This window comes from Cucumis melo, chromosome 11, assembly GCF_025177605.1.
Source record: "Cucumis melo cultivar AY chromosome 11, USDA_Cmelo_AY_1.0, whole genome shotgun sequence".
NCBI lineage: Eukaryota > Viridiplantae > Streptophyta > Magnoliopsida > Cucurbitales > Cucurbitaceae > Cucumis > Cucumis melo.
In genome coordinates, this window is record NC_066867.1 from 21,381,993 (window position 1) to 21,454,081 (window position 72,089).

General features: G+C 40.0%; 3 protein-coding genes across 3 annotated transcripts; all 3 read right to left on the minus strand.

The window, feature by feature from the left end:
* Positions 1-16,852: 16,852 nt before the first annotated feature.
* On the minus strand, positions 16,853-17,371 carry LOC127143938 (pectinesterase inhibitor-like). Its single transcript, XM_051079243.1, has one exon. The coding sequence runs from the start codon at positions 17,369-17,371 to the stop codon at positions 16,853-16,855; it is 519 nt and encodes a 172-aa protein (XP_050935200.1).
* Positions 17,372-18,494: 1,123 nt separating this feature from the next.
* On the minus strand, positions 18,495-20,422 carry LOC127143939 (pectinesterase inhibitor-like). The gene is made up of 2 exons (XM_051079244.1): positions 19,957-20,422; positions 18,495-18,568 (listed from the first exon to the last, which is right to left on the minus strand). Exons 1-2 carry the CDS (start codon positions 20,420-20,422, stop codon positions 18,495-18,497), a joined length of 540 nt encoding a protein of 179 aa, XP_050935201.1.
* A 6,772-nt stretch (positions 20,423-27,194) lies between these two features.
* On the minus strand, positions 27,195-27,713 carry LOC127143940 (pectinesterase inhibitor-like). Its single transcript, XM_051079245.1, has one exon. The coding sequence runs from the start codon at positions 27,711-27,713 to the stop codon at positions 27,195-27,197; it is 519 nt and encodes a 172-aa protein (XP_050935202.1).
* Positions 27,714-72,089: the final 44,376 nt, after the last annotated feature.

The following is a 72,089-nucleotide window of genomic DNA, read 5'->3' on the forward strand; positions in this document are numbered from 1 at the left end:
AGTTTATATTTAGTTTAAAATTTTACTAAATCGATGCTTATGGTAAATGTTGGTGATTACCTTAAAGGCTACGTGAATGTGTTTCCGTAGCGCCACCTACAATTGTCAGGGGATTCCAGGGCTGAAAGAGGCCGTGACCAGATATCAGAGAACCTGAGCCTAGGTGAGGACATGGATGGAGGATTGTGATATGGCTTCGAGCTTAGCTTAACCCATGGTTGGGTGGCTCTATGTGCACATAGGAGCGGTATGTAGTTACTATGATAGTTGCTAAGTATGCGTGAGCTCTGTTTGGCCGCGTGTTTTTCTTGTGGATATGGAGCACGTGTGAGCTATTCCCAGGCCGTATACTTAGTATGCTATCATGGTTGGTTAGATTGGTTGACGATTGATATCATGGTGGGTACTAAGGATGCGTGAGCTAGTTTTGGCCGCGTGATGCTTTATCATGTGCGAGCTATCTTTGGCCGTATCTTTAGATGCCTTGCCATGGTTGTACGAATTACAGGGTTGTTGATGGACTAATGGGTATGAGTGATGATATTTTTTCACTATTATTATATTTTATGAGCTTTACATATTTATAATTCTTCTCTTTAAGTATATTTTATGAGCTTTACATTTAAGAAACTTACCACTCACTGAGTATTCGACTTACATTTTAATGTTTTTCTTCCCCCTCCCCCCCTAGGTAGTGAACCAAGGGCCAAGCGTTGATTGATCTCTCGTCATCGATCGTAGATCTTCATTATTCTTTTGTATGTTTGTAATTATTTTTCTTTTGTAATGCATCTTGGAGTGGTTAGATGCAGCGTGAGTGAGGCCAAGAACTTGTATTGGAAATCCCTCTTTAGGACGAAATCTTTTTGTGTGTAACTTTTAATCGGATTGTGAACTCTACTGAAACTTTGAAACTTTCTCGATAAGTGTGTTGTGAGACACACTTAAATGTGTTGTGGAGTTTTGTAATGCCCCAAAATTTAAGGTAATTTATTTTAATTATCTTAAGTTTAAACTGTTGTAATTTTGGGTGTTACTTTGTTGCTTTAATTTTGATTTTCTTTTGATTGGATCTTATTGGAAAATACCCAATTGTTGTGCCATGGAAAGATGCTTAGTTATGTTGATGAAGTTTTGGAGAGAGAGAAAGAAGATTCAAAATAATAATTATACTTGGTAAAAGATAATTGTGTTTTATTTGAAAAATAAAATAAAATAAAAAAAATAAAAAGGAGATTTGGTCGGATTTAATTGAGGAGAGAGAAGATTAGTTAGTTTTTGGTATACAATAAGGAAAAGGAAAGGGGAAATTAATATAGGTTTATTTTTTTTGTATAAATGAGCATTGGAACCCGTACACAAAGAAAAACCCTAAAATCCTTTCTTTTAGAAACCCTAGACTGCCGCCACCGTCGACCGCCGTCGTTCTTCCTCGCGCCGTCGACTGTCGCCACTTTCTCGCCAAGGAACCTGAGCCCTTCACAAGCAGCCGTCGTCCCTATCATCCCCCACTTGTCGTTTCTCCGTTAGTACATCGCCGCCAGCCGTCGGTCGTTGCCTCGCCGTCGCCAGCAAATACCTCCGCCGGTCGAACACGACCAGTCGCTTCGCGTCGCTTGCCCAGTCGAACGCGTCCAGCCAGTCTGCATCGCCAACCCGACTCGCGTGTCCAGCCGCTTCACATCGCCAACCCGACTCGTGCTTCCTGTCGCTCCATACCGCAAGCGGTGCTTGCGTTCGTGCCCTTCTTCGTGAGCCGAATTTCAGTTGAGCCGCACCTTCCTCCAGCCGTGAGACGCGCCATCCAGCCGAGCCGTCAAACTACTTTGAGCCACAAGCCTATTTGGGTCTTTTTCACCTGTTTGGTAAGTTGATTGGGTTTTGGAATACCCAATTAAGGTTAAATTTTTTCGATCTTAAATAATTTAACTTTGGGTTAAAGTAAATTATTTCTCCTAAAGGACCATTTGAACCAGCTGAAGTTGGAGTGTGAGATTTCTTCAGTTAAGGGCTAACTTGCTGCAACCTCGAACTTGGGTAAGTAGTTTCGACTGAATTCTTGTGTTCCTAGTCGTTTGATGGTTAGGTTATTCAAATTGGTGTTTTTCTAATTATTAGGATCTTGTCACTTGGGAAGCGTGGTTTTGCTATAGTTTCGACTAAACTAATCTCCAGGTAAGAGATTCTGCTACTAGACCTTCGAATTGCATTAAAGAGACCGCATGCATGAATATATTGTTTCGCAAGTCGAGGTTATTGAGAGAGAGATTGATATTGAAATTGTGCCTACTGGTTGACTCTATGGTTAGCATGAATAGTATGTCGACGCTATCGCCTTCTTCCTAATGACATAGTTTTGTGGTCGACGATGACGTGATATGATATGTTATGGCATGATTTGACGTAATTATGACATGTTATGATAGGTTAGGATGTGATTGATGAGATGTTGTGTGCATGCTATGGGTAGGGTGTATGTTAGCTTCTTATTAGAGTCATACCCATATGGGTTTCCTTCGGGATCACCTCTCTTTTGACACAGACATGATGGAGAGATCCGACGGGATCGCTCACGCTTATGACTGCGTATTCCGACGGGATTACCAGTCTGACATTGACATTGACATAGACATGATGTGAGTGATCCGACGGGACCACTCACAGCCCGATCGTCTTAGGTGTTCCCTTGGGTTCACCAAAGACCAGTTGTTCCTACGAGATCACAGATTGCACGTGTTCGGGGACGTGCTAGTTCAGGGGTACCACTCTTTAGGACTCTAATAGGAAGTTAACAGGCATCTAGTGGGACTAGTAGTGGGTCCCTTACTAAGTATTTTATACTCACTCTTTCCATTTCTATTTTTCAGGCGGAGGTAGAGGTAAGGGCAAGGGCAAGCTGGCGAGCGACCAGAAGTGACGTGGCGAGCCATAGGGATCTTTGCATTTTATCTATTTTTTATTTGTTATTTTATTTCTTTAAAAATTAGATAGGGCCCGAGTTAGGATTTTATTTTTATACTTATCTCTAATCACATTTGTCTATGCTTTTAAATGAAAATTTTGAGGTTTTGTTTTATTTTATTTTTCCAAACTTTACAAATTTATTTATCTTTTAAATTAGTAATGGCTTCGACTTAGTGTAAGGAGTTCGGTCGTTACAGTTGGTATCAGAGTCTATGTCCTAGGTTTTGTAGACTGACTTACGATATAAGTCTTTGTTTTTGTTTGTTTTACCCCTATGGCTATACGGTTCTTCGTCACTCGCCAGGTATGTTTTAGGACCTTGCTAATATTATAGTTATAACTTTGCTTGTTGAGAATAAATGTAGATAGTATAAGTGATATGACTGTTTTGTGAAAAGTTTCTGTTGGTGAAACTCCAGGAAAGATGCCGCCACGTAGAGGTCAACGTCGAGGGGGTGGCAGAGGAGGTAGACGTACCCAACCTAAAGAATAGCCTGTTGCGCAAGCTGTCAACCCCACCGCGTTTGTCACTCAGGCAGACCTCGCTACCATGGAGAAGAGATATTAGGATATGTTGAGGGACGCGCTGGCACCTTTTCATGCTGCCTAGTGTCACAATCGTAACATTTAAACATGATTGTGTGGTACTTGTTCTGCTCGATCAATAAGTCAGCCATTAAATATTCGAAACTCGCAGACAAACTCGCGGTATGATGTAGCCTCCCTCCACGTTCTTGGGAAAATGTTTTTATAAAACGGGAGAGAGAAAGTAAATAGTTGAAAACATAATGAAAGAAAGCATTGAAAACTGTCAATTGCAAAGAAAATAACTTAGCTTGCAAAGAGTGCGACAAGGCTTGGGCGGGGGTCGGACAACTCTTGTACCTCCTATAGTACATATTGAGATTTTTGGCCTTGGCAGCCTTGCATATGAAAAAGCCGAAATGTCACACTGTGGCTCGGCGACACGAAAACGAAAGAATTAACCTAGACTACTTTCAAGACATAAAGATAAAGCGATTTAGGGGTATTCGGGCATACGGCCATAGGTAAATAATACCTTGGACAAGTATGTCCTTGACATTCTCCGCCACTTAAATGGTTGACGTCCTCGTCAACTGGCGAAACTGGAGCTCTTCGGCTTCTGCGTCCACGCTTCAAGGTCTTTGAAATGTTCTCCGCTTGTTACCTCCACGAGGGGCTTCTTCTGCTTCACTAGGAATTTATGTACCTCCCTTGTGGGCCTTCTACCAGTCCTTACTCTGTTAGCAAGGACTTCCTTGATTTCTCTGTCTTCCTCATTTTCTAGGTTGACAGATAATCATTCGGCGTTGTTGCAACGTTAAATATTGGAAGCTTGGTCATCCACTCGAACTCAAGAGGGCATCGCTTTTTATTTACCCTCTCCTTCATCGGCCTTGAAGCTTCTTCTAGGCACACTCGAGCAATGTCGGCCATCTGTTCTCATTCCACTTCAACTCTATGAACTTGAGGGCGGTCCCCTACATAAGCGTCATCAGCGAGCGGCGGCAACAGAGAATGTCTATTACCTTTAATCTCAAACGGACTTCTCTTGATCAACGAGTCTGTTTGAGCACTGCAACCAAATTGGGTTACATTCCGCAGCTAAACCCAATTCTTTTGTCTGCCATCAACACAATGATGCAGATATTCTTCGAACACACAGCTGAATTGCTCGGCTTCAAGTTTGGGAGTCTTGGTCACATCGACGACCCCAAGACTAAATTTCACCACGGGGAACTCGTATGCTCTATGTCCAGTGACACAAGTTGTCTCGAGTCCCTTTGCCTTCGTTGTTCTTACTCGATAGTACTTCGACAGGATGTCTGACTCCGAAAAATACTTCATCTCACAAGGGTGGTCAAAAAGCCTGGTTAGTGCGGGGAGTGGATATTTGCGAGGAATTGTGAGCTTACTCTGGGTACGGCGGTCAATACACTTTTGTGGGCTTCTGTCCTTCTTCTTCAGGGAAAGGGCATGGACTCCATACGGAGCTTGTGCAGGTCTACTAAATCCTATATTCAACAACATCTTCGATGGTTTCCGAAGTTTGGCTAACTCCGGCGGTGCCATGCGATAAGCATTCTTCGCAGACGCTTATGCCTCTGGCAGCAATTTTATTCCATGGTCGATCGTCCTTGGCATCGACAAGGATTTAGGCCAACTATTTGGCATCACATCATGGCAGTTTTGTAGGACACACAAAGTGTCTTTGGGGACTGTCTCCCCAAGTTTTTCAAGCGCCCTAAGCAGGATCACCGTGGATGGTGGTTCCTCTTGGACAGGACTCTCGTCTAGTTGCATGGCCGATATCATTTTAAACTTGTTAGGCTGACGAATGTCTGCTTGTACTACCGTGGGGAAAGATCCGGTAATCGCTAGACATTTTGCTGAGGGCATTCGTATGATTTGATGTTCAAGGAGGAAGTCCATTCCCAGTACTACATCGAAGTCATCCATCTTTACAACCACAAAGTCTACGAGGCCTTTCCATCTCCCAACTTTATCGTCGTTCGCTTCACTAGTCCGACGATAGGTAAGGCAACGGAATTCACGGCCTTCATTCTTCCTGAATCCTTCTCCCAACAGAGCCTTAGACATCTAGCTTCTACCTCTATTATGAAGTTGTGGGTTGCACCGGAATCAATCATAGTGCTATTAGTCTGCTTTTGGTTGATCCAAGTGTCAACATACAATAAGCCTCTTTCCACTGGTACGTTTCTCTCCCCTGACTTTTTCTTGAGAGACGACATGTATTTTATGGCCCGTATTCGAGTCTTCTCGCCTTCATCTATCTGACCCACTTCATCCTCAACTTGATTTGACTTATCATCTGAATCCGCGATTAATGAGGCCTGAAGTGCATGGAAGTCGACTTTATTCGGGCATTCTCTTGCCAGATGTGGCCTCCCACATATGAAACAACTGAGGGGACGCTTGGGTGGGCTTTGATTATTCGGCCTTCGCCATATGTTCTCTGTGTTTGATTGGTGAGGTCTGTGGTCTTTACCAGGATATTCGTCTCTCCCGATAGCTTTGGGAGAACTCGGATGACTATTCCTGTTCCTTCCAGGTGAGGAACTTTGGTGACGTCTCACATCTTGAGAGTCACTTGTCAGATCGAACAACCGTTCGACTGCTGCATACGCTGACGTGAGGTCTTGAACCCTTTGTTCATACAACTTGGCCTTTGCCCATGGTTTCAGCCCTTTGACAAAACAGAAAACTTTGTCTTTCTTTGACATATCGCGAATGTCTAACATCAACCCCACGAACTGTTTCACTTACTCTCAAATCTTGCCAGTGTGTTTTAGATCGCGCAATTTTCGTCGAGTAAGGATTTCCACATTCTCGGGGAAGAATTGCAAGCGAAGTTCTTTCTTCAGGACGTCCCAAGCATCTATTGTGCAACGCCCTTCCTGTATGTCCATGTATCGGGACCTTCACCACAACTTGGCATCTTCAGACAGATGCATCGTTGCCAATGTCACTTTGGCTTCCTCGGTAACAGTGTTTGTAGCCTTGAAGTACTGTTCGAGGTCAAAAATATAGTTCTCTAGGGCCTTTGCATCTCTTGCCCCACAAAAGGGCTTTGGTTTCGGGATCTTTACTCGGCTAACTAAAATTGCTCCTTCAGCTGGAGCTTGGTTTGCCATTGCTCGCATTGTGAGATTCAGCCTCGCGTTCACGTCTGCAATTTCATTCCTAACGACATTGAGGGTAACTCGAAAATCCTCTGACATTCCGTTTATCATTTCCAAGAGTGTCTTCTAAAAGCTATCTAGCTCGCTGACACGTTCTTCCATATGGGCATCAAAGCCCGATGAACTGTCCCCACGCTCGTAGTTAACAGTTCTTCTAAAGTTTATGTTTGCTTCGAGGGTGTCGACTCTTTCCAACAACTCTTGTATCGGTAACCCTTCGTCACGGCCAGCTACCGCATCTATTGTACCAGTTTTCTCGGAAATTTCTTCAAGACGGGACTCCAAGTAGCGGATGGAGTCAGGAACTTCGGCTAGGTAGAGCATCTGCTCTTCTAGCTCTGCTAGTCGGTCTCTCTAGGCCTTGCCCGATGGATCCACCGACGACATACTTCAATCTTACTGTCAATTAGCCGATTTGGCTCTGATACCACTTGTCACAATCATAACTTTCAAACACGATTGTGCGGTACTTGTTCTGCTCGATCAACAAGTCACCGTTCAATATTCGAAACCTGCAGACAAACTCGCGGTATGATGTAGCCTCCCTCCACGTTCTCGGGAAAATGTTTTTATAAAACGGGAGAGAGAAAGTAAATAGTTGAAAACATCATGAAAGAAAGCATTGAAGACTTCAATTGCAAAGAAAATAGCTTAGCTTACAAAGAGTGCGACAAGGCTTGGGCGGGGGTCGGACTACTCATGTACCCCCTATAGTACATATTGAGATTTTTGGCCTTGGCAGGCTTGCATATGAAAAAGCCGAAATGTCACACTGTGGCTCGGCGACACGAAAACGAAAGAATTAACCAAGACTACTTTCAAGACATAAAGATAAAGTGATTTAGGGGTATTCGGGCATACAACCATAGGTAAATAATACCTTAGACAAGTATGCCCTTGACACCCAGCAGACCCAGGCCGCCCCTGCCCAGACCCCAGTGGTACCTCAGGTCGTACCAGACCAGCTGTCAACCGAGGCTAAACATATGAGAGACTTTAGGAAGTATAATCCTAAAACTTTTGACTGGTCCATGGACAACCCTACCAAGGCCCAGATTTGGTTGACGTCCATAGAGACTATCTTTCGGTACATGAAGTGCCTAGATGACCAGAAGGTGCAGTGTGCAGTTTTCTTCCTGGAGGATAGAGGCACCGCCTGGTGGGAGACTGCTGAGAGAATGTTGGGGTGCGACGTTAGCAAAATAACTTGGGAGCAGTTCAAGGAGAGTTTCTATGCTAAGTTCTTCTCTGCCAACGTGAAATACGCTAAGCAACAAAAGTTCCTGAACTTGGAGCAAGGCGACATGACTATGAGCAGTACGACGCTGAGTTCGACATGTTATCCCGTTTTGCTCCCGATGTAGTAAAGGATGAGGCTGCCAGGACTGAGAAGTTCGTTAGATGTCTCAGACTAAACCTCTAGGGTATCGTCCGAGTACTCCGGCCAGCCACTCATGCTGATGCACTACGCCTAGCACTGGACTTTAGTTTGCACGAGAGAGCTGATCCGTCCAAGGCTGCAGGGAGAGGGTCAACCCTTGGTCAGAAGAGGAAGGTTGAGTCGCAGCCTGTCTTGGCACCGCAGCAAGACCTGAGGTCAGGAGGTGTCTTCCAGCGGGATCGTCAGGAGCTTGCTGCAGCAGAAAGAACATTGAGAGAGCTACCTGCTTGTCGAAGGTGTGGAAGAGTTCATGGAGGTCGTTACTTGATAGGGAGTGGAGTTTGCTTCAGGTGCAAGCAACCAGGGCATACCGCTGACGTTTGTCCTTACAAACTGATTGGGACTACCTCGCACCAGCCTCTCGCTTTACAGTAGGGAAGAGTTTTGCCACTACTCGTCAGGAGGCCGAGCGAGCTAGTACTGTGAGGACAGGTACACTCTCAATCTTGGGGCATTATGCACTTGTACTATTTGACTCTCGGTCATCCCATTATTTTATATCTTCAGTTTTTGTTCGACAAATGGAAGTTGAACCGTTGGGTAGTATACTATCGGTTTCTACCCCATCGGGGGCGGTCATGTTGTCTAAAAATAAAATAAAGGCATGTCAGGTAGGGGTAGCGAACCATGTGTTAGATGTGACCCTGCTAGTGTTGGACATGCATGATTTTGACGTGATTTTGGGCATGGATTGGTTGTCTGCCAACCATGCAAGCATAGACTGTTCCCGCAAAGAGGTAGTTTTTAACCCTTTTTCAGTGGCTAGTTTCAAGTTCAAGGGGGGGGGGGGGGAACTGTAGTCCTACCCAAAGTCATTTCAGCTTTGAAGGCCAATAAGCTGCTGAACCAGGACACTTGGGGTAGGAGGTTTCCCTATCGTCTGAGCCGGTGGTGAGGGAGTACCCCGACGTTTTTCCTGATGAGCTTCCAGGACTCTCACCCCTCAAGGAGGTTGATTTTTCCATTGAGCTAGAGCCAGGCACTGCTCCTATATCTAGAGCTCCTTATAGAATGGCCCCAGCTGAGCTAAAGGAACTAAAGGTCCAGTTGCAGGAGTTACTGGGCAGGGGCTTCATACGACCTAGCGTGTCACCTTAGGGAGCGCCAGTATTGCTTGTGAAGAAGAAAGATGGATCGATGCGCCTTTGCATTAATTGTAGAGAGCCAAATAAGGTGACAGTAAAAAACCATTATCCTTTACCTAGGATTGACGACTTGTTTGACCAGCTGCAAGGAGCCACTGTCTTCTCTAAGATCGATTTACGTTCGGGATACCACCAGCTGAGGATCAGAGACAGTGATATTCCTAAGACTGCGCTCTGTTCCAGATACGGGCATTACAAGTTCATTGTGATGTCCTTTGATTTAACTAATGCTCCTGCAGTATTCATGGACTTGATGAATAGAGTGTTTAAGGACTTCTTAGACACGTTTGTTATAGTTTTCATTGACGATATCTTGGTTTACTCCAAGACAGTGGTCGAGCATGAGGATCACTTGCATCAAGTTTTGGGGACTCTTCGAGCTAATAAGTTGTATGCCAAGTTTTTCAAGTGTGAGTTCTGGTTGAAGAAGGTATCTTTTCTTGGACATGTGGTGTCCAGTGAGGGAGTTTCTGTAGACCCAACATAGATTGAAGCTGTACTAGTTGGCCTCGACCGTCTACAGTCAATGAAATCCGTAGTTTTCTGGGTCTAGCAGGTTATTATAGGAGGTTCGTGGAAGACTTTTCTCGTATAGCTAGTCCCTTGACTCAGTTGACCAGGAAGGGGACTCCATTTGTTTGGAACCCAACTTGTGAGTCTAGTTTCCAGGAGCTCAAGCAGAAGCTTGTGTCCGCACCAGTCCTTACAGTGCCAAATGGGTCTGGGGGCTTTGTAATCTACAGTGATGCCTCCAAAAGAGGGCTGCGTTGTGTGTTAATGCAGGAAGGTAAGGTAGTTGCTTATGCCTCCCGTCAATTGAAGAGTCATGAGCAGAACTATCCTACCCATGACCTAGAGTTAGCAGCAGTGGTTTTTGCACTAAAGATATGGAGACACTATCTGTACGGTGAGAAGATACAGATTTTCACTGACCATAAGAGCCTAAAGTACTTCTTCACCTAGAAGGAGTTGAACATGAGGCAGAAGAGATGGCTCGAGTTAGTGAAGGATTATGACTGCGAGATTTTGTATCACCCAGGTAAGTCAAACGTAGTAGCTGACGCGTTGAGTAGGAAGGTTGTGCATTCAGCAGCGCTTATCACCAAGCAAGCACCCTTACTAAGAGATTTCGAGAGAGCTGAGGTTGCAGTCTCAGTAGGGGAAGTGACCTCACAGTTTGCTCAGTTGACCGTGCAACCGACCTTGAGACAGAGGATTATTGTTGCTTAGCTAAATGATCCTTATTTGGTCGAGAAACGTCTATTAGTAGAGGCAGGGCAAGGTGAGGATTTCTCCATATCCTTTGATGACGGACTTACTTTCGATGGATGTTTGTGCGTGCCAGAAGACAATGCATTCAAGAAAGAGCTTTTGACTGAGGCTCACAGTTCTCCATTTACTATGCACCCTATAAGTACGAAGATGTACCAAGACTTGAGGTGTGCTTATTGGTGGAGGAACATGAAGAGAGAAGTGGCAGGATTCGCCAGTAGATGTTTGGTGTGCCTGCAGGTGAAGGCACTTAGACAGAAGCCAGCAGGGTTGTTGCAACCCTTAGGTGTACCAGAATGGAAATGGGAGAGTGTATCGATGGACTTCATTACAGGACTGCCCAGAACACTCTAAAGGGCTATACAGTGATTTGGGTTGTCGGCAGACTCACAAAGTCAGCCGATTTCATTCTAGGGAAGTCCACTTACACTGCCAGTAAGTGGGGACAGTTATATATGACGGAGATGGTGAGACTGCATGGAGTACCCGTATCCATCATTTTAGACAGAGATGCTCGTTTCACATCGAAGTTTTAGAAAGGACTTCAGCTAGCCTTGGGCATGAGGTTAGACTTCAGTACAACTTTTCATCCTCAGACTGATGGTTAAACAGAGAGGTTGAACCAGGTTTTGGAAGATATGCTGCGAGCTTGTGTTCTAGAGTTCTCAGGGAGTTGGGACTCTCACTTGCACTTGATGGAATTCGCCTATAATAACAGCTACCAGGCTACCATCGGCATGGCACCATTTGAGGCTCTGTATGGTAAGTGTTGTAGATCTCTTGTTTGTTGGGGTGAGGTTGGTGAGCAGAGAATGCTAGGCCTCGAGTTAGTTCAGACTACCAACGCAGCCATATAGAAGGTTAGAGTTGGTATGTTGACAGCACAAAGCAGACAGAAGAGTATGCTGATGAACGACGTAAGGATCTCGAGTTTGATGTGGGAGACATGGTCTTTCTGAAGGTAGCACCTATGAAGAGTGTTTTGAGGTTCGAGAAGAAGGGAAAGCTAAGTCCACGTTTTGTAGGGCCATTTGAGATACTAGAGCGAATTGGCCCTCTAGCTTATCACTTGGGTTGCCCCCATATTTTTCTGCAATGCATGACATATTCCATGTCTCCATGCTGAAGAATGTCGCAGATCCGACACATGTAGTTGACTTCGAGCCATTGCAAATTAGTGAGAACTTGAGCTTCGAGGAGCAACCTATTGAGATTTTGGCAAGGGAGGTCAAGAAGCTTTGTAATCGAGGAATTGCTTTGGTCAAAGTTCTTTGGCAAAACCACGGAGTGGAAGAGGCCATTTGGGAGAGAGAAGACGACATGAGAGCTCAGTACCCCGAGCTGTTCGAGGAATAGAACTTTCGAGGACGAAAGTTTCTCCAGGAGAATTTAAGGTAATTTATTTTAATTATCTTAAGTTTAAACTGTTATAATTTTGGGTGTTACTTTGTTGTTTTAATTTTAATTTTCTTTTGATTGGATCTTATTGCCCAATTATTGTGCCATGGGAAGATGGTTAGTTATGTTGATGAAATTTTTGGAGAGAGAGAAAGAAGATTTAAAATAATAATTATATGATGGAAAATATAATTATTATTTGGTAAAGGATAATTGTGTTTTATTTGAAAAAAATAAAAAAAAAAAGAAAAAATTGGTGGGATTTAATTGAGGAGAGAGAAGATTTGTTAGTTTTTGGAATACAATAAGGAAAAGGAAAGGGGAAATTAATATTGGTTTTTTTTTTGTATAAATGAGCATTGGAACCCGTACACAAAGAAAAACCCTAAAATCCTTTCTTTTAGAAACCCTAGACTGCCGCCACCGTCGATCGCCGCAGTTCTTCCCCGCGTCGTCGACTGCCGCCACTGTCTTGCCAAGGAACCCGAGCCCTTCACAAGCAGCCGTCGTCCCTACTGTCCGCCACTTGCCGCGTCTCTGTCATCACCTCGCCCCCAGCCGTCGGTCGTTGCCTCGCCGTCACGGTCGTCGCTAGGCGTTGTCAGTAAGAACCTCTACCGGTCGAACGCTTCCAGCTGCTCCGCGTCGCTTGCCCAGTCGAACGCGTCCAATCGCTCTGCGTCGCCAACCTGACCCGTGCGTCCAGCCGCTTCGCGTCGCTAACCCGACCTGCGCATCCAGTCGCTCCACATCGCCAATCCGACCCGTGCCTCCTGTCGCTCGACACTGTAAGCCTCGCTCGCGTCTGCACTTTTCTTCGTGACCCAAATCCCAGTCGAGTCGCGCCCTCCTCCAGCCGCGAGCCGTGCCATCTAGCCGAGCCGTCAAACTACTTCGAGCCACAAGCCTATTTGGGTCTTTTTCACCTGTTTGGTAAGTTGATTGGGTTTTGGAATACCCAATTAAGGTTAAATTTTTTGGATGTTAAATAATTTAACTTTGGGTTAAATTAAATTATTTCTCCTAAAGGAACATTTGAACCAGCTGAAGTTGGAGTGTGGGACTTCTTCAGTTAAGGGCTAACTTGCTGCAACCTCGAACTTGGGTAAGTAGTTTCGATGGAATTCTTGGGTTCCTAGTCGTTTGATGGTTAGGTTATTCAAATTGAGGTATTTCTAATTATTAGGATCTTGTCACTTGGGAAGCGTGGTTTTGCTGTAGTTTCGACTGAACTAATCTCCAGGTAAGAGATTCTCCTACTAAACCTTCGAATTACATTAAAGAGACCGCATGTATGAATATGTGGTTACGCACGAATGATAGCTAAGTACATAACTCGAGGTTATTGAGAGAGAGACTGATATTGAAATTGTGCCTACTGGTTGGCTCTATGGTTAGCGTGAATAACATGTCGACGCTATCGCTTTCGTCCTAATGACATAGTTTTGTGGTTGAGGATGACGTGATATGATATGTTATGGTTTGATATGTTATGGCATGATTTGACGTAATTATGACATGTTATGATAGGTTATAATGTGATTGATGAGATGTTGTGTGCATGCTATGGGTAGGGTGTATGTTAGCTTCTTATTAGAGCCGTACCCACATGGGTGTCCTTCGGGATCACCACTCTTTTGACACAGACATGATGGAGAAATCTGACGGGATCGCTCACGCTTATGATTGCGTATTCCAACGGGATTACCAGTATGACATTGACATTTACATAGACATGATGTGAGTGATCCAAATTATATTTATCTTTGAATTCTAATTATTGTAACTATATCACATGTAACAAATTAAATAAATTATTTAAGTTTGATTTGATGTTTTCTATTTGGTTATTTTTATTTGTTTTTAATTGAATTATTACTTTAATTATATATACATTCAACTATCTTATTTAAACGATAATATATACATTAAATATATTTATGATTTAAAATGCTTCATTCCTTCCATTTTATTATACGTATTTTTCCTCTTGTCAAATATTGAAATGATAGCTTACTAGTTATTTTTTAAAACTAAATTTATTTTCAAATATAACAATTCAATTAAAGCAACTATATGTTATATAAATTTGAATCAGTAAACTAAATGGCTGAAGGTATTCTTGAAACGTCATGTAAATTTAAGATGTGTTATATTATGTGAATTATCTGAATGAAAATTTCAGTAATTTTTCGTTTGTTAGAATTATCTATTGATATAAGTCTATATTTGTTTATTAGGGACATTGTCTTTTAAGTAAGATTTTTTATTTAGTTATTTTGATCAGTTAAATTTATCTATTAATAGATTTTTTTATCATCTAAAAATTAACTAAAATAATCAATTTAAATACCATTACATTGTAAATGTTATTATTTTAAAAAATAAGCTTCATTTTATTTATCGATAAAAATCTCAAAAGTACATAGCCCTTAAAGAAGATTGGATATAACCAAAATAATGCTGCATATATCGTTTAGCCCCTGTCGTCCTCTCCTTCTCCGGCGTTCTCTTCTTGTCTCCGCCACCATCACCACCCTCTCCGTCTCCGTCCTCTGCCCCTATCTCCATCTCCGTCGGTGTGCGTAGCCTCGCCGGACGTTCGCCGCAGCCACCATCCGCAAGCCGCAACCCGTCTCTTCGTCGTCGTCCGTCGAATCCCAGCCAACGCCACCGATCGTCACCGCTCCACGAAGCAGCCACCCGCATCCCTCGTGTGTCGTCCGCGAATCGCCGCCGCCGTTGTTCGCCGGAAGGAAGAAGCCTCAGAACCGTGCTGCCGTTTTTCATCCAACCCGACCCGGTTCCAAGCTGACCCGACCCGAACCCGTTTCCAGTCCGAGCCACACAAATTCGGGTGAGCCGAGCTGAGTAAGCCGAGCCGAGTGAGCCGCGAGCCGAGCCGCGAGTCGAGTGAGCCGAGCCGCGAGCCGAGTGAGTCGAGCCGCGAGCCGAGCCGCGAGCCGAGTGAGCCGAGCTGCGAGTCGAGCCGAGCCGAGCCACAAGCCGAGCCGAGCCGAGCCGAGCGCCTTCAAGCCGAGCCGAGCTCCTTGTTTCACCAAGCCACTTAAGCCTTCCTTCCTCCGCTCCGGGTCACGGTGAGTCTTCGGTAAGGATTGTTTTCGATGAATTCCCTAATGTTGCTACATCCGATTAGAGTTTGAATATTGGAATAAGTTATGGCCCTACTTTTCTCCCTTGAAGGTAGTTCAGAGTTGACACTTGGGTTCTCGGGTCTCGCGGTAGGCTTGGTTGGAGATAGCTTCTTTTCCTTGGGTAAGTCAACGGGTGTCGTTTCGGACCTTTTAAAGCGACTTCTGCTAGAGTCATCAACTAAAACCCTTGTGTTTTCGTTCAGATTGATCCGTTGAGCGTGGATTCGATCGAGGGGCTTAACCGAGTATCAGGTAAGGGTTTTCCTACTACTGGACCCCGAGTCCAGGCTGAAAACGTAGTAATCCACAGGGGATTGCACGTTAGTGACTGTACTGAATAACTGCATGCGTGTTGACTGTTAAGTACTGATATTATATTTTGTCTGATGTAAATGTACTGTGACTGCTAATTGTGGATTGAGATTTTGTGTTGATGGGCCTTAAAGTTACGGTTCAGTATGTAGTAAAACACTGGTCTGGATGTGGTTCATGGAGTTTGGACGGGGAAGGACAGTGAGTCCGGTTTTTGGTTGGTTAGTCGATTGAATCTAGGGTTTCCCTAATGGCGTACGAATTGGTGATGCGTATAACAATTGAGGGTGTAGATGTTTAGACCTATACTATCTGATTGACAAAGCCTAGGGCAGAACTGTAAGTATGAATGCCGTTGGGAAGTGACGGATGTAGACAGTTTAGTATGGACTGAGGGATAACGGTTAGCTTCATCTATGGGGTTGTGTGCCTTACGGATAAGTGCGTCCTTTGGGAGCACTAGACTGATATGTGCATCCTTCGGGAGCACTAGACTGATATGTGCATCCTTCGGGAGCACTAGACTGATATGTGCATCCTTCGGGAGCACTAGACTGATATGTGCATCCTTCGGGAGCACTAGACTGATATGTGCATCCTTCGGGAGCACTAGACTGATATGTGCATCCTTCGGGAGCACTAGACTGATATGTGCGTTCTACGGAACCACTAGACTGTTATGTAGGGTACCCCCGAATAGGAAGTTAATTGTTGTCCCCTAACGGGCCCAGTAGTGGGTCCCTTACTGGGTATGTTTATACTCACCCTTTCTCTTCTTTAACTTTTCAGGTAGGGGTACAGCGAGGGGCAGACCGATGAGAGGCAGGAAGGATGCGTGAAGGCCATATGGACGCGTCTGGTTTTCTTATCGCTTCCGCTATGTATTTTGTCAGAATATTTTGACTTGTGATTTTGAACTGGTGACTTGATATTTTTATTTTGTGACTTTTTGATTTATTTAAAATAGGGCCCGAAACTGTCTTTTGTAAGGTTTCTAATGTTTTAATGAATCGTAACTGGTCCGTTTTAACTTTTATGTTGAATGGTCGAGTTTCGGTATTTGGTAGTGACCTCAGCTTAGTCCGGAAAGTTGGGTCGTTACATCAGTAAACTAAATGGCTGAAGGTATTCTTGAAACGTCATGTAAATTTAAGATGTGTTATATTATGTGAATTATCTGAATGAAAATTTCAGTCATTTTTCGTTTGTTAGAATTATCTATTGATATAAGTCTATATTTGTTTATTAGGGACATTGTCTTTTAAGTAAGATTTTTTATTTAGTTATTTTGATCAGTTAAATTTATCTATTAATTGATTTTTTATCATCTAAAAATTAACTAAAATAATCAATTTAAATACCATTACATTGTAAATGTTATTATTTTAAAAAATAAGCTTCATTTTATTTATCGATAAAAATCTCAAAGGTACATAGCCCTCAAAGAAGATTGGATATAACCAAAATAATGCTGCATATATCGTTTAGAGTCTTGCCATTCTTTAAAAGCGACGTATCTTTCGGCGGCTGCGCAAACTTATCCTGACAGTCGTCAATCTCTGTCATGGCACCGGAAGTTACAATATTGACAGCATTAAAGTCACCAAGTGCCAAGTCCTTTTGGGCATTTTCAATGTCACCAGCAGCTTCATCATAGCTCTCAGCACAAGACGAATATCGTTGGTTAAGTTGAGGATTGGTGGTGGTTGTTGTAATTGACTTGGCTAAGGTCAAAGATTTGCGAGCATTTGTATGGGCAAGGTTTAAGGTGTATACAGCCAAGCCTTTTAGATCTGTAGTGCTTGCAAATTTCAACACACTTGAACAAAATGGTGGGTTTGAAGTTTTTGGACAGATGGTGGAAACGACGACGTCGTTAGATGATGCGACGTTTGAAATGATGGTGAACAAAAGAACTCCAATGAGAGAGACAATGATGAGACAAGAGTTATTTTCCATTTTAATTTATTTGTTCTTTCTCAATATTGTGTCGTATGGGTCATTTTGATCAATACACATATATATAGATGAAATTTAGAGAAATGGTTTTTTCTTAGGGAGTAGAAAGGGAAGTTTTAAATTACATAGTTAAAGCCTATTTTAGTCTTTTGTTGTTTTTTTTTATTATTATTATTTGTTATTTTTTTATCTTCAAAAAATACCCAAAACGAATTCTTGAATAATCATAATTGTCAATTTTTTTTTTACCTGCATACAACTAAGATATGTTTTATTTATTTATTTGAAAAGATACAACTAATTGGATGTTAAAAATTGAATTTTCTGACCATGTATGATGTCGAAAACTTGGTGTAAAGTGTAAGTATACTCGTCAAAGTAACTATAAATAAGTAGAATGGTTAAGAAGCAATCAAGTATCGTCTTCTCTAGAGATAAAATGTTCAAATTGAGTTTAACTATTCAAGAATTTTTTAATATTTTATTTAAGCAATTGAAATTTAGATGACGTGTTTATAAAATTAAATGAAACATAAGAAAAAAAATTATTGTCTAATCACCGAATCCAAAAAATAAGTTTTCAAAGGATAATTTCTAAGTGAAAGTTTTTAAATATCTATTTTTCAGTTCAAAATTTACATGGCCAATAGAAATACACAATTAAATGAAGAAATATTGCAGCCTTAAAAAAATGAAATTTTTGTTGATGGTTGACAATATACATATACAACAAAGTACATAATATGATACGAACTAATTAGAAACAATAATTGAATCAAATGAAGAAGTTGAAAAATTATTTGGACAACCCAAAAGTCATAAAATTAAATGTTGAGAGTTTTTATTTAATAATTTAATTAGTATATATAAAATTATGGTTGTAATTTCCACGTTTAAAATAAGAGTTTGGATGAATGAAATTTGAAAATTCTAAAATGTAGAATTGTGTTCTTGTGTGTTCTTGCGATAGAATGCATGAATATTTTCTGGAATCAAGTGAGAATTGATACGTCCTTGCTTGTGGAATGATTGAGGGTTGATGAAAGTTTCTGGCTTTGTCCAATCCTTAGTTTGTTAGATCATCTAGGTAATCTAAATCTAACATATATCTTAGGGGTTCAAATCAAATTGGTTTTGGAGCTGTTGGGGTTGTGTTCTTTGAGCCTTGTTGTTGAACATGATTCTTAGATCCAATGCCTAGGGTTTCATATCATAATACTTCTTATTAAATAATGGGACTAGGGAAGAAGATTAGATATAACTAAAATAATGCAACATACATCATTAAAAGTCCTTCCATTCTTTGGAAGCAATGACAAATCTTTCGATGGCTGTTTGAAGCTATCTTGACAGTCGTCGACCGCTGCCATGATGCCATAAGTTTCCATGTTGACACAATTGAAATCACTAACGGCCAAATTAATTTGTTTTAGCATTCTTAATGTCACCCACGACCTCTTCATTGCTCTCGTAGCAAGAGAAATATCAGTTTTTAACTTGAGAATTGGTTGTTGTTGCTGGAAGAGATTTGGCCAAGTTTAGATATTTTTTTGCATTAGTGCATATAAGTTTGAGAGTGTAAGTGGCTAACACTTTTAGCTCTGGGTTGCCTCTAGATTTCAACATATTAGCACATAATGATGGATTTCTAGTTTTTGAATATATGCTTGATGCTGCATCGTTTGATGTTGTCGCCGTGTCAACACCATGTGAGGAATAACATTGGAGAAAAGAAAAGAAAAGACTCTAAAACTAGCCAAAGATTCCAAGATTGAAATTGGAATGGGTCATTTGATAGAATTATAAGTTAATGTATAATTAATGATTTTCTTTGTTCTTCAAATTTTAATTAATGTAACTATATCACATCTAACGAATTAAATAAATTATTTAAGTTTGATTTGATGTTTTTTATTTGGTTTTTTTTAATTGTTTTTAATTTAATTATTACTTTAATTATATATACATTAAACGATCTTATTTAAACGATCATATATACATTAAACGTATTTAAAATGCTTCATTCCTTACATATTATTATACATATTTTTCCTCTGGTCGAATATTGAAATTATAGTTTATTAGTTATTTTTGAAAACTAATTTTGTTTTTAAATATAACACTTCAAATTAATACAAGTAACTATATATAATATAAATTTGGATCAGTGAACTAAATGGCTTAAGGTATTATTGAAAGGTCACATAAATTTAAGAGATTATATTATGTCAATTATCTTAATGATTGTTTTTAAATATAACAAAATATTTATAAAATTTCAGTAATTTTTCTTTTGTTAGAATTATCTATTAATATACGTCTACCTGGGCTATTAGGGATATTATCTTTTGAGTCTGATTTTTTATTTAGTTATTTTAATTTGTTGGAACTATCTATTGATTGATTGTTCTATCTTCTAAAGTTTAACCAAAATCAATTTCAATCACCATCACATTGTAGTGTTATTATATATATTAACAATTCAACTTCATATTATTTATTGATAAAAATCTCAAAAGTGCATAGCCCTCAAAGAAGATTGGATATAACTAAAATAATGCTGCATATATCGTTTAGAGTCTTGCCATTCTTCAAAAGCAAAGACGTATCCTTTGGCGGCTGTGCGAACTTATCTTGACAGTCGTCAATCTCTGTCATGGCACCAGAAGTTACAATATTGACAGCATTAAAGTCACCAAGTGCCAAGTCCTTTTGGGCATTTTCAATGTCACCAACAGCTTCATCATAGCTCTCAGCACAAGATGAATATCGTTGCTTAAGTTGAGGATTGGTGGTGGTTGTTGCAAGTGACTTGGCTAAGGTCAAAGATTTGCGAGCATTTGTATGGACAAGGTTTAAGGTGTATACAGCCAAGCCTTTTAGATCTGTAGTGCCTGCAGATTTCAACACACTTGAACAAAATGGCGGGTTTGAAGTTTTTGGACAGATGGTGGAAACGACGACGTCGTTAGATGATGCGACGTTTGAAATGATGGTGAACAAAAGAACTCCAATGAGAGAGACAATAATGAGACAAGAGTTACTGGCCATTTTATTTTCTTTGTTCTTTCCTAATATTTTGTCCTCGTTGATGAGGGTCATTTGATCAATAAATAAATATATATATATATATATATGGATGAAATTTAGAGAAACGGTTTCTTCCTTATGGAAGGAGAAAGGAAAGTTAGTTACATAATTAACAAGCCTATTTTAGCCTTTTGTTTGTTTGTTTTATCTATTGTCAATTTTTTTGACATAATTAATTACAACTAAGATGGGTTTTATTTATTTATTTAAAAGAGACAACTAATTAGATGTTAAAATTTGAATTTTCTCACCATGTATGATGCTAAAAACTTGGTGTAAAGTGTAACGCCCCGAAAATTTAAGGTAAAATTTTTCTCGTTTTATGTAAAATGCAAGTTGATATAATAATAATATAATATTAATTATATTATTATTATTAATGTTTATTTTATTGGTTATAATATTAATATTATAAATATTATTATTATTAATATTTATTTTAATTGTTATAATATTAATATTATAAATATTATTATAAATTAATATTATAGAAATATTGTTATTTCTAAAACAATAAAATAAATTATTATTTATTTAATATTAATATTATTAATATATTATTATTATTACTTTATTATTATTATTATTATTTATATTTTAATATATATATTATTATTTAATTTAAATTATTAATTTTATATAATTATTAAGGTTTATATATATATATATATATATATATATATATATATATATATATATATATATATATATATATATATATAATATTTTTTTAAAAAAAAAATAAAAACCCTAAATTCGCGCCGCTACCCCCCCCCCCCCTCGAAATTTCTTCTTCCCTTCCGTTTCCTCCTTCCACGCCGCGCCACCGCCCCGGGTTTCCTTCTCTTTTTCCTTTCCGACGGCCTCTCTCCCTCTATTTCTTTTCCGTTTCAGCGCCACCATCACCACCATCTCTCCTTTCTTTTTCTTCTCCTTCTTCTTCTTCTTTACAGCCCCTCACCGACGACAGCAGGAGCACTTCGCCGCGGCCTCCATTCCTTTTCCGTTTCACTTCCATCGGCCGGCGCTTCTCCATCTTTCTCTCTTCGTTCTACCACCGCCGGCATCATCTCCGCCATCAGCTCGTGTGTCGTCCGCGAATCGCCACCGCCGTCGTTCGCCGGAAAGAGAAGAAGCCGCGGAATCGTGCTGCCCGTTTCGCCCGACCCGACCCGGTTCCAGTGCTGACCCGACCCGAAACCGCTTCCAGTCCTAGCCGAGCGAGCCGCGTGAGCCGAGCCGAGCGAGCCGGGTGAGCCGAGCCGAGCGAGCCGAGTGAGCCGAGCCGCGAGCCGAGTGAGCCGAGCCGCGAGCCGAGTGAGCCGAGCCGCGAGCCGAGTGAGCCGAGCCGCGAGCCGAGTGAGCCGAGCCGCGAGCCGAGTTAAGCCGAGCCGAGCCGAGCCGAGCCGAGTCCAAGCCGAGCCGAGCCGAGCCGAGAACCAAGCCGAGCCGAGTTAAGCCGAGCCGAGCCGAGCCGAGCCGAGCCGAGTCCAAGCCGAGCCGAGCCGAGCCACCTAAGCCTTCCTTCCTCCACTTCGGTTCACGGTGAGTCTTCGGTAAGGATTGTTTTGATAAATTCCCTAATGTTACCTTGTCCGATTCGAGTTTGAATGTTGGATTAAGATATGGCCCTACTTTTCTCCCTTGAAGGTAGTGCAGAGTTGACGCTTAAGTTCTCGGGTTCCGCGGCAGACCTGGTTGGAGTTAGCTTCTTTTCCTTGGGTAAGTCAGCGGATGACCTTTTAAAACAACTGCTACTAAAATCATCAACTAAAACTTTCGTGTTTCGTTAGGTAGATCTGTCGAGCGTGGTTTTCGATCGAGGGGCATAACCGAGTATCAGGTAAGGGTTTTCCTACTACTGGACCCTGAGTCCAGGCTGAGAACGTAGCAATCCACAGGGGATTGCACGTTAGTGACTGTACTGAATAACTGCATGCGTGTTGACTGTTAAGTACTGATATTATATTTTTGTCTGATGAAAATATACTGTGACTGCTATTTGTGGATTGAAATTATATGTTGATGGACCTTAAAGTTACGGTTTAGTATGTAATAAAGCACTGGTCTGGATGTGGTTCATGGAATTTGGACGGGGAAGGACAGTGAGTCCGGTTTTGGTTGGTTAGTCGATTGGACCTAGGGTTTCCCTATTGGTGTGCGAATCGGTAATGCATATAGCAACTGAGGGTGTAGATGTTTAAACCTATACTATCTGACTGACAAAGCCTGTGGCGGAACTGTAATATGAATGCCGTTGGGATGTGGCTGATGTAGACAGTTTAGTTTGGACTGAGGGGTAACGGTTAACTTCATCTATGGGGTAGTGTGCCTTACTGATATGTGTATCCTTCGGGAGCACTAGACTGATATGTGCATCCTTCGGGAGCACTAGACTGATATGTGCATCCTTCGGGAGCACTAGACTGATATGTGCATCCTTCGGGAGCACTAGACTGATATGTGCATCCTTCGGGAGCACTAGACTGATATGTGCATCCTTCGGGGGCACTAGACTGATATGTGCATCCTTCGGGGGCACTAGACTGATATGTGCATCCTTCGGGGGCACTAGACTGATATGTGCATCCTTCGGGAGCACTAGACTGATATGTGCATCCTTTGGGAGCACTAGACTGATATGTGCGTTCTACGGAACCACTAGACTGTTATGTAGGGTACCCCCGAATAGGAAGTTAACTGTTGTTCCCTAACGGGCCCAGTAGTGGGTCCCTTACTGGGTATGTTTATACTCACCCTTTCTCTTCTTTAACTTTTCAGGTAGGGGTACAGCGAGGGGCAGACCGACGAGAGGCAGGAAGGATGCGTGAAGGCCATATGGACGCGTCTGATTTTCTTTCGCTTCCGCTATGTATTTTGTCAGAATATTTTGACTGTGATTTTAGACAGGTGACTTGACATTTTATTTTGTGACTTTTTTTGAATTATTTAAAAATAGGGCCCGAAACTGTCTTTTGTAAGGTTTATAATGTTTTAATGAATCGTATCTGGTCCGTTTTAAATTTTATGTTGAATGGTCGAGTTTTGGTATTTTGGTAGTGACCTCAGCTTAGTCCGGAAAAGTTGGGTCGTTACACCCGTCAAGTTATAAAGCAGTAAAATGGTTAAGAAATCAAGAATTGAGTCTAACCTATTCAAGAATTTTTTGAATTTTATTTAAGGAATGAAATTTAGATGTGATGTGTTTTCTTAAATAATGAAATATAAGAAAAAGTTAAAGTTTTAAATTCAAGAGACAAAGATGTTCAAATGTGTATTGATTTTCTTAATAATTTCATTTAAACATCGTAATATGAATTTTGATTCTATAATCATTAAAATGCATAGTTTTGGAAACGTTTTGTTGCCTACATTTCGTTTTAGGGAAAGATAATAAAATAGAAAAATAAAACAAAAAGAGGAATTTTTCATTAAAAGCATAAACAATGTAATTAGAAATAAGTATAAAAATAAAATCCTAACTCGGGCCCTATCTAATTTTAAAGAAACAAAATAACAAATAAAGAATAAAATAAAAAAATGCAAATACTAAAAATCTGAACTATGACATAAAGCGGAAGCAAACGTATCCCTACGGCCCGCCACGGTCACTTCTGGTCATTCGCTAGCTTGCCTTTGCTCTTACCTCTGCCTCTGCCTAAAAAATAGAAATGGAAAGAGTAAGTAAAAAAAATACTCAGTAAGGGACCTACCACTAGTCCGCTAGGTCCCGTCAGACTACGCAGTCATAAGTGTGACTAATCCCGTCGGATCTCTCAAATCATGTTTATGTCAATGTCAATGTCAGACTGGAGATCCCGTCGGACTACACAATCGTCAAAAAAAGAGTGGTGATCCCGAAGGACGCTCGTGTGGGTACGACTCTAATAGGTAAAGATAACATACACCCTATCCATAGCATGCACATAACGTATCATCAAATCATATCATAACATATCGTGCCATAACATGTCATACCATACATATCCTATCATATCGTGTCATATTATCCTTAATTACAATACTGTATCATTAAAACATAGGTGATAACATCAATGCATTATCAGCTATAGCCACAAAGTCATCCAACAGTCATATTTACAATATCAACATCTCTCTCAATAACCTCGAGTTATGTACTTAGCTACAATTGATACATAACCATATATTCATATATGCGGTCTCTCGAAGGTCTAGTAGTAGAATCTTTTACCTGGAGATTAGCTCAGTCGAAAACTACAGCAAAATATCACACTTCCCAAACAACAAGGTCCTAACAAACAGAAAGCACCAAATTTAAATAACTTAACCATCTAAACAACGTCCAAGGGCTCAAGAATTCAGTCAAACTAACTTACCCAAGGTCGAGGTTGCAACAAGTTAGCCCTTAACTGGAGAAATCCCACACTCCAACTTCAGCTAATCCAAATGGTCTTTTAAGAGAAATAATTTAATTTAACCCAAAATTAAATTATTTAATATCAAAAAATTAAATCTTTCATGGGTATGCCAAAATCCAATCAACTTACCAAAAATAAGTGGGAAAAGAACCAAAAATGGCTAGGTGGCTAAAAAGAGCTTGGCGGCTCGGCTTGAAGGCAGGCACGGCTCGCAGAGGGGAGGCGCGGCTCAGCTAAGGACTGAAACGCGGGCTTGGCGAAGGCGACCAGGCTCGGACGCGCGTGCACGGCTCGGTTGAAGCGGCTGGGATGCGGGCTTGGCTTCACGGAACTTTACGTGACGGCTGGCGATTGCGACTCGATGATGGATGACGGAACATTATTATTATTCCTTTTCCTTTTCCTTTTCAAATAATAATAATAATAATTATTATTATTATTGTTGTTGTTGTTGTTGTTGTTGTTTTTATTATTATAGTTATTATTATTATTATTATTATTTAAAAATGGAAAGTAGATGTACCAATTTAACCATTATAAAAAAGTCAAAACTTTGTTATTTGTTTTAAAAATGTATAGCTTATTTCAAATGTTACAATTTTAATCTTGATTTTTTATAAATAGTTTAAAATGCACCCATTAACTAGAAATTTTATAAATTTTTTTAATGAAATTCAAATTTTTTGTGACCCAAAACAATGCTATATTTCTTAAAAATATGTTGTTGCAAAAGGAAAAACAAAGTTTATAAATTAGAAATGAAATAAAAATAAAAATTGCAAGTTTGTAACCATTGAAATTTAAATTTAAAATTTGATGTAGATTTTGTTTTTAAGATTGCAATTTTATATTAGTTGAGTGCAATTTTAAAATAAATAAATAAAAAAGATTGAAATAATTGATTTTGCTTCTTATTTAGCCTGGTTACCCAAATTTTAAATTTAGCAAAAGAAAAAGTTACAAAAAATGATTTGTTACGAGTAAATTAGAAAAAACCCACATTTTATGTTATTATTTATGAAACAAATATAATTACATACTGTTGAATAATTATCTTGAATTATCAAGAAGTTTTTTGAACACAAATTTTTGGACCATTGGATCTCACACTTTCTCCAAGAATAATTTATAGTCATTGGATCTTTCACATCTCTCTAGAATATTTGGAGCCATTAGATCATACATATATATCAAGGACAAATTAGAGTCATTGAATTTGCTTGATGGCCAAGTATCTTTTGGCTATAAATAGGTAAGAACCCATGATTGCCAATCCATCCCAAAATCTCCAACAAGTTGAGTGAAATATAAAATAGAGAAAGTTTCTTCTTAGAGAGCTTTGTATCCTTAATAAGAAAGAAAGTTTTCGTAACTCCTATTTTACATAGTGAATTCTTCTATACTTACCCATGGTTTTTACCCTAACTTGTTTAGGGGTTTTCCACGTAAAATCCTTGTGTTCTATCCTCTCCCTTCTTATTCTTCATTATTATTGTTCTCAATCTCCTATAATTGCAATCTTACTCTATTTGATCACAGTTCGAATTACAACACATACGACAAATTGTTTTAGATAATGATAATTATATATATAATTACCCAAAATTTAAGTTTGGCAAAAGAAAAAGTTACAAAAATAATTTATTAGTAAATTAAGAAAACTCACATTCTACGTTACTATTTTTGAAATTTAAATATAATTACATATGATAAAAAGACACATGACAGTGGAATATTTGACGGGAGTCAGATCCACTGTTTCAATTATGAAATAATGTTTTTATTTAACTTCCAAATATTATCGATTTTACAAACCTCCTATATCCATAAATTACATCTAATCTTTAAAAGAATTTAGTGTTAGAAATCATCATGTTTAGCGGTGGACATATTATTCAATTTTAGAAGTTTGCTTCTCTATCTTTACGAAATTAAAAATTAAGAACTTATTTTGGTGATAAATCTCCAATTTCATTGCTACAACTTCGGTTTATTAGTGTTTACGCATTGTCTAAGCACCAAATCCAAAAATAAATTTTCTATTGGGAATTTCTAAGTGAAAATTTTTATTTATAAAATATGTTGAAGTTCAGTAATTTTTCTATCTGCTGGAATTATCTATTAATACAAGTCTATTAGGAACATTGTATGTTAAATCTGATTTTTATTTAATTATTTTAATTTGTTAGAATTATCTATTACTTGATTTTTTTATCATCTAAAAATTAACCAAAACAATCAATTCCAGTCAAACCGATCACATTGTGATGTTAATATTTTAAAAATTAAACTTCATAATATTCTTTGGCAAAAATCTCAAAAGTACATAGCCCTCAAAGAAGGTTGGATACAACCAAAATAATGCTGCATATATCATTTAGTGTCTTGCCATTCTTCAAAAGCAATGACGTATCCTTTGGTGGTTGCACAAACTTATCCTGACAATCGTCAATCTCTGTCATGGCACCAGAAGTTACAATATTGACAGCATTAAAGTCACCAATGGCCAAGTTCTTTTGGGCATTTTCAATATCACCAACAACTTCATCATAGCTCTCAGCACAAGACGAATATCGTTGCTTAAGTTGAGGATTGGTGGTGGTTTTTGCCAGTGAGTTGGCTAGGGTCAAAGATTTTTTAGCATTTGTATGGGTGAGGTTTAAGGTGTATACAGCCAAACCTTTTATATTCGTAATGCCTGAAGATTTCAACAAATTTGAACAAAATGGTGGGTTTGAGGTTTTTGGACAAATGGTGGAAATGACATCGGTAGATGATGCTGCATTTGAAATTATGGTAAATAAAAGAACTTCAACGAGAGAGACAATAATGGGACAAGAGTTTTTGGCCATTTTGATTTCTTTGTTCTATACCAATATTATTGTGCCCTTAATTATTGATATGGGTCATTTGATCAAATACACACACATATATATAGATGAAATTTAGAGATGTTTTTTGTTCCAGGGAGGAAAAAGGGAAGTTGTAATTAAATAGCATATTTTTAGTCTTTTGTTTGTCTTTTTGTTATTTTTATCTTCAAAAAATTAACCAAAATCATTTCATGAATAATCACATACAAAATTACAACTAAAATAGTTTTTCTTTTGGAAAGATACAACTAAGATGTTAAAATTTGAATTTTCTTACCATGTATGATGCCAAAAACTTAGCGTATAAAATGTAACTAAGTATACCCGTCAAATTATAAAGTAGTAAAATGGTTAAGAAACCAAGTATTATCTTCTCTAGAGATAAAATGTTCGAATAGCGTCTAACTATTCATGAGTCGCCACCAATTCTTTTTACGGTGTGATTGGGCACCGAAATATAGTAAACACTTTTTAAATAAAATCATTAAAAAAATGATTTGTGAAAATTGGAGTTGAGTTTGAGAGTTAAATGTGTAAGGGGAAGGTGTTAGCACCCCTTAACACCCATAAAAAGGGTGGCTAATATTTTTTCTTTTCCCTTCAAAACCTAAATTGAAAATGTTGTTTGAAAAGTTTTTACATCCTTTTTTAAAAGGATGTCTTATTTTATTCTCATTACTCCCATATTCGAAACAACGATCCCCTAAAATAAGTGGAAGAAAATACATAGATATAAAGGAACTAAATAAATAAAAACACAATAAATTAAAAAAATATAAAAGCAATAAAACATTGTAAAATAATAATAATAATGCTAATAATAAAAGGTCGTAGATAAATTAGTATGTTCTCTCATAGTTCTTAAATACCCACTTCGTGTTAGCGCGTACTGGATTTTACCCATAATTATTGAATGGAAAAGTGGGGACTTTAGAGAACTAGGAAGTATTGTTCACCGCACTTAAAATTGTTTAGGACAAGTGTGGGAAATTTCTTAAGATATTGACTTGCTACTTTAACGTTGAGTTCGTTATTAAATGATCTAAATCCCTCAAATTATTGATATTGCAACTAAGAGCATATTAATATGCAAGACCCATTAAGTATACACTAAGTTTAGATCCTCATCTTGTTAAGAGTCCAATGTGAAGTTTAAGGTTCAAGGGTGGAATGTTTAGCCTAGACTAAAGCATTTAGAGGAAAGTTCAATTTAGAACTTGGAAGTCTTGGTCAACACGGTTGAGGTTATTTTAGGTGAGTTGGGGTAGGTTTCTAAGTTATTTACTCGTTAGATTGTTGTTGAATTGTTGATGGATTTAAACCTCTAAAGTATGAAAACTGGACATAAGGGTGTATGGATTTAAAAGACGACTTAAGTTGAGTGCTTGTGGCATTAAGAGTTTAAATTGAAGTTTATGGGCCTCTTGTGTGTCTAATGGATATAAATTCCAAAACATCATCAATAATGGAGATAAAAATGTTTTTACATAAAAGACCCATTGAGTTTAAATAAAGTTGGATGCTTATGGGGTTAAGCATCTAGTTTGCAAGTCTAAGGGTTCGTAGGTGAAAATTCTAGCCTAATTTAAAGCGAATTGAGAATACAAAAACTTTAGAAACTAAAATAAGTTTGATTTGGCCTTATGAAGTATGTTAAAGATTGTTGTGTTGTCTCCCTTTGTGAAGATAATTAATAGGCCCTAATCGTTGTTTCAGGCCAAATTGAAGTGGGGAAAGCATATAATCCCGGGGGATCGAATCATTGATTGTGAGTGGCTCAATTTTTAAGCTTTCTTTTTATAGATATACGTTAACTCTTGATATTGCTTGGAAAACTACCAATACTTAAACTTTATGACCACGTTTTCGTTATTGTTCAAACAATGTGTTTATTGCATTGAAATTTCAAGAATGATCATAACTCGACGATGATAAAAACGGGTTTCAAGTCCATGTTTCCATTAATACTTAAACGATATGTTTACTCATTATAAAATTGAGAATGTGTATGCCTTGATTCTTATTTAATCGTGTTTCAAGTTTTTAGTTTATTTTTAGTTTAAAATTTTACTAAATCGATGCTTATGGTAAATGTTGGTGATTACCCTTAAGGCTACAAGAATGTGTTTCCGTAGCGCCACCTATGGTTGTCAGGGGATTCCGTGGCTGAAAAAGGCCGTGACCGGAGATCCGAGAACCTGAGCCTAGGTGAGGACGTGGATGGAGGATTGTGATATGGCTTCGGGCCTAGCTTAACCCATGGTTGGGTGGCTCTATGTGCACATAAGAGCGGTATATTGCTACCATGGTAGGTGCTAAGTATGCGTGAGCTCCGTTTGGCCGCGTGTTTCCTTGTGGATTGGATCATGTGTGAGCTATCCTTGGGCCGTATGCTTAGTATGCTATCATGGTTGGATTGGATTGATTGGATCGGATTGGATGGAGGTTGTTATTGTGGCGGGTACTAAATATGCGTGAGCTAGTTTTGGCTGCATGATTTTTAGTCATGTGCGAGCTATCTTTGGCCATATATTTAGATGTCTTGCCATGGTTGATTGGGTACAGGTTTTTTGGCCTTACTTGTGCTTTATAGTAATATACGATTTTAACGCTGTAATTATTATTTCGTTATTGAGGTTATATTTAAACAATTTGAAGATATGTTTTATAAGATTTTACTTTTAGAACTTGCCACTCATTGAGATTTAGCTCACGTTTTCAATGTTTTCTCCCCCTCCCCCAGGCATTGGTTGAGCTTCCCGTCATTAATCGTAGATTTTCATTCTTTTCGTATGTTTTCAATTCAAGTTTGTATTTGTATAATGGGGTGCTTAGAAGTAATGAGGGTCACGCCAAGGTCATGTGTTTTGAGACACTTTCAGACTGTAATTATTTCTTGGCTAGTATCTAGTCTGATAATGAGTTCTGCCTGAAATTCTGAATGAGATTCTTAAATTGTTTGGATGAGTGTGTGGTGAGACACACTCGATAATATTTGAGTTTTTTTTTTAAAAAAAGAAGCATAGATGTGTGATTTTCTTCTATTTTCAAGTGTGGTTAATCCGTTTTTCAGGGGAGACTCTGTCGAATTTTTTAGAATTTTTGGGAAGCATTTTATAAATCTTACGTTTAAGAGGATTGTTTTAAGGAGTAGATTCACATCACGATCTAGGTTAGAGGGGAAAACTTAGAATGGGATGTGACATATCTAGCTCACTGACACGTTCTTCCATGTGAGCATCAAAGCTCGATGAACTGTCCCCACGCTCGTAGTTAATAGTTCTTCTGACGTTTGTGTTTGCTTCCAGGGTGTCGACTCTTTCCAATAACTCTTGTATTGGTAACCCTTCGACACGGCCAGCTACCGCATCGATTATATTAGTTTTCTCAAAAATTTCTTCAAGACAAGACTCCAAGTAGCGGATGGAGTCGAGAACTTCGGCTAGTCGAGACTCAAAAATTTCTTCAAGACGAGACTCCAACTACCCCATCGATTATATTAGTTTTCTCAAAAATTTCTTCAAGACGGTCTCTGGGCCTGGCCCGATGGATCCACCGACGACATACTTCAGTCTTACTGTCAATTAGCCAATTTGGCTCTGATACCACTTGTCACAATCGTAACTTTCAAACACGATTGTGCGGTACTTGTTCTGCTCAATCAACAAGTCAGCCGTTCAATATTTGAAACACGTGGACAAACTCGCGGTATGATGTAGCCTCCCTCCACGTTCTCGGGAAAATGTTTTTATAAAACGGGAGAGAGAAAGTAAATAGTTGAAAACATCATGAAAAGAAAGCTTTGAAGACTGTCAATTGCAAAGAAAATAGCTTAGCTTGCAAAAAATGCGACAAGGCTTGGGTGGGGGTCGGACTACTCATGTACCCCCTATAGTACATATTGAGATTTTTGGCCTTGGCAGGCTTGCATATGAAAAAGCCGAAATGTCACACTGTGGCTCGGTGACACGAAAACGAAAGAATTAACCTAGACTACTTTCAAGACATTAAGATAAAGCGATTTAGAGGTATTCGGGCATACGACCATAGGTAAATAATACCTTGGACAAGTATGCCCTTGACACCCAGCAAACCCAGGCCGCCCCTGCCCAGACCCCAGTGGTACCTCAGGTCGTACCAGACCAACTGTCAACCAAGGCTAAACATTTGAGGGACTTTAGGAAGTATAATCCTAAAACTTTTGATGGGTTCATGGACAACTCTACCAAGGCCCAGATGTGGTTGACGTCCATAGAGACTATCTTTCGGTACATGAAGTGCCCAGATGACCAGAAGGTGCAGTGTGCAGTTTTCTTCCTGGAGGATAGAGGCACCGCCTAGTAGGAGACTACTTAGAGAATGTTGGGGGGCGACGTCAGCAAAATAACCTGGGAGCAGTTCAAGGAGAGTTTCTATGTTAAGTTCTTCTCTGCCAACGTGAAATACGTTAAGCAACAAGAGTTCCTGAACTTGGAGCCAGGCGACATGACTATGGAGCAGTACGACGCTGAGTTTGACATGTTATCTCGTTTTGCTCCCGATGTAGTAAAGGATAAGGCTGCCAGGACTGAGAAATTCGTTAGAGGTTTCAGACTAGACCTCAAGGATATCGTCCGAGCCCTCCGACCAGCCACTCATGCTGATGCACTACGCCTAGCACTGGACTTGAGTTTGCACGAGAGAGCTGATCCGTTTAAGGCTGCAGGCAGAGGGTCAACCCTTGGTTAGAAGAGGAAGGTTGAGTCGCAGCCTGTCTTGGCACCGCAGCAAGACCTGAGGTTAGGAGGTGTCTTCCAGCGGCATCGTCAGGAGCTTGCTGCAGCAGGAAGAACATTGAGAGAGCTACCAGCTTGTCAGAGGTGTGGAAGAGTTCATGGAGGTCGTTGCTTGATAGGGAGCGGAGTTTGCTTCAGGTGCAAGCAACCAGGGCATACCACTGATGTTTGTCTTTAGAATCTCATCCAGACTACCCCGCACAAGCCTCCCGCTTCACAGTAGGGAAGAGTTTTTACCACTACTCGTCAGGAGGCCGAGCGAGCTGGTACTGTGGTGACAGGTACGCTCCCAATCTTGGGGCATTATGCACTTGTACTGTTTGACTCTGGGTCATCCCATTCTTTTATATCTTCAGTTTTTGTTCGACAAATGGGTATAGAAGTGGAACTGTTGGGTAGTATACTATCGGTTTCTACCCCATCGAGGGCGGTCATGTTGTCTAAAGATAAAATAAAGGCATGTCAGGTAGGGGTAGCGAACCATGTGTTAGATGTGACCTTGGTAGTGTTGGACATGCGTGATTTTGACGTGATTTTAGGCATGGATTGGTTGTCTGCCAACCATGCAAGCATAGACTGTTCCCGCAAAGAGGTAGTTTTTAACCTTCCTTCAGCGGCTAGTTTCAAGTTCAAGGCGGGAGGAGGGAACTGTAGTCCTACCCAAAGTCATTTCAGCTTTGAAGGCCAGTAAGCTGCTGAACCAGGGCACTTGGGGTATCTTGGCCAGCGTGTTGGACACTAGAGAGCCAGAGGTTTCCCTATCGTCTGATCCGATGGTGAGGGAGTACCCCGACGTTTTTCCTGATGAGCTTCCAAGACTCCCACCCCTCATGGAGGTTGATTTTGCCATTGAGCTAGAGCCAGAGACTGCTCCTATATTTAAAGCTCCTCATAGAATGGCCCCAGCTGAGTTGAAGGAACTAAAGGTCCAGTTGCAGGAGTTATTGGACAAGGGCTTCATACGACCTAGTGTGTCACCTTGGGCAGCGCCAATATTGTTCGTGAAGAAGAAAGATGGATCGATGTGCCTTTGCATTGATTACAGAGAGCTAAATAACGTGACAGTCAAAAACCATTATCCTTTGCCCAGGATTAAAGACTTGTTTGACCAGCTGCAAGGAGCCACTGTCTTCTCTAAGATCGATTTACGTTCGGGATACCACCAGCTGAGGATTAGAGACAGTGATATTCCTAAGACTGCGTTCCGTTGCAGATACGGGCATTACGAGTTTATTATGATGTCCTTTGATTTGACTAATGCTCCCGCAGTATTCATGGACTTGATGAACAAAGTGTTTAAGGACTTCTTAGACAGGTTTGTTATAGTTTTCATTGACGATATCTTGGTTTACTCCAAGATAGAGGTCGAGTATGAGGATCACTTGCATCAAGTTTTGGGGACTCTTCGAGCTAATAAGTTGTATGCCAAGTTTTTCAAGTGTGAGTTCTGGTTGAAGAAGGTATCTTTTCTTGGACATGTGGTGTCCAGTAAGGGAGTTTCTATAGTCCCAGCAAAGATTGAAGTTGTTACTAGTTGGCCTCGATCGTCTACAGTCAATGAGATCTGTAGTTTTCTGGGTCTAGCAGGTTATTATAGGAGGTTCGTGGAAGACTTTTCTCGTATAGCTAATCCCTTGACTCAGTTGACCAGGAAGGGGACTCCATTTGTTTGGAACCCAGCTTGTGAGTCTAGTTTCCAGGAGCTCAAGCAGAAGCTTGTGTCCGAACCAGTCCTTACAGTGCCAGATGGGTCTGGGGCCTTTGTAATCTACAGTGATGCCTCCAAAAGAGGGTTGGGTTGCGTGTTAATGCAGCAAGGTAAGGTAGTTGCTTATGCCTCCCATCAATTGAAGAGTCATGAGCAGAACTATCCTACCCATGACTTAGAGTTGGCAGTAGTGGTTTTTGCACTAAAGATATGGAGACACTACCTGTACGGTGAGAAGATACAGATTTTCACTGACCATAAGAGCCTAAAGTACTTCTTCACCGAGAAGGAGTTGAACATGAGACAGAGGAGATTGCTTGAGTTAGTGAAGGATTATGACTACGAGGTTTTGTATCACCCAGGTAAGGCAAACGTAGTAGCTAACGCGTTGAGTAGGAAGGTTGCACATTCAGCAGCGCTTATCACCAAACAAGCTCCTTTACTAAGAGATTTCGAGAGAGCTGAGATTGCAGTCTCAGTAAGGGAAGTGGCCTCACAGTTGGCTCAGTTGATCATTCAGCCGACCTTGAGACAGAGGATTATTGTTGCTCAGCTAAATGATCCTTATTTGGTCGAGAAGCATTTATTAGTAGAGGCAGAGCAAGATGAGGATTTCTCCATATCCTCTGATGATGGACTTACTTTCGATGGACGTTTGTGCGTGCCAGAAGACAGTGCAGTCAAGATAGAGCTTTTGACTGAGGCTCACAGTTCTCCATTTACTGTGCACCCTAGAAGTACGAAGATGTACCAAGACTTGAGGGGTGCTTATTGGTGGAGGAACATGAAGAGAGAAGTGGCAGACTTCGTCAGTAGATGTTTGGTGTGCCTGCAGGTGAAGGCACCTAGACAGAAGCCAGGAGGGTTGCTGCAACCCTTGGGTGTACCAGAATGGAAATGGGAGAGTGTATCGATGGACTTCATTCCAGGACTGCCCAGAACTCTAAAGGGCTATACAGTGATCTGGGTTGTTGTCGACAGAGTCACAAAGTCAACCCATTTCATTCCACGGAAGTCCACTTACACTGCCAGTAAGTGGGGACAGTTATATATGACGGAGATAGTGAGACTGCATGGAGTACCCGTATTCATCATTTCAGACAGAGATCCTCGTTTCAAATCGAAGTTCTGGAAAGGACTTCAGCTAGCCTTGGACACGAGGTTAGACATCAGTACAGCTTTTCATCCTCAGACTGATGGTCAAATAGAGAGGTTGAACCAAGTTTTGGAAGATATGCTGTGAGCTTGTGTTTTGGAGTTCTTAGGGAGTTGGGACTCTCACTTGCACTTGATGGAATTCGCCTATAATAACAGCTACCAGGCTACCATCGGCATGGCACCATTTGAGGCTCTATATGGTAAGTGTTGTAGATCTCCTATTTGTTGAGGTGAGGTTGGTGAGCAGAGAATGCTAGGCCTCGAGTTAGTTCAGACTACCAACGCAGCCATACAGAAGGTTAAAGTTCGTATGTTGACAACACAGAGCAGACAGAAGAGTTATGCTAATGAATGGCGTAGGGATCTCGAGTTTGATGTGGGAGACATGGTCTTTCTGAAGGTAGCACTTATGAAGACTGTTCTGAGGTTCGAGAAGAAGGGGAAGTTAAGTCCGCGTTTTGTAGGGCCATTTGAGATACTGGAGCCGATTGGCCCTGTAGCTTATCACTTGGCGTTGGCACCATCTTTTTCTGCAATGCATGACGTATTCCATGTCTCCATGCTGAGGATGTCACAGATCCGACGCATGTAGTTGACTTCAACCCGCTACAAATTAGTGAGAACTTGAGCTTCGAGGAGTAGCCTATTGAGATTTTGGCAAGGAAGGTCAAGAAGCTCTGTAATCGAGGAATTGCTTTAGTTAAAGTTCTTTGGCAAAACCACGGAGTGGAAGAGGCCACATGGGAGAGAGAAGATGACATGAGAGCTTAGTACCCCAAGCTGTTCGAGGAATAGAACTTTCGAGGACAAAAGTTTCTCAAGGAAGGAAGATTGTAACGCCCCAAAATTTAACGTAATTTATTTTAATTATCTTAAGTTTAAACTGTTGTAATTTTGGGTGTTACTTTGTTGTTTTAATTTTGATTTTCTTTTGATTGGATCTTATTGGAAAATACCCAATTTTTGTGCCATGGGAAGATGGTTAGTTATGTTGATGAAGTTTTGGAAAGAGAGAAAGAAGATTTAAAATAATAATTATATGATGGAAAATATAATTATTATTTGGTAAAGGATAATTGTGTTTTATTTGAAAAAAATAAAAAAAAAATAAATAAAAGGAGATTTGGTGGGATTTAATTGAGGAGAGAGAAGATTTGTTAGTTTTTGGAATACAATAAAGAAAAGAAAAGGGAAAATTAATATTGGTTTTCTTTTTGTATAAATGAGCATTGGAACCCGTACACAAAGAAAAACCCTAAAATCCTTTCTTTTAGAAACCCTAGACTGCCGCCACCGTCGACCACCGTCCTCCTTTCCCGCACCGTCGACCGCCGCCACTGTCGCGCCAAGGAACCCGAGCCCTTCACAAGCAGTCGTCGTCCCTACCGTCCACCACTTGCCGCATCTTCGTCAACACCTCGCCGCCAGCCGTCGGTCGTTGCCTCGCCGTCACGGATATAACCAAAATTATTAATATTATTATTATTATTATTGTTGTTGTTGTTGTTATTGTTGTTGTTGTTTTTATTATTATAGTTATTATTATTATTATTATTTAAAAATGGAAAGTAGATGTACCAATTTAACCATTATAAAAAAGTCAAAACTTTGTTATTTGTTTTAAAAATGTATAGCTTATTTCAAATGTTACAATTTTAATCTTGATTTTTTATAAATTGTTTAAAATGCACCCATTAACTAGAAATTTTATCAATTTTTTTAATGAAATTCAAATTTTTTGTGACCCAAAACAATGCTATATTTCTTAAAAAAATGTTGTCGCAAAAGGAAAAACAAAGTTTATAAATTAGAAATGAAATAAAAATAAAAATTGTAAGTTTGTAACCATTGAAATTTAAATTTTAAATTTGATGTAAATTTTTTTTTAAGATTGCAATTTTATATTAGTTGAGTGCAATTTTAAAATAAATAAATAAAAAAGATTGAAATAATTGATTGTGCTTCTTATTTTGCCTCGTTACCCAAATTTTAAGTTTAGCAAAAGAAAACGTTACAAAAAATAATTTGTTACGAGTAAATTAGGAAAAACCCACATTTTATGTTATTATTTATGAAACAAATATAATTACATACTGTTGAATAATTATCTTGAATTATCAAGAAGTTTTTTTAACACAAATTTTTGGACCATTGGATCTCACACTTTCTCCAAGAATAATTTATAGCCATTGGATTTTTCACATCTCTCTAGAATATTTGGAACCATTAGATCATACATATATATCAAGGACAAATTAGAGCCATTGGATTTGCTTGATGGCCAAGTATCTTTTGGCTATAAATAGGTAAGAACCCATGATTGCCAATCCATCCTAAAATCTCCAACAAGTTGAGTGAAATATAAAATAGAGAAAGTTTCTTCTTAGAGAGCTTTGTATCCCTTAATAAGAAAGAAAGTTTTTGTAACTCCTATTTTATATAGTGAATTCTTCTATCCTTGCCCGTGGTTTTTACCCTAACTTGTTTAGGGGGTTTCCACGTAAAATCCTTGTGTTCTATCCTCTCCCTTCTTCTTCTTCATTATTATTGTTTTCAATCTCCTTTAGTTGCAATCTTACTCTATTTGATCACAGTCCGAATTACAACACATACGACAAATTGTTTTAGATAATGAGAAAGTAAATATGATAATTATATATATAATTACCCAAAATTTAAGTTTGGCAAAAGAAAAAGTTACAAAAAAAATAATTTATTAGTAAATTAAGAAAACTCACATTCTACGTTACTATTTATGGAATATAAATATAATTACATATGATAAAAAGACACATGACAGTGGAATATTTGACGGGAGTCGGATCCACTGTTTCAATTATGAAATAATGTTTTTATTTAACTTCCAAATATTAACGATTTTACAAACCTCCTATATCCATAAATTACATCTAATCTTTAAAAGAATTTAGTGGTAGAAATCATCATGTTTAGCGGTGGACATATTATTCAAATTTAGAAGTTCGCTTCTCTATCTTTATGAAATAAAAAATTAAGAACTTATTTTGGTGATAAACCTCCAATTCAAAAATGAAATAATTGATTGTTTCTTATTTAGCTTGGTTAGTACCAAAAATTTAAATTTGGCAAAAAAAAAAAAAAAGTTACCCAAAATAATTTGTTACCATAAATTAAGAAAACCTACAATTTATATTATTATTCATGGCAAAAATATAATTATCAATAGTAAATTGTTTTAGATGATAATTATAATTACCCAAAATTTAAGTTTGGCAAAATAAAAAGCTGTAATTATCTATCAGGGACAATGTCTTTCAAGTGTTATTTTTTATTTAGTTATTTTGATTAGTTAGAATTATCTATTAACCAAATTAGTCGATTCCAATCACCATCACATTGTAATGTCATTATTTTAAAAATTAAACTTCATTTTATTTATTGATAATTAAAATCTCCAAGTATATAGCCCTCAAAGAAGATTAGATATAACCAAAATAATGCTGCATATAACCAAAATAACCGTTCTCGACCATTGTCATGATGCCATAAGTTGTCATATTGACACCATAGGAATCACTAATGGCCAAATTACTTTTAGCATTCTCATTATCGCCCACGACCTCCTCATTGCTCTCATAGCAAGAGAAATATTAGTTTTCAAGTTGAGAATTGGTCATCGTTGCTACAAGAGATTTAGCCAAATTTAGAGATGTTTTTTTTGCATTTGTACGTGTAAGTTTGAGGGTGTAAGTGGCTAACACTTTCGGGTCTAGAGATATCAACACATTAGTGCAAAATGATCGATTTCTAGTTTTTGGGCATATGCTTGATGCTACAACGTTTGATGTTGTGTCGTCGTGTCATCACCATGTGAGAAATGACATTGTAGAAAAGAAAAGAAAAAACTCTAAAACTAGCCAAAGAGTCTAAGATTGAAATTGGAATTGGTCATTTTAATAGAACAATAAGTTAATGTATAATTAATGATTTTCCTTTCTTTGTTATTTGAATTCTAATTAATGTAACTATATCACATCTAACGAATTAAATAAATTATTTAAGTTTGATTTGATGTTTTCTATTTGGTTATTTTTATTTGTTTTTAATTTAATTATTACTTTAATTATATATACATTCAACGATCTTAGTTAAACGATAATATATACATTAAATATAGTTATTATTTAAAATGCTTCATTCCTTCCATTTTATTATACGTATTTTTCCTCTTGTCAAATATTGAAATGATAGCTTACTAGTTATTTTTTAAAACTAAATTTATTTTCAAATATAACAATTCAATTAAAGCAACTATATGCTATATAAATTTGAATCAGTAAACTAAATGGCTGAAGGTATTCTTGAAACGTCATGTAAATTTAATATGTGTTATATTATGTGAATTATCTGAATGAAAATTTCAGTCATTTTTCGTTTGTTAGAATTATCTATTGATATAAGTCTATATTTGTTTATTAAGGACATTGTCTTTTAAGTAAGATTTTTTATTTAGTTATTTTGATCAGTTAAATTTATCTATTAATTGATTTTTTTATCATCTAAAAATTAACTAAAATAATCAATTTAAATACCATTACATTGTAAATGTTATTATTTTAAAAAATAAGGTTCATTTTATTTATTGATAAAAATCTCAAAAGTACATAGCCCTCAAAGAAGATTGGATATAACCAAAATAATGCTGCATATATCGTTTAGAGTCTTGCCATTCTTTAAAAGCGACGTATCTTTCGACGGCTGCGCAAACTTATCCTGACAGTCGTCAATCTCTGTCATGGCACCGGAAGTTACAATATTGACAGCATTAAAGTCACCAAGTGCCATGTCCTTTTGGGCATTTTCAATGTCACCAGCAGCTTCATCGTAGCTCTCAGCACAAGACGAATATCGTTGCTTAAGTTGAGGATTGGTGGTGGTTGTTGCAAGTGACTTGGCTAAGGTCAAAGATTTGCGAGCATTTGTATGGGCAAGGTTTAAGGTGTATACAGCCAAGCCTTTTAGATCTGTAGTGCCTGCAAATTTCAACACACTTGAACAAAATGGTGGGTTTGAGGTTTTTGGACATATGGTGGAAATGACGTCGTTAGAAGATGCGACGTTTGAAATGATGGTGAACAAAAGAACTCCAATGAGAGAGACAATGATAAGACAAGAGTTATTGGCCATTTTAATTTTTTTGTTCTTTCTCAATATTGTGTCCTATGGGTCATTTTGATCAATACACACATATATATAGATGAAATTTAGAGAAATGGTTTTTTCTTAGGGAGTAGAAAGGGAAGTTGTAATTACATAGTTAAAGCCTATTTTAGTCTTTTGTTGGTTTTTTTATTATTATTATTTGTTATTTTTATCTTCAAAAAATAACCAAAACGAATTCTTGAATAATCATAATTGTCAAATCTGCATACAACTAAGATATGTTTTATTTATTTATTTGAAAAGATACAACTAATTAGATGTTAAAAATTGAATTTTCTGACCATGTATGATGCCGAAAACTTGGTGTAAAGTGTAAGTATACCCGTCAAATTAACTATAAAGAAGTATAATGGTTAAGAAGCAATCAAGTATCGTCTTCTCTAGATAAAATGTTCAAATTGAGTTTAACTATTCAAGAATTTTTTTAATATTTTATTTAAACAATTGAAATTTAAATGACGTGTTTATAAAATTAATGAAACATAAGAAAAAAATTATTGTCTAATCACTGAATCCAAAAAAATAAGTTTTCAAAGGATAATTTCTAAGTGAAAGTTTTTAAATATCTATTTTTCGGTTCAAAATTTACATGGCCAATAGAAATACACAATCAAATGAAGAAATATTGCAGCCTTAAAAAAATGAAATTTTTGTTGTTGGTTGACAATATACATATACAACAAAGTACATAATATGATACGAACCAATTAGAAATCATAATTGAATCAAATGAAGAAGTTGAAAAATTATTTGGACAACCCAAAAATCATAAAATTAAATGTTGAGAGTTTTTATTTAATATTTTAATTACTATATATAAAATTATGGTTGTAATTTCCACATTTAAAATAAGAGTTTGGATGAATGAAATTTGAAAATTCTAAAATGTAGAATTTTTGTAACGCCCCGAATTTTCGAGGTAAACTTTTCTTACGTTTTATATAATTGTTCGGGAATGTTAAATTTTGGATTAATTTCTGAAATTCTGAATTAATATTTGTAAATTTATATAATAATAATATAATAGTAATTATATTATTATTATTATTGGTATTTATTATTATTTTTATATAAAATTTAATATTAATATTTTCTTTTATTATTATTATTATTAGTATTATTGTTATTAATTAATTTTTAAAAGTTAATATATATATATATATATGTATATAATAATATTTTATATATTATTTTTATTAATTAAAATTTAAAAATTAATATATATATAATAATATTCTATTTATTATTATTATTAAAAGTTATATATATATATATATATATATATATATATATATATAATAATAAATTTTTTTTTTAAATTTAACCCTAAACCGCGCGGCTAACCCCCCCACCCCTCAATCCAATTTCGTTTCTCTTCCTTGCGCCGCCGCACCCCCCCCCCTCGAATTTTTCTTCCTCCTTTTTCCCGACGGTCATCTCCTTCTTCTTCATTCTCTTCTCCATCTGACAGCGACGCCGCCTTCATCTCTCTTCCTCCGACGCGTCTCCGTCTCTGTCCACGTCGTCGAAGCTTTCCAGCTTCGACGTTCGACCGCCGCGGCCTCCCCTCTATTCTGTTTTCCTCTCGGGCTTACGACGCCGGCCACCGGCGTGCGCCCCCACCTTCCGCCGACGCCCAGCCGCTCTCCGTCGCGTTCAAGCGGAGCCGGTCGTCGAACGCCTCCAAGCTGCCATTCTTCACGGTCGTTGAACGTCGGAGAACCGTTGCTCGTGGTTGCCCCGTTTCGCGCTGCAAACCCGACCCGACCCGAGCTAGCCGAGCCACCATCCATACCCGAGCTGAAAACCGAGCCACGAGCCGCGAGCCGAGCCGAGTAGCGATCCAAGTCGAGCCGCGAGCCGAGCCGAGTAGCGACCAAGCCGAGTTGAGCCGAGCCGCGAGCCGAGTCGAGAACCAAGCCAAGTTAAGCCGAGCCGAGCCGAGCCGAGCCGCGGCCAAGCCGAGCCGAGCCGAGTTGAGCCGAGCTGTGAGCCGAGGCCAAGCCGAGCCGAGCCGAGTTGAGCCGAGCTGTGAGCCGAGGCCAAGCCGAGCCGAGCCGAGAGTGAGCCGAGCTGTGAGCCGAGGCCAAGCCGAGCCGAGCCGAGAGTGAGCCGAGCTGTGAGCCGAGGCCAAGCCGAGTCGAGCCGAGAGTGAGCCAAGCCGAGCCGAGCCACCTAAGCCTTCCTTCCTCCACTCCGGGTCACGGTGAGTTTTCGGTAAGGATGGTTTTGATGAATTCCCTAATGTTGCTGCATCCGATTCGAGTTTGGACATTTGAAATAAGATTTGGTCCTACCTTTTATCCCTTGAAGGTATTAAGGAGTTGACGTTCAAGTTTTCGGGTTCCGCGGCAGGCTTGGTTGGAGATAGCTTTCTTCTCCTTGGGTAAGTCAACGAATGTTGCTTAGGACCATTTAAAATGATTTCTACTAGTATTATCGATTAAAACCTTCGTGTTTTCGTTTAGGTGGATCCGTTGAGCATGGACTCGATCGAGGGGCATAACCAAGTTTCAGGTAAGGGTTCTCCTACTACTGGACCTCGGAGCGAGGCTGGAAACGTAGTAGTCCACAGGGGATTACACGTTAGTAATTGTACCGAATAAATATATGTGTGTTGACTTTTAAGCATTGTTATTATATTCTTGTCTGATGTAAGAGAAATCCGACCGCTAGTTGTAACTTGTGCGCTATCGGGTATAAGGAGTTACTTGCTAGTAGACCCCGATGCTGGATGCTCGGTATAGTGTGGTTATGTTAATGGGCTACGTGTAGATTAGAATTGTAGGTCGATGGACCTTGAAGTTACGGTTAGGTACGTGGTAGTCATTGGTCTGGACATTGATCATGGAGCTTGGACGGGAAAGGACAGTGAATCCGATTTCGATTGATTAGTTGATTGGGTCTAGGGGTTACCATAATGGTGTGCGAATTGGAAACGCGCATGGCAACTGAGGGTGTAGTTGTTTAAACGTGTACTATCTGACTGGCAAAGCCTATGGCGAAATTGTAATATGAGTGTTGATGGGGTATGACTGTTGTAGACGGTTTAGTATGGACTGAGGGGTAACGGTTAGCTTCATCTATGGGGTAGTGTGCCTTACTGATATGTGCATCCTTCGGGAGCACTAGACTGATATGTGCATCCTTCGGGAGCACTAGACTGATATGTGCGTTCTACGGAACCACTAGACTGTTATGTAGGGTACCCCTGAATAGGAAGTTAACTGTTGTTCCCTGACGGGCCCAGTAGTGGGTCCCTTACTGGGTATGTTTATACTCACCCTTTTCTTTTCTTAACTTTTCAGGTAAGGGCACAGCGAGGGGCAGACCGACGAGAGGCAGGAAGGACGCGTGAAGGCCATATGGACGCGTCTGGTTTTCTTATTGCTTCCGCTATGTATTTTTGTCAGAATATTTGGTTTGTGATTTTGGTACTGATGACTTGAGTTTTTATTTGAGACTTCTATGACTGATTTAAAATAGGGCCCGAAACTGTTTTTTTTTTGTAATGTTTCTAACGTTTTTAATGAATCGTAACCGGTCCGTTTTAAATTTTATGTTGTGTGGTCGAGTTTTGGTATTTAGTAGTGACCTCAGCTTAGTCCGGAAAGTTGGGTCGTTACAGTTGGTATCAGAGCCTAAGTTTTAGGTTCTGTAGACTGACTTATAATGTGAGTCTGTGTTTTGTGTCCTTATGGCTAAAACGATCCTTGCCGCTCGTCAGGTACGCTCTCATGAAAGTATATGTATAACTCTATATGCATTACCTTACCTAAGTTAAACTGCAAAGTTAATTACATTTATGACTAAAGGGATCATTGGTGGTTGTTAGGGAAATGCCGCCAAGGAGAGGTGCACGTAGGGGTGGCCGAGGAGGCCGAGGAAGGGGAGCAGGACGCGTTCAGCCTGAGGTGCAGCCTGTAGCCCAAGCCACTAACCCGGCTGCACCAGTTACTCATGCGGATCTAGCTGCCATGGAGCAGAGGTTTAGAGATTTGATTATGCAGATGCGGGAGCAGCAGCAGCCTGCCCCGCCAGCTCCAGCGCCAGCTCCAGCACTGGCTCCTGCTCCAGCTCCGGCTCCAGTACCAGTTGCGCCCCAGGTTGTGCCGGATCAGTTGTCAGCAGAGGCTAAGCACCTGAGGGATTTCAGGAAGTATAATCCCACGACATTCGATGGGTCTTTGGAGGACCCCACCAGGGCTCAGCTGTGGTTATCGTCTTTGGTGACTATATTCCGATACATGAAATGCCCTGAGGATCAGAAGGTTCAGTGTGCTGTTTTTTTGTTGACTGACAGAGGTACTGCATGGTGGGAGACTACAGAGAGAATGCTAGGTGGTGATGTGAGTCAGATCACGTGGCAGCAGTTTAAGGAGAGTTTCTATGCGAAATTCTTCTCTGCTAGTTTGAGAGACGCCAAGCGGCAGGAGTTCCTGAACTTAGAGCAGGGTGACATGACAGTGGAGCAGTATGATGCGGAGTTTGACATGTTATCCCGCTTCGCTCCCGAGATGATAGCGACCGAGGCGGCCAGGGCTGATAAGTTTGTTAGAGGCCTCCAACTGGACATTCAGGGTTTGGTCCGAGCTTTCCGACCCGCTACTCATGCCGATGCACTGCGCCTGGCAGTGGATCTCAGTTTACAGGAGAGGGCTAACTCGTCTAAGACCGCTGGTAGAGGTTCAACATCGAGACAGAAGAGGAAGGCTGAGCAGCAGCCTGTTCCAGTGCCACAGCGGAATTTCAGATCAGGTGGTGAGTTTCGCCGCTTCCAGCAGAAACCTTTTGAGGCAGGGGAAGCTGCCAGAGGGAAGCCGTTGTGTACTACTTGTGGGAAGCACCATCTGGGCCGTTGCTTATTCGGGACCAGGACTTGCTTTAAGTGTAGGCAAGAGGGTCATACAGCTGATAGATGCCCGTTGAGACTTACGGGGAACGCGCAGAATCAGGGAGCAGGTGCTCCACATCAGGGTAGGGTCTTTGCTACCAACAAGGCTGAGGCTAAGAAGGCAGGCACGGTGGTGACAGGTACGCTTCCAGTATTGGGGCATTACGCCTTAGTTTTGTTTGATTCGGGTTCGTCACATTCTTTTATCTCTTCCGCATTTGTGTTGCATGCCCGCTTAGAGGTAGAGCCCTTACACCATATTCTATCAGTATCTACTCCTTCCGGGGAGTGTATGTTGTCGAAGGAAAAGGTGAAAGCATGCCAGATTGAGATAGCAGGCCATGTGATTGGAGTAACGCTGTTAGTCCTTGATATGCTCGACTTTGATGTAATCCTGGGTATGGATTGGTTGGCCGCTAACCACGCCAGCATAGATTGTTCCCGTAAGGAGGTAACGTTTAACCCTCCCTCGATGGCCAGTTTTAAATTTAAGGGAGGAGGGTCAAAGTCGTTGCCTCAGGTAATCTCAGCCATCAGGGCCAGTAAACTGCTCAGTCAGGGTACTTGGGGTATCTTAGCGAGCGTGGTGGATACTAGAGAGGTCGATGTATCCCTGTCGTCAGAACCGGTGGTGAGGGACTATCCGGATGTCTTTCCTGAAGAACTTCTGGGGTTACCTCCGCACAGAGAGGTTGAGTTTGCCATAAGTTGGAGCCGGGCACGGTTCCTATATCCAGAGCCCCTTACAGAATGGCCCCCGCAGAGCTGAAAGAACTGAAGGTGCAGTTACAGGAATTGCTTGATAAGGGATTCATTCGACCGAGCGTGTCACTTTGGGGTGCGCCAGTTTTATTCGTTAAGAAGAAGGATGGATCGATGCGTCTATGCATTGACTATAGGGAGTTGAACAAGGTAACCGTAAAGAACAGATATCCCTTGCCCAGGATCGACGATCTATTTGACCAGTTACAGGGAGCCACAGTGTTCTCTAAGATTGATCTTCGGTCGGGATACCATCAGCTGAGGATTAAGGATGGTGATGTACCAAAGACAGCATTTCGTTCCAGGTATGGACACTACGAGTTTATTGTGATGTCTTTTGGTTTGACGAATGCTTCGGCAGTGTTTATGGACTTGATGAACAGAGTGTTTAGGGAGTTCCTAGATACTTTTGTGATCGTGTTTATCGACGATATCTTGATATACTCCAAGACGGAGGCCGAACATGAGGAGCATTTACGTATGGTTTTGCAAACACTTCGGGATAATAAGTTGTATGCAAAGTTCTCAAAATGCGAGTTTTGGCTGAAGCAGGTGTCCTTTCTGGGCCACGTGGTTTCTAAGGCTGGAGTCTCTGTGGATCCAGCTAAGATAGAGGCAGTCACCGGTTGGACCCGACCTTCCACAGTCAGTGAGGTTCGTAGCTTTCTGGGTTTAGCAGGTTATTATCGACGGTTTGTGGAGAACTTTTCTCGTATAGCTACTCCTCTTACTCAGTTGACCAGGAAGGGAGCTCCTTTTGTTTGGAGCAAGGCATGTGAGGACAGCTTCCAGAACCTTAAACAGAAGCTATACCGCACCGGTTCTTACTGTACCTGATGGTTCTGGCAGTTTTGTGATTTATAGTGATGCTTCCAAGAAGGGTTTGGGTTGTGTTTTGATGCAGTAGGGTAAGGTGGTCGCTTATGCGTCTCGTCAGTTGAAGAGTCATGAGCAGAACTACCCTACACATGATTTAGAGTTGGCAGCAGTGGTTTTTGCTTTGAAAATATGGAGGCATTACTTATATGGTGAAAAGATACAGATATTCACAGATCATAAGAGCTTGAAATACTTCTTTACTCAGAAAGAATTGAATATGAGACAGCGAAGGTGGCTTGAGTTAGTGAAGGATTACGATTGTGAGATACTGTATCATCCAGGCAAGGCAAATGTGGTAGCTGATGCTCTTAGTAGAAAGGTATCACATTCGGCAGCACTTATAACCCGACAGGCCCCATTGCATCGGGATCTCGAGCGGGCTGAGATTGCAGTGTAAGTGGGGGCAGTCACTATGCAGTTAGCCCAGTTGACGGTACAGCCGACTTTGAGGCAAAGGATCATTGATGCTCAGAGTAACGATCCTTATTTGGTTGAGAAACGTGGCCTAGCAGAGGCAGGGCAAGCGGTTGAGTTCTCATTATCCTCTGATGGTGGACTTTTGTTTGAGAGACGCCTCTGTGTTCCGTCAGATAGTGCGGTTAAGACAGAATTATTATCTGAGGCTCACAGTTCCCCATTCTCCATGCACCCAGGTAGTACGAAGATGTATCAGGACCTGAAGCGGGTTTATTGGTGGCGTAACATGAAGAGGGAGGTAGCAGAATTTGTTAGTAAATGCTTGGTGTGTCAGCAGGTTAAGGTCCCAAGGCAGAAACCAGCGGGTTTATTACAACCCTTGAGCATACCGGAATGGAAGTGGGAAAACGTGTCCATGGATTTCATTACAGGGCTGCCGAGAACTCTAAGGGGTTTTACAGTGATTTGGGTTGTGGTGGACAGACTTACCAAATCAGCGCACTTCGTTCCGGGTAAATCCACCTATACTGCTAGTAAGTGGGCACAGCTGTACATGTCTGAGATAGTGAGATTGCATAGAGTGCCAGTGTCGATTGTTTCTGATAGAGATGCCCGTTTCACTTCCAAATTTTGGAAGGGTTTGCAGACTGCTATGGGCACGAGGTTAGACTTTAGTACAGCTTTCCATCCACAGACTGACTGTCAGACTGAGCGTCTGAACCAAGTTTTAGAGGATATGTTGCGAGCGTGTGCATTGGAATTTCCAGGTAGCTGGGACTCCCACTTACATTTGATGGAATTTGCTTATAATAACAGTTATCAGGCTACTATTGGCATGGCACCATTTGAGGCCTTGTACGGCAAATGTTGTAGATCCCCGGTTTGCTGGGGTGAGGTGGGTGAGCAGAGATTGATGGGCCCTGAGTTAGTTCAGTCTACCAACGAAGCGATACAGAAGATTAGATCACGCATGCATACCGCTCAGAGTAGACAAAAGAGTTATGCAGATGTGAGGCGGAAGGATCTTGAGTTTGAGGTAGGGGACAAGGTGTTCTTAAAGGTAGCACCTATGAGAGGTGTCTTACGATTTGAAAGGAGGGGAAAGTTGAGTCCCCGTTTTGTTGGGCCGTTTGAGATTCTGGAGCGGATTTACCCTGTAGCTTATCGTTTGGCGTTGCCACCATCACTCTCGACAGTTCATGATGTGTTTCATGTTTCTATGTTGAGGAAGTACGTGCCAGATCCATCCCATGTAGTGGATTACGAGCCACTAAAGATTGATGAAAACTTGAGCTATACTGAACAACCCGTTGAGGTGCTTGCTAGAGAGGTGAAAACGTTGAGGAATAAAGAAATCCCTCTAGTTAAAGTCTTATGGCGAAATCACCGGGTGGAAGAGGCTACATGGGAGCGAGAAGACGACATGAGGTCCCGATATCCCGAACTGTTCGAGGAATAAAACTTTCGAGGACGAAAGTTCCCTAAGGAGGGAAGAATGTAACGCCCCGAATTTTCGAGGTAAACTTTTCTTACGTTTTATATAATTGTTCGGGAATGTTAAATTTTGGATTAATTTCTGAAATTCTGAATTAATATTTGTAAATTTATATAATAATAATATAATAGTAACTATATTATTATTATTATTAGTATTTATTATTATTTTTATATATAATTTAATATTAATATTTTCTTTTATTATTATTATTATTAGTATTATTGTTATTAATTAATTTTTAAAAGTTAATATATATATATGTATATAATAATATTTTATATATTATTATTATTAATTAAAATTTAAAAATTAATATATATATATAATAATATTCTATTTATTATTATTATTAAAAGTTATATATATATATATATAATAATAAATTTTTTTTTTAAATTTAACCCTAAACCGCGCGGCTAACCCTCCCACCCCTCAATCCAATTTTGTTTCTCTTCCTTGCACCGCCGCACCCCCCCCTCGAGTTTTTCTTCCTCCTTTTTCCCGACGGTCATCTCCTTCTTCTTCATTCTCTTCTCCATCCGACAGCGACGCCGCCTTCATCTCTCTTTCTCCGACGCGTCTCCGTCTCTGTCCACGTCGTCGAAGCTTTCCAGCTTCGACGTTCGACCGCCGCGGCCTCCCCTCTATTCTGTTTTCCTATCGGGCTCACGACGCCGGCCACCGGCGTGCGCCCCACCTTCCGCCGACGCCCAGTCGCTCTCCGTCGCGTTGAAGCGGAGCCGGTCGTCGAACGCCTCCAAGCTGCCATTCTTCACGGTCGTCGAACGTCGGAGAACCGTTGCTCGTGGTTGCCCCGTTTCGCGCTGCAAACCCGACCCGACCCAAGCTAGCCGAGCCACCATCCATACCCGAGCCGAAAACCGAGCCACGAGCCGCGAGCCGAGCCGAGTAGCGATCCAAGTCGCGCCGCGAGCCGAGCCGAGTAGCGACCAAGCCGAGTTGAGCCAAGCCGCGAGCCGCGAGCCGAGCCGAGAACCAAGCCGAGTTAAGTCGAGTCGAGTCGAGCTGAGCCGAGGCCAAGCCGAGCCGAGCCGAGTTGAGCCGAGCTGTGAGCCGAGGCCAAGCCGAGCCGAGCCGAGTTGAGCCGAGCTGTGAGCCGAGGCCAAGCCGAGCCGAGCCGAGAGTGAGCCGAGCTGTGAGCCGAGGCCAAGCCGAGCCGAGCCGAGAGTGAGCCGAGCTGTGAGCCAAGGCCAAGCCGAGCCGAGCCGAGAGTGAGCCAAGCCGAGCCGAGCCACCTAAGCCTTCCTTCCTCCACTCCGGGTCACGGTGAGTTTTCGGTAAGGATGGTTTTGATGAATTCCCTAATGTTGCTGCATCCGATTCGAGTTTGGATATTTGAAATAAGATTTGGTCCTACCTTTTATCCCTTGAAGGTATTAAGGAGTTGACGTTCAAGTTTTCGGGTTCCGCGGCAGGCTTGGTTGGAGATAGCTTTCTTCTCCTTGGGTAAGTCAACGAATGTTGCTTAGGACCATTTAAAATGATTTCTACTAGTATTATCGATTAAAACCTTCGTGTTTTCGTTTAGGTGGATCCGTTGAGCGTGGACTCGATCGAGGGGCACAACCAAGTTTCAGGTAAGGGTTCTCCTACTACTGGACCTCGGAGCGAGGCTGGAAACGTAGTAGTCCACAGGGGATTACACGTTAGTAATTGTACCGAATAAATATATGTGTGTTGACTTTTAAGCATTGTTATTATATTCTTGTCTCATGTAAGAGAAATCTGACCGCTAGTTGTAACTTGTGCGCTATCGGGTATAAGGAGTTACTTGCTAGTAGACCCCGATGCTGGATGCTCGGTATAGTGTGGTTATGTTAATGGGCTACGTGTAGATTAGAATTGTAGGTCGATGGACCTTGAAGTTACGGTTAGGTACGTGGTAGTCATTGGTCTGGACATTGATCATGGAGTTTGGACGGGAAAGGACAGTGAATCCGATTTCGATTGATTAGTTGATTGGGTCTAGGGGTTACCATAATGGTGTGCGAATTGGAAACGCGTATGGCAACTGAGGGTGTAGTTGTTTAAACCTGTACTATCTGACTGGCAAAGCCTATGGCGAAATTGTAATATGAGTGTTGATGGGGTATGACTGTTGTAGACGGTTTAGTATGGACTGAGGGGTAACGGTTAGCTTCATCTATGGGGTAGTGTGCCTTACTGATATGTGCATCCTTCGGGAGCACTAGACTGATATGTGCGTTCTACGGAACCACTAGACTATTATGTAGGGTACCCCTGAATAGGAAGTTAACTGTTGTTCCCTAACGGGCCCAGTAGTGGGTCCCTTACTGGGTATGTTTATACTCACCCTTTTCTTTTCTTAACTTTTCAGGTAAGGGCACAGCGAGGGGCAGACCGACGAGAGGCAGGAAGGACGCGTGAAGGCCATATGGACGCGTCTGGTTTTCTTATTGCTTCCGCTATGTATTTTTGTCAGAATATTTGGTTTGTGATTTTGGTACTGATGACTTGAGTTTTTATTTGAGACTTCTATGACTGATTTAAAATAGGGCCCGAAATCTTGTTTTTTTGTAATGTTTCTAACGTTTTTAATGAATCGTAACCGGTCCGTTTTAAATTTTATGTTGTGTGGTCGAGTTTTGGTATTTAGTAGTGACCTCAGCTTAGTCCGGAAAGTTGGGTCGTTACAATTTTGTTCTTGTGTGTTCTTGCGATAGAATGCATGAATATTTTCCGGAATCAAGTGAGAATTGATACGTCCTTGCTTGTGGAGTGATTGAGGGTTGATGAAAGTTTCTAGCTTGGTCCAATCCTTAGTTTGTTAGATCATCTAGGTAATCTAAATCTAACATATATCTTAGGGGTTCAAATCAAATTGGTTTTGGAGCTGTTGGGGTTGTGTTCTTTGAGCCTTGTTGAACATGATTCTTAGATCCAATGCCTAGGGTTTCATATCATAATACTTCTTATTAAATAATGGGGACTACGGAAGAAGATTAGATATAACTAAAATAATGCAACATACATCATTAAAAGTCCTTCCATTCTTTGGAAGCAATGACAAATCTTTCGATGGCTGTTTGAAGCTATCTTGACAGTCGTCGACCGCTGCCATGATGCCATAAGTTTCCATGTTGACACAATCGAAATCACTAACGGCCAAATTAATTTGTTTTAGCATTCTTAATGTCACCCACGACCTCCTCATTGCTCTCGTAGCAAGAGAAATATCAGTTTTTAACTTGAGAATTGGTCGTTGTTGCTGCAAGAGATTTGACCAAGTTTAGATATTTTTTTGCATTTGTGCATGTAAATTTGAGAGTGTAAGTGGCTAACGCTTTTAGCTCTGGGTTGCCTCTAGATTTCAACACATTAACACATAATGATGGATTTCTAGTTTTCGAATATATGCTTGATGCTACATCGTTTGATGTTGTCGTCGTGTCAACACCATGGGAGGAATAACATTGGAGAAGAGAAAAGAAAAGACTCTAAAACTAGCCAAAGATTCCAAGATTGAAATTGGAATGGGTCATTTGATAGAATTATAAGTTAATGTATAATTAATGATTTTCCTTTCTTTGTTCTTCAAATTTTAATTAATGTAACTATATCACATCTAAAGAATTAAATAAATTATTTAAGTTTGATTTGATGTTTTTTATTTGGTTATTTTTAATTGTTTTTAATTTAATTATTACTTTAATTATATATACATTAAACGATCTTATTTAAACGATAATATATATATTAAACGTATTTAAAATGCTTCATTCCTTACATATTATTATACATATTTTTCCTCTGGTCGAATATTGAAATTATAGTTTATTAGTTATTTTTGAAAACTAATTTTGTTTTTAAATATAACACTTCAAATTAATTCAAGTAACTATATATTATATAAATTTGGATCAGTGAACTAAATGGCTTAAGGTATTATTGAAAGGTCACATAAATTTAAGAGATTATATTATGTGAATTATCTTAATGATTGTTTTTAAATATAACAAAATATTTATAAAATTTCAGTAATTTTTCTTTTGTTATAATTATCTATTAATATACGTCTATCTGTGCTATTAGGGATATTATCTTTTGAGTCTGATTTTTTATTTAGTTATTTTAATTTGTTGGAACTATCTATTGATTGATTGTTCTATCTTCTAAAGTTTAACCAAGATCAATTTCAATCACCATCACATTGTAGTGTTATTATATATATTAACAATTCAACTTCATATTATTTATTGATAAAAATCTCAAAAGTGCATAGCCCTCAAAGAAGATTGGATATAACTAAAATAATGCTGCATATATCGTTTAGAGTCTTGCCATTCTTCAAAAGCAAAGACGTATCCTTGGGCGGCTGTGCGAACTTATCTTGACAGTCGTCAATCTCTGTCATGGCACCAGAAGTTACAATATTGACAGCATTAAAGTCACCAAGTGTCAAGTCCTTTTGGGCATTTTCAATGTCACCAATAGCTTCATCGTAGCTCTCAGCACAAGACGAATATCGTTGCTTAAGTTGAGGATTGGTGGTGGTTGTTGCAAGTGACTTGGCTAAGGTCAAAGATTTGCGAGCATTTGTATGGGCAAGGTTTAAGGTGTATACAGCCAAGCCTTTTAGATCTGTAGTGCCTGCAGATTTCAACACACTTGAACAAAATGGCGGGTTTGAAGTTTTTGGACAGATGGTGGAAACGACGACGTCGTTCGATGATGCGACATTTGAAATGATGGTGAACAAAAGAAGTCCAATGAGAGAGACAATCATGAGACAAGAGTTATTGGCCATTTTATTTTCTTTGTTCTTTCCTAATATTTTGTCCTCGTTGATGTGGGTCATTTGATCAATACATATATACATATATATGGATGAAATTTAGAGAAGCGATTTCTTCCTTATGGAAGGAGAAAGGAAAGTTAGTTACATAATTAACAAGCCTATTTTAGCCTTTTGTTTGTTTGTTTTATCTATTGTCAATTTTTTTGACATAATTAATTACAACTAAGATGGGTTTTATTTATTTATTTAAAAGATACAACTAATTAGATGTTAAAATTTGAATTTTCTCACCATGTATGATGCTAAAAACTTGGTGTAAAGTGTAAGTATACCCGTCAAGTTATAAAGCAATAAAATGGTTAAGAAATCAAGTATCGTCATCTCTGGAGATAAAATGTTAGAATTGAGTCTAACCTATTCAAGAATTTTTTGAATTTTATTTAAGGAATGAAATTTAGATGTGACGTGTTTTCTAAAATAATGAAATATAAGAAAAAGTTAAAGTTTTAAATTCAAGAGACAAAGATGTTCAAATGTGTATTGATTTTCTTAATAATTTCATTTAAACATCGTAATATGAATTTTGATTCTATAATCATTAAAATGCATAATTAGTTTTGGAAACGTTTTGTTGCCTACGTTTCGTTTTAGGGAAAGATAAATAAAATAGAAAAATAAAACAAAACCTCGACTTTTTCATTAAAAGCATAAACAATGTAATTATAAATAAGTATAAAAATAAAATCCTAACTCGGGCCCTATCTAATTTTAAAGAAAAAAAATAACAAATAAAGAATAAAATAAAAAATGCAAATACTAAAAATCTGAACTATGACATAAAGCGGAAGCAAACGTATCCCTATGGGCCGCCACGGTCACTTCTGGTCATTCGCCAACTTGCCTTTGCTCTTACCTCTTCCTCTGCCTAAAAAATAGAAACGGAAAGAGTAAGTAAAAAAAATACTCAGTAAGGGACCTACCACTAGTTCCGCTAGGTCCCGTCAGACTACGCAGTCATAAGTGTGAGTAATCCCGTCGGATCTCTCAAATCATGCATGTTTCTGTCAATGTCAATGTCAGACTGGAGATCCCGTCGGACTACACAGTCGTCAAAAAAAGAGTGGTGATCCCGAAGGACACTCGTGTGGGTACGACTCTAATAGGTAAAGCTAACATACACCCTATCCATAGCATGCACATAACGTATCACCAAATCATATCATAACATATCGTGCCATAACATGTCATACCATACATATTCTATCATATCATATCATATCATGTCATATCACTAGAAGAAATATGACCTTTAATGTCGGTTGTAAAAAATGAAAATGGATGTTTAATGTCGGTTTTTAAAATACGGATGTTTAATGTCAGTTTTAAACTGACATCAAAAAGATTTATATAGCAAAAAACAAAATGGTATCAAAAAGTTATTATAATAATTGAAAACGATTAAATAGCATTATTATAACTTTATTACAGCTGGAAATACTATATTATAACTTAATATTATAGCTAGAAATACTATATTATAGCTAAAAATTATAGCTATAAATACTATACTATACTATAGCGTAAAAAAAAAGACTATTATAGCTTAAAATTATAGATATAAATACTATACTATAGCATCGAAAAAAGACTATTATAGCTGAAAATTATAGTTATAAATACTATACTATAGCGTCGAAAAAGAGTTATTATATTGCAAAGTTAGTACATTATTTAAGCTATCACTAGAAGAAATATAGGCTTTAATGTCGGTTGGAAAAAATGCAAAATGAGCATTAATGTCGGTTTTTGTAACGCCCCGAAAATTTAAGGTAGAATTTTCTCGTTTTATGTAAATTATTCGAAATTCTAAAATGTTGGTGTAAGTTGATATAATAATAATATAATATTAATTATATTATTATTATTAATATTTATTTTATTTGTTATAATATTAATATTAGAATTATTATTATTATTTAATATTATAGTAATATTATTAAACAATAACATTATTATTACATAATATTAAATTATTATTTATTTAATATTAATATTATTAATATATTATTATTATTACTTTATTATTATTATTATTTTTATTAATATATATATTATTATTTATTTTAAATTACTTAATATTAATAATTTTAATATTTATTTATATATACTTATTTTGTTTTTATATATATATATATATATATATATATATATATATTTTAAAAAAAAAAGAGAGAAAAGAAACCCTAAGAGACGCGCGCCGCCCACCCCCCCCCCCCCCCGATTTTCTTTCTTCACTTTCGCTTCCTCCTTCTTCTCCACCGCGCCGCCAGCCCCTGTCGTCCTCTCCTTCTCCGGCGTTCTCTTCTTGTCTCCGCCACCATCACCACCCTCTCCGTCTCCGTCCTCTGCCCCTATCTCCATCTCCGTCGGTGTGCGTAGCCTCGCCGGACGTTCGCCACAGCCACCATCCGCAAGCCGCAACCCGTCTCTTCGTCGTCGTCCGTCGAATCCCAGCCAACGCCACCGCCGCTCGTCGCCGCTCCACGAAGCAGCCACCCGCATCCCTCGTGTGTCGTCCGCGAATCGCCGCCGCCGTCGTTCGCCGGAAGGAAGAAGCCACAGAATCGTGCTGCCGTTTTTCGTCCAACCCGACCCGGTTCCAAGCTGACCCGACCCGAACCCGTTTCCAGTCCGAGCCACACAAATCCGGGTGAGCCAAGCTGAGTAAGCCGAGCCGAGTGAGCCGCGAGCCAAGCCGCGAGCCGAGTGAGCCGAGCCGCGAGCCGAGTGAGCCGAGCCGCGAGCCGAGTGAGCCGAGCCGCGAGTCGAGCCGAGCCGAGCCACAAGCCGAGCCGAGCCAAGACCAAGCCGAGCCGAGCCGAGGTGGAGCCGAGCCGAGCCGAGCCGAGCGCCTTCAAGCCGAGCCGAGCTCCTTGTTTCACCAAGCCACCTAAGCCTTCCTTCCTCCGCTCCGGGTCACGGTGAGTCTTCGGTAAGGATTGTTTTCGATGAATTCCCTAATGTTGCTACATCCGATTAGAGTTTGAATATTGGAATAAGTTATGGCCCTACTTTTCTCCCTTGAAGGTAGTTCAGAGTTGACACTTGGGTTCTCGGGTCTCGCGGTAGGCTTGGTTGGAGATAGCTTCTTTTCCTTGGGTAAGTCAACGGGTGTCGTTTCGGACCTTTTAAAGCGACTTCTGCTAGAGTCATCAACTAAAACCCTTGTGTTTTCGTTCAGATTGATCCGTTGAGCGTGGATTCGATCGAGGGGCTTAACCGAGTATCAGGTAAGGGTTTTCCTACTACTGGACCCCGAGTCCAGGCTGAAAACGTAGTAATCCACAGGGGATTGCACGTTAGTGACTGTACTGAATAACTGCATGCTTGTTGACTGTTAAGTACTGATATTATATTTTGTCTGATGTAAATGTACTGTGACTGCTAATTGTGGATTGAGATTTTGTGTTGATGGGCCTTAAAGTTACGGTTCAGTATGTAGTAAAACACTAGTCTGGATGTGGTTCATGGAGTTTGGACGGGGAAGGACAGTGAGTCCGGTTTTTGGTTGGTTAGTCGATTGAATCTAGGGTTTCCCTAATGGCGTACGAATTGGTGATGCGTATAACAATTGAGGGTGTAGATGTTTAGACCTATACTATCTGACTGACAAAGCCTAGGGCCGAACTGTAAGTATGAATGCCGTTGGGAAGTGACGGATGTAGACAGTTTAGTATGGACTGAGGGATAACGGTTAGATTCATCTATGGGGTTGTGTGCCTTACGGATAAGTGCGTCCTTCGGGAGCACTAGACTGATATGTGCATCCTTCGGGAGCACTAGACTGATATGTGCATTCTTCGGGAGCACTAGACTGATATGTGCATCCTTCGGGAGCACTAGACTGATATGTGCATCCTTCGGGAGCACTAGACTGATATGTGCATCCTTCGGGAGCACTAGACTGATATGTGCGTTCTACGGAACCACTAGACTGTTATGTAGGGTACCCCCGAATAGGAAGTTAACTGTTGTCCCCTAACGGGCCCAGTAGTGGGTCCCTTACTGGGTATGTTTATACTCACCCTTTCTCTTCTTTAACTTTTCAGGTAGGGGTACAGCGAGGGGCAGACCGACGAGAGGCAGGAAGGATGCGTGAAGGCCATATGGACGCGTCTGGTTTTCTTATCGCTTCCGCTATGTATTTTGTCAGAATATTTTGACTTGTGATTTTGAACTGGTGGCTTGATATTTTTATTTTGTGACTTTTTGATTTATTTAAAATAGGGCCCGAAACTGTCTTTTGTAAGGTTTCTAATGTTTTAATGAATCGTAACTGGTCCGTTTTAACTTTTATGTTGAATGGTCGAGTTTTGGTATTTGGTAGTGACCTCAGCTTAGTCCGGAAAGTTGGGTCGTTACAGTTGGTATCAGAGCCTAAGTTTTAGGTTCTGTAGACTGGCTTATAATGTGAGTCTGTGTTTTGTGTCCTTATGGCTGAAACGATCCTTGCCGCTCGTCAGGTACGCTCTCATGAAAGTATATGTATAACTCTACATGCATTACCTTACCTAAGTTAAACTGCAAATTCAATTACCATTTATGACTAAAGGAATCGTTGGTGGTTGTTAGGGAAATGCCACCAAGGAGAGGTGCACGTAGGGGTGGCCGAGGAGGCCGAGGAAGGGGAGCAGGACGCGTTCAACCTGAGGTGCAGCCTGTAGCCCAAGCCCCTGACCCGGCTGCGCCAGTTACTCATGCGGACCTAGCCGCCATGGAGCAGAGGTTTAGAGATTTGATTATGCAGATGCGGGAGCAGCAGAAGCCTGCCTCGCCAACTCCGGCGCCAGCTCCAGCACCAGTTCCTGCTCCAGCTCCGGCTCCGGTACCAGTTGCGCCCCAGTTTGTGCCGGATCAGTTGTCAGCAGAGGCTAAGCATCTGAGGGATTTCAGGAAGTATAATCCCACGACGTTCGATGGGTCTTTGGAGGACCCCACCAGGGCTCAGATGTGGTTATCGTCCTTGGAAACCATATTCCGTTACATGAAATGCCCTGAGGATCAGAAGGTTCAGTGTGCTGTTTTTATGTTGACTGACAGAGGTACTGCATGGTGGGAGACTACAGAGAGGATGCTAGGTGGTGATGTGAGTCAGATCACGTGGCAGCAGTTCAAGGAGAGTTTCTATGCGAAATTCTTCTCTGCCAGTTTGAGAGATGCCAAGCGGCAGGAGTTTCTGAACTTAGAGCAGGGTGACATGACAGTGGAGCAGTATGATGCGGAGTTTGACATGCTATCCCGCTTCGCTCCCGAGATGATAGCGACCGAGGCGGCCAGAGCTGATAAGTTTGTTAGAGGCCTCCGACTGGACATTCAGGGTTTGGTCCGAGCTTTCAGACCCGCTACTCATGCCGATGCACTGCGCCTGGCAGTGGATCTCAGTTTACAGGAGAGGGCTAACTCGTCTAAGACCGCTGGTAGAGGTTCGACATCGGGACAGAAGAGGAAGGCTGAGCAGCAGCCTGTTCCAGTGCCACAGCGGAATTTCAGACCAGGTGGTGAGTTTCGCAGCTTCCAGCAGAAACATTTTGAGGCAGGGGAGGCTGCCAGAGGGAAGCCGTTGTGTACCACTTGTGGGAAGCACCATTTGGGCCGTTGCTTATTCGGGACCAGGACCTGCTTTAAGTGCAGGCAAGAGGGTCATACAGCTGATAGATGCCCGTTGAGACTCACGGGGATCGCGCAGAATCAGGGAGCAGGTGCTCCACACCAGGGTAGAGTCTTTGCAACCAACAAGACTGAGGCTGAGAAGGCAGGCACAGTAGTGACAGGTACGCTCCCAGTGTTGGGGCATTACGCCTTAGTTTTTTTTATTCGGGTTCGTCGCATTCTTTTATCTCGTCCGCATTTGTGTCGCATGCCCATTTAGAGGTAGAGCCCTTACACCATGTTCTATCAGTATCTACTCCTTCCGGGGAATGTATGTTGTCGAAGGAAAAGGTGAAAGCATGCCAGATTGAGATAGCAGGCCATGTGATTGAAGTAACGCTGATAGTTCTGAATATGCTGGACTTTGATGTAATCCTGGGTATGGATTGGTTGGCCGCTAACCACGCTAGCATAGATTGTTCACGTAAGGAGGTAACGTTTAACCCTCCCTCGATGGCCAGTTTTAAATTTAAGGGAGGAGGGTCAAAGTCGTTGCCTCAGGTAATCTCAGCCATCAGGGCCAGTAAACTGCTCAGTCAGGGTACTTGGGGTATCTTAGCAAGCGTGGTGGATACTAGAGAGGTCGATGTATCCCTGTCTTCAGAACCGGTGGTGAGGGACTATCCGGACGTTTTTCCTGAGGAACTTCCAGGGTTACCTCCGCACAGGGAGGTTGAGTTTGCCATAGAGTTGGAGCCGGGCACGGTTCCTATATCCAGAGCCCCTCACAGAATGGCCCCCGCAGAACTGAAAGAACTGAAGGTACAGTTACAGGAATTGCTTGATAAGGGATTCATTCGACTGAGCGTGTCACCTTGGGGTGCGCCAGTCTTATTCGTTAAGAAGAAGGATGGATCGATGCGTCTGTGCATTGACTATAGGGAGTTGAACAAAGTAACCGTAAAGAACAGATATCCCTTACCCAGGATTGACGATCTATTTGACCAGTTACAGGGAGCCACAGTGTTCTCTAAGATTGATCTTCGGTCGGGATACCATCAGCTGAGGATTAAGGATGAGGATGTACCGAAGACAGCATTTCGTTCCAGGTACGGACACTACGAGTTTATTGTGATGTCTTTTGGTTTGACGAATGCTCCGGCAGTGTTTATGGACTTGATGAACAGAGTGTTTAGGGAGTTCCTAGATACTTTTGTGATTGTGTTTATCGACGATATCTTGATATACTCCAAGACGGAGGCCGAACACGAGGAGCATTTACGTATGGTTTTGCAAACACTTCGGGATAATAAGTTATACGCAAAGTTCTCGAAGTGCGAGTTTTGGCTGAAGCAGGTGTCCTTTCTGGGCCACGTGGTTTCTAAGGCTGGAGTCTCTGTGGATCCAGCTAAGATAGAGGCAGTCACCGGTTGGACCCGACCTTCCACAGTCAGTGAGGTTCGTAGCTTTCTGGGTTTAGCAGGCTATTATCGACGGTTTGTGGAGAACTTTTCTCGTATAGCTACTCCTCTTACTCAGTTGACCAGAAAGGGAGTTCCTTTTGTTTGGAGCAAGGCATGTGAGGACAGTTTCCAGAACCTTAAACAGAAGCTAGTTACCGCGCCGGTTCTTACTGTACCTGATGGTTCTGGCAGTTTCGTGATTTATAGTGATGCTTCCAAGAAGGGTCTGGGTTGTGTTTTGATGCGCAGGGTAAGGTGGTCGCTTATGCGTCTCGTCAGTTGAAGAGTCATGAGCAGAACTACCCTACACATGATCTAGAGTTGGCAGCAGTGGTTTTTGCTTTGAAAATATGGAGGCATTATTTATATGGTGAAAAGATACAGATATTCACAGATCATAAGAGCTTGAAATACTTCTTTACTCAGAAAGAATTGAATATGAGACAACGAAGGTGGCTTGAGTTAGTGAAGGATTACGATTGTGAGATACTGTATCATCCAGGCAAGGCAAATGTGGTAGCGGATGCTCTTAGTAGGAAGGTATCACATTCAGCAGCACTTATTACCCGGCAGGCCCCATTGCATCGGGATCTCGAGCGGGCTGAGATTGCAGTGTCAGTGGGGGCAGTTACTATGCAGTTAACCCAGTTGACGGTACAGCCGACTTTGAGGCAAAGGATCGTCCATGCTCAGAGTAACGATCCTTATCTGGTTGAGAAACGTGGCCTAGCAGAGGCAGGGCAAACGGCTGAGTTCTCGTTATCCTCTGATGGTGGACTGTTGTTTGGGAGACGCCTCTGTGTTCCGTCAGATAGTGCGGTTAAGACAGAATTATTATCTGAGGCTCACAGTTCCCCATTTTCCATGCACCCAGGTAGTACGAAGATGTATCAGGACCTGAAGCGGGTTTATTGGTGGTGTAACATGAAGAGGGAAGTAGCAGAATTTGTTAGTAAATGCTTGGTGTGTCAGCAGGTTAAGGCACCAAGGCAGAAACCAGCGGGTTTATTACAACCCTTGAGCATACCGGAATGGAAGTGGGAGAACGTGTCCATGGATTTCATTACAGGGCTACCGAGAACTCTGAGGGGATTTACAGTGATTTGGGTTGTGGTGGACAGACTTACTAAATCAGCGCACTTCGTTCCGGGTAAATCCACCTATACTGCTAGTAAGTGGGCACAGTTGTACATGTCTGAGATAGTGAGATTACACGGAGTGCCAGTGTCGATTGTTTCTGATAGAGATGCCCGTTTCACTTCCAAATTTTGGAAGGGTTTGCAGACTGCTATGGGCACGAGGTTGGACTTTAGTACGGCTTTCCATCCACAGACTGACGGTCAGACTGAGCGTCTGAACCAGGTTTTAGAGGATATGTTGCGAGCGTGTGCATTGGAATTTCCAGGTAGCTGGGACTCCCACTTACATTTGATGGAATTTGCTTATAATAACAGTTATCAGGCTACTATTGGCATGGCACCGTTTGAGGCTCTGTACGGCAAATGTTTTAGATCCCCGGTTTGCTGGGGTGAGGTAGGTGAGCAGAGATTGATGGGTCCTGAGTTAGTTCAGTCTACTAACGAAGCGATTCAGAAGATTAGATCACGCATGCATACCGCTTAGAGTAGACAGAAGAGTTATGCAGATGTGAGGCGGAAGGACCTTGAGTTTGAGGTAGGGGATAAAGTGTTCTTAAAGGTAGCACCTATGAGAGGTGTCTTGCGTTTTGAAAGGAGGGGAAAATTGAGTCCCCGTTTTGTTGGGCCGTTTGAGATTCTGGAGCGGATTGGCCCTGTAGCTTATCGCTTGGCGTTACCTCCATCACTCTCGACAGTCCATGATGTGTTTCACGTTTCTATGTTGAGGAAGTACGTACCAGATCCATCCCATGTAGTGGATTACGAGCCACTAGAGATTGATGAAAACTTGAGCTATGTTGAACAACCTGTTGAGGTGCTTGCTAGAGAGGTGAAGACGTTGAGAAATAAAGAGATTCCCCTAGTTAAAGTCTTATGGCGGAATCACCGGGTAGAAGAGGCTACATGGGAGCGTGAAGATGACATGAGGTCCCGTTATCCCGAACTGTTCGAGGAATAAAAACTTTCGAGGACGAAAGTTCCCTAAGGAGGGAAGATTGTAACGCCCCGAAAATTTAAGGTAGAATTTTCTCGTTTTATGTAAATTATTCGGAATTCTAAAATGTTGGTGTAAGTTGATATAATAATAATATAATATTAATTATATTATTATTATTAATATTTATTTTATTTGTTATAATATTAATATTAGAATTATTATTATTATTTAATATTATAGTAATATTATTAAACAATAACATTATTATTACATAATATTAAATTATTATTTATTTAATATTAATATTATTAATATATTATTATTATTACTTTATTATTATTATTATTTTTATTAATATATATATTATTATTTATTTTAAATTACTTAATATTAATAATTTTAATATTTATTTATATATACTTATTTTGTTTATATATATATATTTTAAAAAAAAAAGAGAGAAAAGAAACCCTAGGAGACGCGCGCCGCCCACCCCCCCCCCCCCCGATTTTCTTTCTTCACTTTCGCTTCCTCCTTCTTCTCCACTGCGCCGCCAGCCCCTGTCGTCCTCTCCTTCTCCGGCGTTCTCTTCTTGTCTCCGCCACCATCACCACCCTCTCCGTCTCCGTCCTCTGCCCCTATCTCCATCTCCGTCGGTGTGCGTAGCCTCGCCGGACGTTCGCCGCAGCCACCATCCGCAAGCCGCAACCCGTCTCTTCGTCGTCGTCCGTCGAATCCCAGCCAACGCCACCGCCGCTCGTCGCCGCTCCACGAAGCAGCCATCCGCATCCCTCGTGTGTCGTCCGCGAATCGCCGTCGCCGTCGTTCGCCGGAAGGAAGAAGCCTCAGAACCGTGCTGCCGTTTTTTGTCCAACCCGACCCGGTTCCAAGCTGACCCGACCCGAACCCGTTTCCAGTCCGAGCCACACAAATCCGGGTGAGCCGAGCTGAGTAAGCCGAGCCGAGTGAGCCGCGAGCCGAGCCGCGAGCCGAGTGAGCCAAGCCGCGAGCCGAGTGAGCCGAGCCGCGAGCCGAGTAAGCCGAGCCGCGAGCCGAGTGAGCCGAGCCGCGAGTCGAGCCGAGCCGAGCCACAAGCCGAGCCGAGCCGAGACCAAGCCGAGCCGAGCCGAGGTGGAGCCGAGCCGAGCCGAGCCGAGCGCCTTCAAGCCGAGCCGAGCTCCTTGTTTCACCAAGCCACCTAAGCCTTCCTTCCTCCGCTCCGGGTCACGGTGAGTCTTCGGTAAGGATTGTTTTCGATGAATTCCCTAATGTTGCTACATCCGATTAGAGTTTGAATATTGGAATAAGTTATGGCCCTACTTTTCTCCCTTGAAGGTAGTTCAGAGTTGACACTTGGGTTCTCGGGTCTCGCGGTAGGCTTGGTTGGAGATAGCTTCTTTTCCTTGGGTAAGTCAACGGGTGTCGTTTCGGACCTTTTAAAGCGACTTCTGCTAGAGTCATCAACTAAAACCCTTGTGTTTTCGTTCAGATTGATCCGTTGAGCGTGGATTCGATCGAGGGGCTTAACCGAGTATCAGGTAAGGGTTTTCCTACTACTGGACCCCGAGTCCAGGCTGAAAACGTAGTAATCCACAGGGGATTGCACGTTAGTGACTGTACTGAATAACTGCATGCGTGTTGACTGTTAAGTACTGATATTATATTTTGTCTGATGTAAATGTACTGTGACTGCTAATTGTGGATTGAGATTTTGTGTTGATGGGCCTTAAAGTTACGGTTCAGTATGTAGTAAAACACTGGTCTGGATGTGGTTCATGGAGTTTGGACGGGGAAGGACAGTGAGTCCGGTTTTTGGTTGGTTAGTCGATTGAATCTAGGGTTTCCCTAATGGCGTACGAATTGGTGATGCGTATAACAATTGAGGGTGTAGATGTTTAGACCTATACTATCTGACTGACAAAGCCTAGGGCCGAACTGTAAGTATGAATGCCGTTGGGAAGTGACGGATGTAGACAGTTTAGTATGGACTGAGGGATAACGGTTAGCTTCATCTATGAGGTTGTGTGCCTTACGGATAAGTGCGTCCTTCGGGAGCACTAGACTGATATGTGCATCCTTCGGGAGCACTAGACTGATATGTGCATGCTTCGGGAGCACTAGACTGATATGTGCATCCTTCGGGAGCACTAGACTGATATGTGCATCCTTCGGGAGCACTAGACTGATATGTGCATCCTTCGGGAGCACTAGACTGATATGTGCATCCGTCGGGAGTACTAGACTGATATGTGCGTTCTACGGAACCACTAGACTGTTATGTAGGGTACCCCCGAATAGGAAGTTAACTGTTGTCCCCTAACGGGCCCAGTAGTGGGTCCCTTACTGGGTATGTTTATACTCACCCTTTCTCTTCTTTAACTTTTCAGGTAGGGGTACAGCGAGGGGCAGACCGACGAGAGGCAGGAAGGATGCGTGAAGGCCATATGGACGCGTCTGGTTTTCTTATCGCTTCCGCTATGTATTTTGTCAGAATATTTTGACTTGTGATTTTGAACTGGTGACTTGATATTTTTATTTTGTGACTTTTTGATTTATTTAAAATAGGGCCCGAAACTGTCTTTTGTAAGGTTTCTAATGTTTTAATGAATCGTAACTGGTCCGTTTTAACTTTTATGTTGAATGGTCGAGTTTTGGTATTTGGTAGTGACCTCAGCTTAGTCCGGAAAGTTGGGTCGTTACAGTTTTGAAAAGGCGGATGTTTTTAATGTCGGTTTTCCACCGACATTAAAGAGTAAGCTTTAATGTCGGTTTTAAACCGACATTAAAGATCCGCCATTTTGAAAACCGACATTAAAGGTTCATTTAAATTTTAATTTTAATAATTTTATTTTTTAAAAAAATAACAAGCTTTAATGTCGGTTTTAAACCGACATTAAAGGTCCATTTAAATTTTTATTTTAATAATTTCATTTTGTAAAAAAATAACAAATTCTCTCTCTTACTTTACTCTTTCAATCTTCTCCCACTCGCAAACTCTTTCTTCTCCAAATGGAATCTGTCCATTTCTTCTCACATTCTCACCGGTGAATGCATTCCAATCTTCTCACGTCGTCGCCGTCGCCGTCGCCGTTCTCACGCCGTCGACGTCTTCGAATCTTCTCACATTTTTGGATTTGCTTGCATGAACTTCCCCCCAAATTCCCCTTTTCATTTTCTTAACTTTCGGTGAGATCTCTCCAATCCTCTCTTGGATTTCATTTTCTCTTCATTCTATCAATTTCAAATACCAAACACTCTATTCTCCATACTATTCTCTCATTTTTCTTCTACAGTTCTAAAGATAGGACAGAGGAAGATGATGATGAGGATAATCGAGAGATTGATTCACATGAAGAGGAAGATGGTTAGGGATATTTTGGCATTGACGCCACCATTGTAGCTTCGAAGGTTAGGGTTATGGAACCAGCTTGAAGTAGAGTTGGTGTTGAAGGTGACGGGATGCGATTTGTGAGTAGTGATTTTGATGATGCTGACATTTTCGTCACCGACAACAAAATAGTTCCATCTCATCCCGCTAGTTACTACGTAGCGGCTGTTGGCGGTGGTAAAGAAGGTAAGTGGGATTTTCAATGTTTCCTCATACTCGCTCATTTCAATTTTTAATCTCGCTCGCTTTTTGATCACCCTTCCTCGTTGTTGAAGATCAGAGCGTTCCTTTCCCCTCCCAAATATGCCAAAAGAATATCGCCTCCTTCTTCAATGACTTCCTTCTCCTCCTCGGTGGCTCACCGTTGTTTTCGTCGGATGTCACCACCAAATGCTTCCTACTTGGAGAGATCTGCATCTTCGGTTCCTTTCGGTGTATGTAATATTCAAGGAAGTTGTGCTTCTAGTCACATGTTCCTTCACAGTGGTAACAGCTGGGAATAACACCAACTCTTCCAACAAAAGAACAACCGGATTTGTCAAACCCAATACCAAACCACTTGAGCTATACATATTATTCACAAAAAAAAAGAGAATTAAAATTAGAAGTACTAAAAAAGAGAGGCCAATACAATGTAATTGCCTTGTATATTGCTGCTTTTCTAATTTGATTGCGTTTCCATTTAATGAATTTTTAGTTCAATTTGGGTAATGGATTCCAACTGAATGCTGTGGTGAGTTGAGTTGGTTTCGTGCGTCTTGAATCTTCCAGCAAATTTGCTTTTTGTAACAATTTCCCCCGCCGTCTTTAAACCTGCTTTCTTATGAGCAAAAGTGCAACTTTTTTTCTAGCGTGCTGTCGGTTTTGTGTAACTGGGGAAGAAACAAATAAACATCTTTCCGATTTCCAAAATTCTTTCTGTACTCATTCAAAGTTTATTCTCTGTTTGTAATTAAGTCATTGCTGCGGCCGGAGAAGCTGAAACACACAAGAGAGGGTCCATATCCCAAGATTGGTATGCTGTGCATTGGAAATGCATCAATAATAAGTTGATTTTGGTTGTTCCATATGGAAAAATTCTTTGAAGGGGTCGTCTTAATGTGGTTAACAATTTTGAATAATCATTGGATGTACAAGTGAGAAACTCAAGAGGATGAATAGTTTATCTTGTAACTTCTTGATTTTCAATTGTGATAAATTGTCTTGTATTTGTGGCATTTGGTTCTTGAAATTTTGGAGGATATTGGGCTAAAAGTATCGATTACAACGAGAGCTTTTAACCCTTTTGGAATTCATTTGACTGGGGAATTTGAGTTAGAACTAAAGTAGATTGCTTGTATGGATGCAGGAATCGTGCAGAGAAGTTCAAGCTGTAATCAATTATTGGAAACCTCAGGTGCCTCCTCTTTTTTGAATCTCGATTGTCTTAGATGGGTTGTTTTACTAGCTATCTGCCTCCTTTCATGTTTTTACACGTTGCGTTTGCGTTTGCTTATATGAATGCAAGTCATCTTCAATCCTTGTTATGTATTTTGTTCCATAAATCCATCAACTCTATTTCTTCCATTGATGCTTCCAGATTTAGTAGTTGAACTTGAGTTGAATTAAAATTTCTGGTTCTAGAAATATCTTTCCTTTGCCCATGTTTTTTTGTAATTCTCAACATATTCTGGATCTTTTGGTCTCTCGTTCCACTGATGTTTAACATTTTCAGAGTCCCTTAGTCTGTTGCAAGAAGTCTTAGTACATAAATATATATTTTGTTGTGAACTGTTTTGTAATACTTTGTTTTAGATGATCCAACTCCTTAATTATTACTAATATGGATGATTCTTTTGTTATTTATTTGTTGTTTCATTTGTGAGAATCCCTGCATTTCCTTTCACATATGTATGCTTTCAAAGAAGACTCATGTTTGTTATTGTTGTTGTTGTGAGACGGTGGAGTGGTGATATTTCTTTATCTGTGGAGGAGAATATCATTTGGCTTGTGTTTATTTTGATTTTTTTATTTTATTATTGAATTGAGTTTGTAGATTCTAAAGAAATATGAGAATAAAACCGTTCAAACATGGCTTGTTTGGTAGTTTTGAAGATGAACTCTGTAAGCTGTTGTCTGATTATTTGACCCATTCTTGTATTGCAGGCTTCGTGAATGGAAACAGCTTGATGAGTACTTTTGTATGTTTATTCATTTTTGTGAATGATGTTCTGTATTTAATTGTTAGTCCTTGAATTTGAGGTTGCTACATTCACAAATATGAATATGTATTTAGTGGAGGAACTTTCTGTTGTACATATACATTGGTTATTAATCACGATCTTATATATTATCTTAATATTTTTGAGTTTTCACTTACAGTTGTTGGTTGTTTATTTAATTGTATTTTATTATATATAATTCAAGCCAAATAATGTTGGTTTTGCCATCATAAAAACTAGTGTAAATATGACATTAAATGTGTCTTTAATGTCGGTTTAAAAACGGCATTAAAGACATCTTTAATGTCGGTTAAAAAAATTAAAGACATCTTTAATGTCGGTGGAAAAACGACATTAAATATATCTCATAAACGACATTAAAGATATCTTTAATGTCGGTTATCCACCGACATTAAAGACCAACCGACATTAAAGGTCTTCAATAACACCTTCAAAGATGTCGGTTTTTAACCGACATTGAAGGCCTTTAATGTCGGTTTGTAACCGACATTAAAGATGTCTTTAATGTCGGTTATAAACCGACATCAAAGCCTAACCGACATTAAAGACCTTTAATAACGCTCGCAAAGATGTCGGTCGCCAAGTGACATTGAAGGCCTTTAATGTCGGTTTTAAACCGACATTAAAGACCAGATTTCTTGTAGTGTATCATCCTTAATTACAATATTGTATCATTAAAACATAGGTGATAACATCAATGCATTATCAGCTATAGCCACAAAGTCATCCAACAGTCATATTTACAATATCAACATCTCTCTCAATAACCTCGAGTTATGTACTTAGCTACAATTGATACATAACCATATATTCATACATGCGGTCTCTCGAAGGTCTAGTAGTAGAATCTTTTGCCTAGAGATTAGCTCAGTCAAAAACTACAGCAAAATATCACACTTCCCAAACAATAAGATCCTAACAAACAAAAAGCACCAAATTTAAATAACTTAACCATCTAAACAACGTCCAAGGGCTCAAGAATTCAGTCGAACTAACTTACCCAAGGTCGAGGTTGCAACAAGTTAGCCCTTAACTGGAGAAATCCCACACTCCAACTTCAGCTGATCCAAATGGTCCTTTAAGAGAAATAATTTAATTTAACCCAAAATTAAATTATTTAATATCCAAAAATTAAATCGTTCTTGGGTATGCCAAAATCCAATCAACTTACCAAAAATAAGTGGGAAAAGAACCAAAAATGGCTAGGTGGCTAAAAAGAGCTTGGCAGCTCGGCTTGAAGGCAGGCACGGCTCGCAGAGGGAAGGCACGGCTCAGCTAAGGACTGAAACGCGGGCTTAGCGAAGGCGACCAAGCTCGGACGCGCGTGCACGGCTCGGTTGAAGCGGCTGGGACGCGGGCTTGGCTTCACGGAACTTTACGTGACGGCTGGCGATTGCAACTCCATGACGGATGACGGAACATTATTATTATTCCTTTTCCTTTTCCTTTTCAAATAATAATAATAATTATTATTATTATTATTGTTGTTGTTGTTGTTGTTGTTTTTATTATTATAGTTATTATTATTATTATTATTATTATTTAAAAATGGAAAGTAGATGTACCAATTTAACCATTATAAAAAAGTCAAAACTTTGTTATTTGTTTTAAAAATGTATAGCTTATTTCAAATGTTACAATTTTAATCTTGATTTTTTATAAATAGTTTAAAATGCACCCATTAACTAGAAATTTTATAAATTTTTTAATGAAATTCAAATTTTTTGTGACCCACAATGCTGTATTTCTTAAAAATATGTTGTTGCAAAAGGAAAAACAAAGTTTATAAATTAGAAATGAAATAAAAATAAAAATTGCAAGTTTGTAACCATTGAAATTTAAATTTTAAATTTGATGTAAATTTTGTTTTTAAGATTGCAATTTTATATTAGTTGAGTGCAATTTTAAAATAAATAAATAAAAAAGATTGAAATAATTGATTTTGCTTCTTATTTAGCCTGGTTACCCAAATTTTAAGTTTAGCAAAAGAAAAAGTTACAAAAAATAATTTGCTACGAGTAAATTAGGAAAAACCCACATTTTATGTTATTATTTATGAAACAAATATAATTACATATTGTTAAATAATTATCTTGAATTATCAAGAAGTTTTTTGAACACATATTTTTGGACCATTGGATCTCACACTTTCTCCAAGAATAATTTATAGTCATTGGATCTTTCACATCTCTCTAGAATATTTGGAGCCATTAGATCATACATATATATCAAGGACAAATTAGAGCCATTGGATTTGCTTGATGGCCAAGTATCTTTTGGCTATAAATAGGTAAGAACCCATGATTGCCAATCCATTCCAAAATCTCCAACAAGTTGAGTGAAATATAAAATAGAGAAAGTTTCTTCTTAGAGAGCTTTGTATCCTTAATAAGAAAGAAAGTTTTCGTAACTCCTATTTTATATAGTCAATTCTTCTATACTTGCCCATGGTTTTTACCCTAACTTGTTTAGGGGTTTTCCACGTAAAATTCTTGTGTTCTATCCTCTCCCTTCTTATTCTTCATTATTATTGTTCTCAATCTCCTATAATTGCAATCTTACTCTATTTGATCACAGTTCGAATTACAACACATACGACAAATTGTTTTAGATAATGATAATTATATATATAATTACCCAAAATTTAAGTTTGGCAAAAGAAAAAGTTACAAAAAAATAATTTATTAGTAAATTAAGAAAACTCACATTCTACGTTACTATTTATGGAATATAAATATAATTACATATGATAAAAAGACACATGACAGTGGAATATTTGACGGGAGTCGGATCCACTGTCTCAATTATGAAATAATGTTTTTATTTAACTTCCAAATATTAACGATTTTACAAACCTCCTATATCCATAAATTACATCTAATCTTTAAAAGAATTTAGTGGTAGAAATCATCATGTTTAGCGGTGGACATATTATTCAATTTTAGAAGTTCGCTTCTCTATCTTTATGAAATTAAAAATTAAGAACTTATTTTGGTGATAAACCTCCAATTCATTGCTACAACTTCGGTTTATTAGTGTAACGACCCAACTTTCCGGACTAAGCTGAGGTCACTACTCAGTACTAAGACTCGACCACACAACACAAAATTCATAACGGACCGGTTACAATTTCTTAAAACGTTAGAAATATTACAAAAACAGTATCGGGTCCTATTTTAAATCACAGTCACAAAGGTTTCAAATAAAAACTCAGGTCATCAACTCAAAATCACAAAACCAAATATTCTAACAAAATACATCAGCGGAAGCAATAAGAAAATCAGACGCGTCCATATGGCCTTCACGCATCCTTCCTGCCTCTCGTCGGTCTGCCCCTAGCTGTGCCCTTACCTGAAAAGTTTAAGAAGAGAAAAGGGTGAGTATAAACATACCCAGTAAGGGACCCACTACTGGGCCCGTTAGGGAACAACAGTTAACTTCCTATTCAGGGGTACCCTACATAACAGTCTAGTGGTTCCGTAGA

Coding starts and splice junctions, on each gene's coding strand:
- LOC127143940 (XM_051079245.1), bottom strand. CDS start 27,713: ATGGCCAAAAACTCTTGTCCCATTATTGTCTCTCTCGTTGAAGTTCTT.
- LOC127143939 (XM_051079244.1), bottom strand. CDS start 20,422: ATGGCCAGTAACTCTTGTCTCATTATTGTCTCTCTCATTGGAGTTCTT. Junction 18,569..19,956: donor GTCTTTGCTTTTGAAGAATG/GCAAGACTCTAA, acceptor ATGAAACCCTAG/GCATTGGATCTAAGAATCAT.
- LOC127143938 (XM_051079243.1), bottom strand. CDS start 17,371: ATGGAAAATAACTCTTGTCTCATCATTGTCTCTCTCATTGGAGTTCTT.